Source organism: Pseudopodoces humilis, chromosome 1, assembly GCF_049639895.1.
Source record: "Pseudopodoces humilis isolate 2021_Gansu_Grassland_sample_001 chromosome 1, ASM4963989v1, whole genome shotgun sequence".
NCBI lineage: Eukaryota > Metazoa > Chordata > Aves > Passeriformes > Paridae > Pseudopodoces > Pseudopodoces humilis.
Genome location: NC_142200.1, coordinates 37573819 through 37645907, shown reverse-complemented (window position 1 = coordinate 37645907; position 72089 = coordinate 37573819). Strand labels below are relative to the sequence as shown.

The 72089-nt window shown below is 39.4% G+C and overlaps 1 protein-coding gene across 1 annotated transcript; it reads right to left on the bottom strand.

The window, feature by feature from the left end:
• Window positions 1–30726: 30726 nt before the first annotated feature.
• On the bottom strand, window positions 30727–53810 carry BPNT2 (3'(2'), 5'-bisphosphate nucleotidase 2). The gene is made up of 5 exons (XM_005517140.3): window positions 53296–53810; window positions 40761–40920; window positions 39733–39828; window positions 37735–37896; window positions 30727–36610 (listed from the first exon to the last, which is right to left on the bottom strand). Exons 1-5 carry the CDS (start codon window positions 53680–53682, stop codon window positions 36339–36341), a joined length of 1077 nt encoding a protein of 358 aa, XP_005517197.1. The 5' UTR covers window positions 53683–53810; the 3' UTR covers window positions 30727–36338.
• Window positions 53811–72089: the final 18279 nt, after the last annotated feature.

The window sequence follows — 72089 nt, the reverse complement described above, 5'->3', positions numbered from 1 at the left end:
AGAAGGAATTGCTTGGAATTGGTTTCATTTAGCCATGGTGATCAGTCAGCCAGTATCTGTAATGTCACAATGCAAACGCCTAAGTGGAACAGAAATGGCCATTCTGATCAAAGTATGAATACCCAGATTTAGTATTTTCACCATTAAAAGTAACACATGTTTAACAATTTCCCAGAAAAGCAAAACATTTTTGTAAGAGGCTTTTCCTGGAACTTAGTAGTAGCTTAGCAGTACTCTAATGAAGAAGTACTCTAATGCCTTAGCAGAGACACCAAATGCATGAGTGGTGTTCTCTCCCCTGAAATGAGAAAGTAAAGTAATGCAAAAAAGGCCTGAGGGATGAATTGTTCTCCTATAAGAATTTTAATCTTAACATGAACATTTTGTGATGCGTGTATTAAAAGGCACATAAGGAAACTTTACTTCTTCATAATAAGTGAATTTGTGGCATATTTACCAGTGAATAAACTTCTGATCACAGCAGGTAAAGAGCAAAGTGGCAAGCATCATAACTGGATGCTTTTAATTTGAATCCTGTTCTCATATGATTTCTGATCATACAACCACATCTGTTATAAAGTAGCACTCAAGAACATGGGAATTATTTGGGAGTCAAAATCTTGGCTCAGGTAAACATGGGACTTGCAAGTAAATGCTTTTCTGGATAATTCAAAATTTCTCACCATGTAAAGATCTTCTCCATCTAGTCAATATATTAGTAAATGCATTATGTATTTCTTTATTTATCCTGGTAAATACATGAATCCATTTATTCTATGTTTAAAATCTCCTGTATGTAGTGAATTTGTGTAGCTGTGACCCTAAAAGCAATTTCACAGAGCTCCACTCTGTCTTTGTACTTGGCACAGTGGTTTTATCCAGAATCTCCAAAAGTTCAGAGAAAGATGTATAGGAAGCACCATCAGGCTGGTGGTTATCTTTCAGCTGCAGTCAGAATTGAACTAATTTCTGCTGTGGCTATAAATATCCCTGAAAAGTTTATTTTCACTGGAGTATTAATTGTCTGTAAATGTACAAGGGTTATACACTTGGATTGTTTGCTCCAGTGGGAATACAACAGTTTAATGGGAATATAACTGGCAAATTTAATTTTTCTATTACATTCAAATATTTTTTTCCTCACACTTATTTCATCTAACTTCTTTGTCAGCTCAAACTCTTTGCTTTAACTAAATCTCCAATGAAAATGGACTCTGCAGTGGTTCTTTAAACTGGCTCCTTACCTGAGCTAAACATTTGGCAGCAAATGCAAAAAAAAAATAAAATATATTAATATATAAATTCTTCCCATCACCTCTTTACATCGAAATCCTGTCTGCTGATGAACAGAGGTTCCTTCAGGCAGACACAGCCGTGGCAGGGACAATGGTTTCTGCTCCCATCAGAAGCTGGGGAGCACAGTCCCAGCGTTCTCCCACACTTCTGACAATAGGACAGTGGCTTTCTAGTGTCAGTAAGTCAGGTTCATACACACCCTGGTGTACCACACATCACTTGCCAGCTTTTCATCCCTGCAGTCGAAAAGCTTCCTTGGAAAATTGTTTTTTGTAATTAAATTGTGGCTTACACTCCATTTTATTTTTGTGTGCCTACAGAAATATTGCTGCAATTGAATTTTCATGCCTTACTGTGCGTGCCTAAATAGACTTAACCCAGTGAAAGTACACCAAATTAAAAAACTGTAAAGTAATTGAAAAGTCAAATACAGCAATTACTTCAGATGTAGAAATTGCAGCATTGAGTAGATGACCTTGTAAGTTACAGCTGTGTACAGCTCTGTGTGGTTGGGACCATGAGCTCAAGAGAGCTTGTAGCACAGACAATGAATTTTTTTTCAAACTGCAGGAGAAAATCTCTGCAAGACACTTGTGACTTTTTATTTACTGGCAGCTTTTATTTAAATTTGTAAAGAGGAAAGGTGAATATTTACTTAACCCATATGAAACCAGATATAAATTACTATCCAGGGAAGCTTCTCCACTGCCTTTCTCAAATTTAGCAAATAGAAAATGATTCTCCATTTGGGCTTTTGTTCTAAAAATATCTTTCCCCAAATTACAACCAACTCATCTGTATGTTTGTTTTTGAAATACTTTATTTTCCACATTTTCAAACCCCTGTTATTATTTAAAGCATTGAAAATGTCTTTAATTAGTGAGCATATCACATATAACTCAGTTCAATTTTCAAATTTCAGAGTTGGTGTCTGCAATCTCAGCTCTTAGAGGGCTTTCTGAGGTCTCTTGATTTAATTTATTCAAATTAATGGAACCTCTGAAATACTGAGAAATTGACAGAGGTGTGGAATAGAAAAGCAAGGGCAACACAGTAAGGAAAATATTGAATATATATATATGTGTTTTAATCCTAGATACTGGCCAATTAGTTTGTGCTGCTCAAGTATCAAATTATGTAGCTGAAAAATCTTAGAAAACTCCCCATGTTTTAATCTTTCATTCTCCAAAAATAAATTTAAGCGAATTTTTGTAGCAACACTTTAATCTCAAGGGATAGCTTCCTTTGAAAAATGGAAACTATTTAGCAGACAAACACAGCTTGCCACTACTGGGACTTACTAAGTTCAGATTAATCAAATTTCTGTGCAGGAAAGACAGTGCTGGTATCATGTTCTTTTAAGCTGATAGATTTTGGAATGCACTTTTCAGAAATGCAAAGATTATCTTGCTTTTTCTTTAATTTTTCAGATTACTATATTAATAAAAATAAAAGTCTTGATCAACCCTTCCATATTCATGACTCATATCTTGATAGCATTTGAAAGTAAAATTTCAGTTTCTATTTTTATTTTAAAGTTCTTTCCCCATTAACTCATTAGAAAATATTTAATTTCTGCCTGATGAAAACACACTTGAAGGTCGAAGCACAAATAAGCCCAGTCAGGGTTGAAATCCCTCCATCACTCTCTCATCGGTCCTGACAGCATTAAGCAAGGGACAAAAGGCAAATGTTAATAATGGAGTGTCAGCCTGGATATTTGGCACTAATGTTGGATGTCCTTGCTCCTCTGTGTACTTTTATCAGTGCCCTTATGTTCCTTTAAAACATTCTCTAAGGAGAAAAACCTGTGAGAGGAAAACAGCACCGTGTCAGCAAACAGCGTAATTATTTTGAGTTCATTATGCGGATTCTGAGGATCTCTTCAGATGTTGAATCAAGCTCCAAAGTTGCCTTCATTTGCCCTTGATGAACTCTTTGCTAACTTTGGACTGCTCCTTAAGGGAGATGACACAAAAAAGGACATGACCAAAGGAAACAGTCTGGGAAATTTATGGCCTATATGTTTTCCTAGAAACTATCAGAGATACTGCATCACTGGATGCCTTCATAGGAAAGGCCTTACCAATTTTCCTGCAAGTTAGAAGAGCTGCTCCAACAGCATTCAGTGCACTGCCACTGATGGCTTACTTTCATTTGTTGTTTGAAATGTCACCATCAAGTTAGCAAAAAATAAAATATGACTAACAAGCAGCAGTGGGGATGAGTTAGTCACAGCATTAGCAGCCTGCTCATGTCACTAACCTGGTCATGTCTCTTAACAGCTCACCCCAACTGTGGTTGTCATCAGATCTCAGGTTCTGGCTACCAGAGATATCCCAGGAGTGCCAAGATCAGAGAGAAGGTTGTTTTCCTCTGAGCCACTCCTTCAGGTCATCTCCTTCCCTCATCTATGATGAACTAGTTGTTTCTGCCCAATCTCACTTCTACATCTTCCTCACTCCAGATGAAATCCATTGGCCAGAGAGGGTGGGAAGCTGAGCTGGTACGCTTTGCTGCTTGGTGGGATCCTCCAAGGAAATGGTCTGGCCTGGATTAGGCCTTCAGAGGCTTTGGCACCTGGGATAGGGACTGAGATGACACTGTCCATATTTCTCTATTCACTGCCAAACTAGGAGTCAAGTAAGTTAGTCTCTTTTGAGCCTGTTAGGAATGGTCCAAGAGAAGGGATGGTATTGAATGAGGGTATCCAGACGTTCTCAGAATTCCCTCCATCCTACAAAACATTCATGTTACAATATAAGCAGCCTCAGCCAAAAATGTTTTATGCAAAGAGAAATTGTACTCGTGGAATGGTAGAGCTAATGGAGACAAACTTAAGTTTTAAAGCCTGGCATAGACCTGTATCATTGTCCTACCTTGGAATATGGTAGAGATTTAGGGTTTTTTGCTGCTACTGCCACTGCAACTTTGATGAGCTGGGCACAGTTTTTATTTGTTGGTCTGTTTGTTTCTTTATGCCTACCATAGCAGATTACTTTTATTTATTATTCCTAATGTACTTCTTCAATCTGTCTTCATAAGGTTAATAGAAATAAATTGACCTGTGAATAACACACAACAGAAGGAAGGAAAAACATTTTCCTTAAAATTCAAAACACAGCAGTTTGTTTCTTAACCTGCAGCAGACTTTTGAAGTGTGAAATGATCAGTGCAGTCTATAGTACGTTACAGTCTAATATGACTCCTCACCTCTGACGATCTAATATGACAATTCACCTCTGTGAGGTGAAACCGACTCGTGGGAGAAGAAGGAGTGCACAGTTGTGGAACAAACCTACCCAGTCTGGATGCAAATGGGCCAAAGATAAACACAGGCATGGACTCTGCTTCAAACAAGGGTCAGAACAGCCCAGTCCATGCTGGGTCCCTCCCCTGACATGTTGGTTATCTCAGGAAATTGTCTCTGGGAGTCCCTGGGATGCAGCTGTGGGGCTCTCCCACCACAGTGGCAGTTGTGTTTGTTGGGGGACACAGAAGGAGCTGTGGGAGCTCACACACACACAGGAGGGCTCACCATGGGTCTTAGCAAGCTTTGTCCTGTGAGAGCAGTGTCAGCCTGGGCAGCTGAGGTCCTGACGTGACCGCTGACCTCTGTGGGAGCCTTTTTATTTCAGTGTAGGAAAACTAAAGGAGAACTGAAAAATTAAGAATGAAAGCAGAAAAAAAGTCTGTCCTCACCCCTTATTATTGGAGATAAATCCTGATCACTGCTACGATTTTGGAGTCAGAAAGAGATGGATGGGACCATTACAGTTTTCAAAAGAACTTAACAGTTACTGCAGTTAAATGGCTGAGTGAGATGAATTTACTCAAAGATTTTGGTAATTTTTTGCATAGGTGTTTATTCTTCTGAACCAGTAATTTAAGTACTTCTGTTCAGCAATTTCTGCAAATAAAAGTGGGAAGTGGAATAAAATTGAACTGTCAGAACTTTTTATTTGGTTAATAATTTTAAACTCCCAAGATTAAGCCTCAAAATCTGTTCTCACTCTACTTGTGTTTTGTGATCTCAAACCTTTGCTCAGGAGGATAAATTTTTCTTGTTTCATCTTAAATATTCACACTACAGCGAACCAATTTTGACATCAAAGTCATATGTATTAACCACCTCAGGCTTCATTCTCCTCCATGCTGCAATCACAACTGTTTTAAGTTGTCCTGGCCTGGAGACAAAATTATTCAACATTTGATTGTGAAGCGTAATTCTAACTTTTAATGCTGTATATTTGTTTTTGCTTCAGCAGCACATTTGTGACAAGACATCCTTCTGACTGTTTTCCTTCTTGACCAGCAAAGCAGTTACAGGCATCACCAGTGGGTGTCCATACCACACATTGAATAGGACAGCCTAGTTCCTTACTTATGATTTTACTGTGATTTCTGTGCTTTAGATGTCTTTCTCATTCTATATGATAGCACTTTGTATTTAAAAATTATGGCTGTTAAGAATGCCTTAAAAAATTCAAGCACTTAGTTAATTTCAAAGTCCTAAAGTGATTTTAAAAATTTTAAAAATCAGAGGCTTTTCATTATGTGACTTCCTGGAAGTCCACTGAAATCATGGTAGATGACTAATGACTCCAACAACCTCCTGATAATGTAACCTCCTCATAGCTCCAGAACAAAATTGATGGCAAGCAGCAGTATTCTGAGAGGACCTTGTAAAACTTGCACTGATTACTGTGTGTCTATCAGCCTGTCAAAACTCAGGAACCAAGAAAGTTTATAAAACCACATCTGATTTAAAACAGAGGGGAAAAAAGGTGAAAACTCTGACAGAACTAGTTAGAGATAACACTGAGATATTTCTGAGTAAGAATAATTTATTTTTGCAGGCATGGGGGCTTTAAAGAACATAGTTTAGAGATTCACCATCACTTTGCTGCCATGGAAACACCAAGTGATCAGTGTTCAAATAAAGTCATCATCGAAACAATACTGTTTAGAAGATTGCATCTCAGAAAAATGTTGATTATGTATTCACTGTAAATATAAACAACTTGGGAGAGAGGTATATATTACATTTTTATTAGATACCGAATAGGTTTCTGTCTCAAAATCACGACTCCTGAAACTCAGAAGAGCAAAAAAATAGATCTTCTCTTTAGCTGGTTTATTTTATTCAGCAAGTTTATTCACCAGAAAGTACACTTTTGTATGGTCAGAAGTATTCATGAATTAAAAAAAATTAATTAAAGGATTAAAAAATTAAGAAATTCCCAAACAATGTTAAAAAAATATGCTACAAAGAAGGAGCAAAGTAATGTCAGAGAAGTTAGAACATCTCTTTTCTGACATAAACATTTTGAGATTTCATTTTAAGGGTTTAATTGCATAGGTCAGTATTTAAAAATAGTGTTTAAAAATAGATCTATGTGAGCTAAAAAAATTACAAATAAATATTTGATTTGGTCTTTTAAAATTGAGATATTCTCAAATTTTTGCAGAGATATCTCTGTGATTTTGATTTTAGATTAGTTAACCACTAGCTCTGTTTTCTGTAATTCTAATAACTAAGTTAAAATCTGATAATGTCACAATCACATATGCTTGGAAATGCAAACACTGGAAAGATTTTAAGTTTTCTATTTTACCTTACTACTTTGTACAGAAGTGATTTATTCATAATCTCAACAAAATTAATAAATTTTTTTTCAATAACTGATAGGTTTATTCTTTCTGAGGGTTATACTCATAGGTATTTTACTGATACAGAAGGTACAGACAGTATTTTAAAAAGTTCTGAAGTGTTTTAAAAATGCTTTCTTTCTGACTGTTCAGCACAGAGTTACACCAGAATTACTTTCTTGATTTCAGCTGCCATTAATGAATCGGCCAAATGAGTATTGGGTGGTACAACTATAACATAGTATGAGATAATAACCCCATTTGGACCATCACACATGATATTCAGCAAAATATCAAAAAATTGTCTAGAATATATTTCTAAATGACATGCCCTTTCACTACCCTGTTTATAATTCATAATTTCTGCATAGTAAATACAGATTGCCTCAAATGGACTTTATTACTATTTCTCATGTCAAGTAATACTATGTGTGACATTACTATAAATTAAACATGGAGTATGTGATGTTCAACTTAAAACATCACAAAAATAATTTACAAGTATAACTTACGTTAATTTAAAATATTAGAAATAGCTCTTCAAACAGGGTAATAATGTTTCTAGAGGTTTGTGTAGAAGAGATCATACACAGTAAAGCCTAACATTACCCAACATTGCATTAAAATAATAATTATAATGCAACTAGATAAAATAATAATAAACCCCATTTTTTTATAAGAAGTAGTTAAAAACAATTTTTGACTATTTGAAAAATTTCCATTAAGCATTTTTGATTTCTTTTGCCTCCAAAACAGCTTAGCAAAATTACTCTACAATATTTCTAGATGCATTTCTAGCCCAGAGTTATTCAGCTATCCACATATCTGGATATTAAAAAGACAAAGCCTAGTAAGCCTTCTCCCACTTGTTTGCTACTAGCAGCTAATACTTCTGACTTTCCCATCTGGAGAGCAGATACAAATGCTATTGCACTGTAAATCATCTCTGTGGGATTATAAGAAAATGGAGAAAAATTTATTCAGAAGAAAAAAAATATTTTTCAGAAGAAAATATCTAAACAGAACTCTTCATGACTTCCTTCTATTCACAGAGAAAATAAACACTCTTCACCTTCCAAGAGCTGCCAGCACAATGAGTTACTGGACTGCTCCTGAGTGAATACTGAAGAACACATTGTGAAGATTTTCATAGTTTGCAACTATGCCAATGAGTTTTTTGTCTTCTTTTTATTGTTTAGTTGAAACCACATCAAGTCTCAACGTACTGTGGTGGGTTGACCCTGGCTGGATGCCAGGTGCCCATCAAAGCAAATTTATCACTCCCTTCCACAGCTGAACAAAGGAGAAAAAAATAGCAAAAAGTGCATGGGTTGGAATAAGGATAGGTAGAGATCACTCAGTAATTACCATCATGGACAAAACAGACTTGACTTGGGGAAATTTAATTTATTACCTATCAATTCAGAGTAGGAAGAATGAGAATTGAAAAATAAATCATAAACTACCTTCTCCCTTCTTCTCAGGCTCAACTTCATCCCCCTTTTTCTCTCCCTCCTCTCCCCAGTGGCACAGGGGGTTGGGGAATGGGACCTGCAGCCAGTTCATTGCACATGGTCTCTGCGTCTCCTTCCTACTCAGGGGGAAGACTCCTCACAATCTTCTCCTGCTCCAGGACTTCTCCAACATGAGTCCTACCCATGGAGTGCAGCTCTTCTGTGACCTCTCCAGCTTGGTTCCCTTGCAGTGCAGTCCTTCAGGAACACACAAGGTGCAGCCCTTCAGGAACAGACTCCTTCGGGACGTTTTCCTTGCAGGATTCCTGCCAGCAAACCTGCTCCAGCATGGTTCCATGGTGCCACAGGTCCTGCCAGACCTGCCCCAGCACAGACTCTCTACAGGGCCACAGTGTCCTTCAGGCACACCCAGTTGTTCTGGGGTGGGGTCTCCTACAGGCTGCAGGTGGTTCTCTGCATCCTCCATGGGCTGCAGGGTGACAGAAGCCTCACCATGGTCCTCACCATGGGCTGGATTCCAGATTTCGTGAAGTGGTCAGTGCAAGCTTTGCAAGGGAAAGAAAGAAGGAAATCTGAAAATAAAATGGATGCAATTAACTGTGAGATGCCATTCTTCCCTTCATTGTTGTCAGTTAATCTCATAAAAGACTAAATCAGATCGAACCATATCTCTCCTTATTTGTACCATTTTATTTAATCATGAAGCAGGCAAATCAATGTTATTCCATTAATACTTTGTTTCCACAGAAGCAGACAAGAAAACTAAATTACTTACCTAATGATTTAAATTTAAAGCATGCAGAACAACTTGCATTGGACCTCAGTGTGGTAGTGTTCAGAAACAGCTTTCATTTTTGAAAATTAAATTTGTTTCTGAACAATCTAGACCATTTCATTGCAAGTAAAATTTTCTGAGCAGGTCTAAAATGTGCCTTATATTCACATCCCTAGATAAAAGGGCTTCTTAAGATGTCCTGAGAAATTAGATCTTCCCATAAAAGTTTAGATTTTTGTGTCATAACAGTACTTCATGCCACATTTTTGTTTATAATACATGTTTTTAGTGATATATTTCAAAATACAGTTCAACAAGAGAAACATAACTAAAAATTATATGCTTGTCCGATATCATTGGCTTCATAATTCACAGAAACTAATTTCATTAATACTACATGATCAACATCTTTTACAAAGCACTTAGAGGATGAAACATAAAGCTTTATGAATGAGGATTTTCTTTGCAATTCTTTTATCAGGTAAAGCAGCATTAGACCTTCACTGGGAGATTTCTCTTGAATTTTTAGCATTTCGTGAGCCATGTACAAAGTAGAGTGCATAACTTTATAAGGGTTGGTAATAATGACAGATTTTTATGCATGTCTTACAGTGGAATGTTGATCAGGTTTCTGCAGCCACGCAAAAAAATCTAACTACTTGAGAGAAGAAGTGTGGAAATTGAAAGGAAGTAGGATGAAAAAAAAAATCTCCAGAAAAAAACCCAGATATATTTTAGATATATCTAAAGATAATACTTTCTTGCATTAGAAAGTATTAGGAACTTGAGAGCATTCAGAAGGCCTTGCATAATTTCTCTCTTCCCAGTAAAGATTATTTATTTTGGGAACTACAGAGAGATACTAAAACAAGAGCATGATATTTTCTTTTTGAAGAACTTTTTTTTTCTGAATAACTATTTGTTGAACTTACTAGAGGAAATGTCATTATGTTTAACTCTTCATGTTAAAACATTTTAAAATTTTGAAGACAGTCTTAATGAAAATAGAGTTTCTGCTCAACCTTAGCACCAAAACAATTTCTGAGGAATATAGTGTGAAAACTGCAAGCAAAATAACTATTCCCCAAAGTCGTGGGAATTTTGAAGACAGCAGGACATAATTCTCAAAAAAATCTCATGGTCTTTTTTTTTACTCTGAAAAGGGGAAGAGATGAAAATGCCCTCCCTTCTTTGAGCAGCAATTAAAGGTTGGGGCAGGGTGCCTGGATTCTCTTTCTGAACAAAGGGCTGTTCAGGTCTGTGAATATAATACCTGGCATATGAAACTATTTATCTTTCAAACAATAAAAGGTATTAAAAGAAATAACTGTGTGGGCTGAAGGTAAAGAAAGTTTTCTGACTGACTTGTAACTTACTGATGAGGAGGCTGTCTTTGCACCTCCTGGAATCCCTCCTTCTCTCCACATCCTGACACATTGTCCTTACCTATAGAGGAATAGCTTCAGAGTGTGGACATTAAGTTATTTGGTGGTACCATGAATATGTTCATACTGCAAAGTGTACAAACATCACTTGCTTCACTAGTGGTGTTTACTGGGTCACACAAGGTGATCCCAGATGAGTGTCAGGGCCACAAAAACAGCAGTGTGGTGGAATGGAAAATAGAGAAAATGGGTGAGGTTTCAGCTATGATTTATGTAGATATATGTCATTACATCCATTACTCAATATCTGTCTTAACAGGGAACACTTTACATATTCCAGTATGTTACAATGTTTTACCTCTGGTTTTCCAAGGTTCTTGTTACTACTACAAACTAAATAAAGACAAGTTTTAAAACAGAATTCTGAGTGGAATGGAGTCCCCTGTCCTATAGAAGAGAAAATAAGAAAAAAAACAAATTTGAGATAAAATTATCCTGTAGTGAGACATTATGTTTTCTCATGCACAAGCCTGAAGTTAATGTTGTGTACTTATCTCCTAATAACCTCTATGGACCTGGGCTCGTATGTGGAAGCTGGAAGACAGAAGTAGTTCACATCTATGATTTCTCCTTCCCCTCTGGGATGGCTGTTCCTGTAGGAGGTTGTCTAAAGTAAACTGGCAATGGTTTTGGTTTGCTTTGCATCACTGACTATGAGCTGGACAGCCCTGGAGCTGACAGACCTGCTGTTGAGCCATGACTGTGTTAGGGTGGCAGCTCCTCCCTGGGAGGAGCTGGATGAGCAGGTTGAAAAAGCTGCTGTGTCACCTGGCCCAGTTTAATCCCCACTGCATCCCAGAAGATACAATAGCGTCACTCAGTACTGCCTTCTTAGCATGTCATGTTGACTTTAGCAAAACTTTTGTAGGCAAGAGCTCTATCATGTTCATCTGGAACAGGTGCACCCTGAAGCTTAAGGATGTTTGAAATAATGAATATTATCACTGACAGAGAGCAAAGAACAATTGAGAGCTGAAATAGTGTGCTGTCGGACAGGCAGCAACTAGCTGAAAATGGAACTTCTTTGCTTCGCTTCTCTTCATTTATTCTCACAATACAGATCATACATTTTTCATGAGAAGCAAGTGCCTATGCAGATAAATGTCTGACAAGAGTGCAACTGGGATGCAGGAACCCATCTTGAACATATATATGAGTAACCTTTGGAAACTACTAACTGTAAAACAATATTGCAATAATTTGGAAGTTATATATGGATTTTCTATTGCACCCTGCTTCTCTAAAATACACCAACTTCTTCACTCAAATGGAAAAACAGATTAAGAACAGAGCAAGACATTCCTCATTTAATATGATCCCTTGACCTATATGTTCAAAATTACAGCAAACTTCACTTCTTAGCATATTTTACTTGTACTGTAGTTGCATTTCATATTTCTACAACAGAAAATGAAGAGTAAATCAAATGGCTTTGAATGTCAAGGTTGAGCTGTAGTTTTATTCACTTCTGTTTGTCACATCAACCTTCTGCCCATTTATTTGAAAATGTATTCCCACATTCACATAGAAATCATTGCAGTTTGTGGCATACTACAGGGATTCAAATCACTTGGATTTGTGGATCAGATGCAAACATAGGTGACAGAAACTGTCAACCTTCATGCACAGAAAACAACAAAACCTGTTCTCAACTAAAATGATTTAATAAACCTAGCTTAACTTTAAAACAATGTTCATGAAAATTCCATCATATGGAATATCATGACAGTTGTTTCTCAAAAGGAAAGGATAAAGCTTGCTTTCAAAATACCCCCACAATTTTAAGAAAAATTGCCAGCTTCTGCTATGCCCCTCACTGTGAACACAGGCCCTTGACTGTGACTTAAAGTGCATAATTTTCCAGGTTTGAACACATGAAGTCCATTCCCAAGAGGAGTCCATTTATTGTTGGCAAGTTCAACAATTAAAGGAATGAATGAGGATTAAAAATTTATTTCCTCGACTCTGGCATTGATCAAAGAGATTGTCAACTTAATTTAGGGAAGCCTATTTGAATCTTCCCTTATTGCTCAATCATCATTAGTCATGCAAATTTTCCTTCCAAATGTGCTTATATTGGTGATCAAGATGGGCCTAAAAATCTGCCCATGCAGAAGGTCATTGAATACAGTGGACAGGTTTCAATGCAGTAATAGGGTGGACATACAAAAGAATTCCCTTATCCTTTCCTAGCCTCTCAGATTTTTCCTCTTATTATGCTCTTTCTCATTATAAAGATGGTATAAATGCAGGACAGTGTGAGTACCACTTTCCCAGCCTGTTTTAGTCAGAGGTCTCACAACTACTGAGATTAAGCTTTCTCACAAAGATTCAGCAAAACCAGAGACAAAGAATAGGAACTAGTAATGTCATTAATAGAGACTAATAAGATTGTTGTTCTCAACTAATCATATTTTAAGATTGTTTGTGTAAGAATACACAGTCAGAGGGGAAAATAAAACAAGACAGGATTGTTAGTTATTACAGCAAGCTGCAATAAAGTCTTCCCTTCTCCAGCCTGAACAACCCCAGCTCTCAGCCTTTCCTCAAAGAAGAGGCTAGTCCTAGCAAACTTGCTATTTGAAGAGTATCACCATGATTATTGCTCTTGGACAAAGTTTTGTCTTCACTTTATTCTTTGATCATAAAAGGAGCCAAAGTGCATTGCATTGATATTTATTTGCTACTGATTGTGATTTGCTCTGTTGGAAACTTTTGGGGGAAATATAACAAATCAGCCCTCCAAGAAAACTTGTGGATGCTGTGTCCAAATGATATGTACTTACTCCATGCAACATAAGATCAAGAAAAGGAAAGTAATATCTAGACTTTAGTTTTGCTTCTTTCTGATTTGAGAGCTTAAAAATCTTCTTGAAATTATAGGAGAGAGCAATATATTTTCCAAAATATTTTCCAGTTCCCAAATGATGGGAATTATGCTACATCTTCCAAGAAATGTTGTGTCCATAGGAATATTCCCAGCCTCTAGGATCCCTGTGGAATATCATGATGCGTTTACTTTGGCAAGATCCAGAGAATGCTTTAGCTAAGTGCTGCAACAGCTCTGATATACATAAGGTGGTGGGATGCAAAATAACTCCAGCCATGTCCAGAATGTGGGTGTTGTGAAGCCACAGGAGGGAATCCTGACATGCCAGAAATATACCAGGTGACCAGGGGGTCAGTAGAGATTGTTCTGTGCCATGAAGTAACATGGTGAGAGATAAAAAGTGCCCTGATAGTAGAGACACTATATGGGTGAGTTTGCCTTGTGTACAGTCACCTTTTTGCTCATTTTGTGCATTTAAATTCCTAATTTTTATATCTTCATGTTTAGATGTTTAGGATTATATTTGTGCATGTGTGTGTGTACATACACACACACACACACACACACACACACACACACTCTCACACATATATGCATATATATGCACATATGTATAAATAGGTACAGGCCTTGTTGATGCTAGTTCTTAATCTCTGACAGAACCTTGGAAGTTTTTCCCAAAAGCCTTGTTCCCTGGTAGGTGCTCATGCCCCTGAGCACATTGATCCTCTAACAAGCTGAATAATGTCACCCAGGGAAGGAGACTGACGAAGCAGGGTTGCCATACAGCTGAAGATAAGGCAGGAGAAATACTATTAACCTAAACTCAACTCTCATGTGCAAGCAGTTCTTTGGACCATCTATGAGTCAAGATTTCGCTCAGATCTGATTTTTTCTTAAGTCTCAACTAGACCTGACTGAGCTGAGTCGTAAATTGTTCTGTGTTTCTTCAGCTAAAATTGACCTGCTTTGGTCTACATTATTTGTGTCATCTTCTGTAATTAAACCACTCTACCTAGGTCTCTGTGCTCTGTGAAGCCCTTTGTGTCTGGGCCTCAGTAATTCTTTCTCTAGCATCTCTTAATGCATTATTTCCTGCCAGGGCACTTTACTGCAAGATGTCTGGGAATAATTGGGTACAAAATAATATGAGTTCCATAGAAAAGTCTGTGCAAAAGATGTGTTGTAGTATTTAAATGACCAAAATTATTGACCTAATATACCTAATGACGTAGGAAGAACAAAAAACAAGACTGTAATCCACTTCAAAGTTCTCTTTTTTTCCACCCACTGTTTTGAGATATACATCTTTCCACACTTCTGAGCTGTTCTTTCATTCAGGACTGACTAAACATAGTATGATTAGCTCCTTTCAGCTCAGAGGACACGTATTTAGCATCCTTTCATAGGAAAGAAAATAATAAGCGACTTGGACTTTCCAATATTAGCCAGAGAGCACAGAACATGTTTTGCGAGTGCTACTGAGATTGAAAAAGAATGTAATTTCCAAATGGTCATTTTGGCTTTGCAATTGAAAGAAGATTTTTTTGTTGTGTTATTAATGACAGACTTGGGGTTTTCTTACAGAGTTTTTTTCCAAGAACTTCTTTTGTTTTAACATGCTGGTTTAAAAAGACACAAGACTTCCTTCATCCTGCTGAAGCTTCTTCTTTGTCAGAGTAATGTAAAATAAACTGCATGTGTGCTATAGTAAAGTTATTTCCAAATTAATGATGAAATTCTATGTTTACTCATTTTTACCTTGTTTTCTTTCAAGATTTCTATAGAAAATATAAGTGACTGAGGTTTAGTAACACATTTGAGCTCATTGTTATTGAAACCATAAATGCTATGTCTCTTTTATCAGACATGGAGCTGATACTGAAGCATTTTATCTTCAAAGTGAGTGTTTTCTGCTTTCTAGTTTCTCACTTGATTGCTAAATAGCAAAATTAGAGCATGAGCCTTGATTCCATTGTATATCATTTCTATAAGGTGTTAGAATACTGTGGACTTAAACAGAAGCTTTCTTTAAAAGACAAGATCTAAATAAAACAGAAGTAATGGGAGGATACAAGTGTTCTTTCTCAATGTTAACTGGGAGTAATTAATAAGCAGTTAATCAAGTTGAAGACTAATGGCAGTGGCTCAAGTTGGAAACACAAGCCAGTTGTATTCCAGGGGATTCATTCTTCTTTCTTTCTCTTTTACCTTTCCCCTTTCCCTTCCTCTTCCCTTCCTCTTCCCTTCCTCTTCCCTTCCTCTTCCCTTCCTCTTCCCTTCCTCTTCCCTTCCTCTTCCCTTCCCCTTCCCTTCCCTTCCCTTCCCTTCCCTTCCCTTCCCTTCCCTTCCCTTCCCTTCCCTTCCCTTCCCTTCCCTTCCTTCCCTTCCCTTCCCTTCCCTTCCCTTCCCCTTCCCTTCCCTTCCCTTCCCTTCCCTTCCCTTCCCTTCCCTTCCCTTCCCTTCCCTTCCCTTCCCTTCCCTTCCCTTCCCTTCCCTTCCCTTCCCTTCCCTTCCCTTCCCTTCCCTTCCCTTCCCTTCCCTTCCCTTCCCTTCCCTTCCCTTCCCTTCCCTTCCCTTCCCTTCCCTTCCCTTCCCTTCCCTTCCCTTCCCTTCCCTTCCCTTCCCTTCCCTTCCCTTCCCTTCCCCTTTTATATTTTCTTATATATATATATATATATTTAAGTTACTTCCTAATCTGGGTCCTAATGTGGATATCTGACCATTTTTGGTAGAGCAGGATGGTGCTTTTCAGGAAATACTCCAAGGTAGGCCTTACCTTACTAATGTATGTGAATCACCATTTGCCCCCACTGAATATGTTCTCCTCTGGACTAGAAACCACCAGTATAATTGCTAGAGCTGAAGACTCTGGTTCAAACTCCCACCCCTGGGATTAGAGAGGTTAAAGACATGACGGAATCACCTACTGTTCCCATGGCAACTTTTTTTACATAGGTGCTTCCAGGCAAATGACAATACTGGTGATTGTTTAAAGAGCAGGATTTCAAATGTCTGTTCGAAATACTTCCCAAATCTTGTTGTTGCCTCAGGGAGAAAAATAACAATAATAAAATACCAATATTATTAATAATAATAAAGTTCTGAGTAATGCACATTGTCTTTAGTTCAATTTATAAGTGACTTGACATTGGTTTAACTGAATGTCTGGATTAATTTTGGACCAGGCACTATAATTGCACATGATCTGGAAAAGGCTAATGGGTGCTTTTTAGAGAGTAGTTTTGGTTGGTTTTCTTGCACTTTTGGCATTTATTTGAAAGTCACTGAACTGATGCTTTATATCTGGGGACTGAAGCTTGCCATAGGTATTCTGCTAGGCTTCATCAGCCTGAGAAAAAGGAAAAGGGGTGTTATTTCCTCCTAAGGTGTATGTTCCAACATATGGCATTAGATATCCTCCTCTTGTGTCTGTCCTCACCAGTGTTCAGTCCTGCCTGTTATAATTTTTACAGCAGTGGTCTCCCTGGAAAAACTGGAATATACTTCTAGGCACTGAGGCTGGAGATGGAGGGAGCAGAACTTGCTCTGGCCCTGAAGCAGCATCTATTCACCTACAGGTCACCAGGTGAAAATCCCTGAAGAGGAGACTCAGGTCTATGCAGGAGGTGTAGGGAGAAGCATTTCCACCTTGTTTTCTTAGAAATCTTACACAATTGGACGAAGGTCCCACACCCTTAGAAGTCAGCAGAAAAGACTTGCTCCTTCCTCGTGCTTTGGTGCAGTCCTGCTGCACAGCCTGGGATGAGCACCCCGGGCACAGCTCTTCCTGCAGCTCCTCATGCTGCTGACAGCTACAACAGACATTACAGCAGCATTTTTTCTTGGCCTGTTCTTTACTGAATTAATCAAGTGGATCTTTTGCACTGCTCACTGGTTAGCCTTATTAGAGAGACTTCACTGATGTGTTACCTTGAATGTCTGATGTCTTCCTCAAACACCACCAATTACTTTTCAGTTCACAGGTTACTTTCCTCCAAGAGTATAAAAGATCACTTTTCCCCAATAATGTTGAATGTTGCACAAAAAGAACCCAAAACTCATGTAAAGTTCTTCTATTGAAAATACCCCAAAATACAGAAAGATAAGCAAATAAAAATTAGTAATACTTAAAAAATATAAATATTCATTAAAGCAAGGACAGAATGGAAAAAGAAATGGTGGAGCTAAATTTTAGGGAACAGGGAGTTACACAATTCTGGGGCTACTTCAGTAAAATCTTGTCACCTGTGAACTTGGAACTGATATCAAAATCCTCAAAACCAACAAAAACATGACAGTGAAGGTCTCAAAAATAAAGTGCTAGTTCTCCCTGAAAATTTGTAACAGCAATTAAAATTGCAGAGACTTTTTTTTACTGTTTTTCCAATAAATGAAAACATGTAATTGAATATGTCCATTTTGTTCTCCCAGTGCTCTTCTGCATTGGTCACTCAAAGTGGCAGAGAATTGAGCATTATCAGCTGAAATGTTATCTGTGAAACAGAATCTTGACCAAGCATACATACAAATGTGTCTGTTTGAAATCTCTGCATTAATGCAGCCCCCGGGCAAAGGTGACAGGCAATGGCAAAACAAATAAACTAATTAGTAATATTTCTATGCAGTAAACATGTACAGATAAAACATAATCATTTTTTCCAGGCCCCAGAGCCATTCTCTTGCCTTCTAACAATGGTGAAGTCACTTTTCTAGTGTGTCTAACTCGAAGAGAGGTAATTTATGGAAGGTAGATTAGATGTCAAGGACGCTGTTTTCCAGCTGAGATCCCATAGTCTGGCATGCCTCACTGTATAGCATTTCTGTTTCAAGGCACCCTTGTCACCCCTGACTATGAACAAATCCATTTGACATCACCTGGATGTTCTGTCACCCACTCTGCTAAAAATGGGTGTTGAGCAAGAGAAACAAAAACTCAGTAACTGACACACAGGAATGAAAGTTTTCTCTGCTTTGAAGTAGAATCGTAATGAAGCTGAGGAGATTCCAAGCAACTATTGTCATCTGTATTTTAATACTTACATAAAATACTTAATGAACAAGGATATAAGCTATCTTTTGGAACCATAGTTATTTAAAACTCTTGCCTTTGTAGTAATTTTACTTTAGGAATTGCACAGCATTTCCAATACTGTAAAAAGAGTTGATTTTACATTCTATTTTTACACCAATGTTATTCTAACAGCTTGCCTGCATTAAGAAAAATAAAGAAAATTGACTAAAGTAGTGGAGTTAAAGAATTTAGTACCATTGAATAAAAGCTCTCCCTTTTATACAAATACCACCACCACTGAAAATAAACTCCAAAAAATAAAAATTTTTGATGTTATGACTAAATTATTCCATTAAAGAATTTATTCCATTAAAATAATCTTCACTGTTTTCTGAGAAAAGTGAAACCCAAGTTTCTGTTTCTGAAGTTTTTTGAGATTTTTTTAATCCCTTTTCAAATTCTTGCTAAGTTCTGCATTAGAGTTTGGGCAGGAAGCAATCAATGAAAATAGTGGGAACAGAGAGAGCTAAAGAGGACTAAAAAAGTTAACTTGATATCCTTGAGGCCTACAGGTCAGCAACTAAGATGTTTCTCACTGAATGCTACAGTGGCAATTCACTCTTCAGATTCCCTGGGCATTACAGGAACAGACCCTAATTCTTGCATCTGAAATGAAGAACCTCAGTCCTGACTGGGTGCTCAGATCTGCCACCAGACCCTGTGCTGTGTCCTGCCTGGGAAAAGAATGCAGCCCAAATCAAGCAGCTGGGCAGAACAGCCCTGGGAGGCTCCAGGCTTGGAGTACAGTGCATCTGCTGTCTCACTATTGCAGAGGCTGTGTTCCAACTCCTGTCTTTCTGTGAGGATCAATTTCTTTCTCCTTGGACTCTCAAAGCATCCCCACAATTTGGTATCAGACAGGAAGAAGAAACAAAGTAACTAGTATCTTACCCAGATCAACATTTGGGCTTTTCTTATTAGCCTTCACCAGACAGCATATTATAAAACAGAGGTTTCAGAGCACACTTTTGATGCCTGTTAACAACCCCCTCAGCAGCATGCCTGAATCAGAGGACAGTGTCCTGCCATGTTAACATCTGTGCAAAACCAATCCTTTCCACTCACTTCAGTGGGGTCAGTTTTACGCATGAGATTTTCTTTGGGCTGCAGCACTGATTTTGTTGTGTTTATTTGAGAGCTCATGACAATTCCTAAAGAGGCAGCAGGACTATTATTAGTTTTCCTTGTCAATACATATGCAGTTCTGAAAAGAATAATAACATTAATCTGATGACGTCAGTAAATCTGGTGGCATTAGTAGGACTTAATTTCCAAATTCAGCTTCCTCCTAGCAGATATCACTTGAAATAACTTACACAATTTTTATCTTTTCTATTCATCCCTCTTGCCATGTATGTATTTTTAGTCTCCTCTTCTTTTGAAAAGGCAAATTAGCTCCATGCACTCGCTTTGTAACCTTCCAGGCTGCTGACATTTCTGATGATTTTCAATCCCTCTGAAGCATACACACAAAAATATTAGGAAAAGCAACAAGCTCTCACATACCTAGGACCTGGTACTGTTACAACCCTTTTGCTCATCACCCAAACTAAAGGAACTTTCAGGTTCATCTACTACCTCAAAGATTTATTTAAAAGAAGCTCTGCATGGGAATATCTTGGTCTAGGTCATGTTCACATCTGTAGATGGCTATTCTAGCAAGTACTTGCCCAAAGGTCTGACTATAAAAAATATCATGCAGTACTGCAGCCATAGTTTCCAGCCTGTTTGTGTGACATTAATCATGCTTCTATTCCACTGGCATTAAACTTCTGTGTTCCTTATCAGCCATTTCAGAAAAGAAACCTGTTTAACAGTTAATCAGTACCTTCTAAAATAATTGTTTCCATTTTAAGCTACAATCCTGACATTCCAACACATGGCTAAGGAAGTTTTTCTCCAGCCAAACAATACATTACAGTCCAAAAGGGGAACCAACCTGTGAGCATCCTGTTTCCAGGCAGTTTGTCATCATTCATAACAAATACTAAGGAGAGGGAAACACTGCAAAAATGTTGGTGCAGGAAAAGGTTCAAAGTTTCATCTTTTACTAACACAGCTTCAACTCCATCAGAAAGCTGGAGCTGCTGCTTACACCATCATGGATTTACAACGATGCTCTACTTCCCCTCTGTGGCAGAGTTTGGTAGCTCACCATTACAGCAACATAAAAGGATGTAAGAGGTTTGTGCTTCTTACTAAAGACTTGAATTAGAAAGAATAAAAAAAGGAAATTAGGAATGATTATCAGAAACAGTTTCAATGGCATTCATCCTTTCATTACAGTCATTCATTTTTATTTCCACCTTCCATCTGTTTCAAGACTATTTTTGTTGCCCTGCACTGGTGCAGCTGCTGTTGTGGAACCGCTCCTCAGCCCGGCCCTCTGCCCAAGCCGGGGGCAGAAATAAAAAGAGGCAGCCCCGAAGATGCTTGTCAGTGTCCACGCTGAAGTGTTTAATAGAAGGTCCATCCAGGTGTGCAGTGGCCTTTTTGCACGAGGAAACCAGGTCCCAGGAATGCGAGTTAATGTCTTCCCAAACAACCAACTCTTCTTTCCAAGGAAATCTCCAACAGCCCACAGACAGAAGGCAGAGTAAAACCTGGTGACTAAAAATACTGCAATTGAGTAGGAGTTCAAAAAAACATCATTGGCAACAACTTGTTTTATGTTGTTTCTGGAAGACAGTGTTATTAGTTTAGGTAACTAAATGATGCATTTGTGTAATCTCTACTTATTTCTTTTAAATGTGAAAAATGGTATTTTAATTTCTTCGTCTTCTAGCTCTGACTCAAACTTTTTTGGCGGGGAGGGGGGGGGCAGGTTCTCTATAATTTATAAAATCAAATTTCTCTTATTAATCTGAAAGCTTCCATGTCTCCAGACAATGCATATGACCATATCTTTAAAGCTAATTGTTACACTATCTCAAGAAATATAATATATTGGTGTTTTTAATAATGCAACTACATAATTAAAACTTAAGCTGTCAAACTATTGACCAGTGAATCTCTGACACTTTATTGTCTTTATTACAGTGATTTATAGAATGACTTTTGTTGCTCTATAGACCATTTCTTAATTTCTTAATCTTCTCTATTGACCATTTTCACCTCTTTTTTTTTTTTTTTTTTTTTTTTTTTTTTTTTTTTTTGTCTTATCAGTCTAGACTCAATATTTCCTAAATAAGGTGTATTGTTTCATCTGTTATTTCTCACAGCTTTCATTTCTTGCTGAAATCCCAATGGGGACACATATCTGAACAGGTGGAATAATAATCTGAGAACCCAGAATAGACCAGTCAGGCCATGGAGCAGTGAACCACATTTGCATTGCCATTGCAACAGGAGAGGCAGCTGCCATCCTTGGCTAAAGAAATCACTAACTGATGTGAAAAGAGAGGAGAGGAGGCTTGATTTTTATCACTGTGTGGTGGGAAATGAGACTGAAAAAGTACAGTGGACATGTTTGTATAGCCTAGGCACAAATCAGCAAATCTGGGACATCAGAAATACTCTGGTTTAATATCTCTTGACTAAAGACAGTTGGGAGATTCCTGGCTACTCTCCTATGGTGAAGTTCCTGTTTGGACTGACCTGTGTATAAGAAGCTGGTCAGGATGGTACTCTGCACACTCAGTATATGGATGGATTTAAAGTTAGCATTCAAAATTGGTCGTCATAGGGCAGAGGAATAAAGATCTGAACTCATCAGCAACAGCAAAATGTAGAAAATATTCTGACAAAACTGGGCACCCTCAATGTTGCAGAGTTGGGAGAGGTGAACAGGAGACAATTACTGGTTGTATTGGGTAGCAAACTTGCACAATATCACAAAGTAGGGACATGAATTTGAATCTCTATAATTTCAACTCACCACATTCATGTTTAGATTTCTCTAGGAAAATCAGTTTTGCCATTACCCAGTATCATACCAGTGTTACAGTTGAAGCTGAGAGAAGAGGGGCAGTCCAAGCTTCTTTCTCTGATCTTTCTGACACTAATGCTGCCACATCACAAAATTTGGAACAACAGAAAAACACGTTCAAGGAGCAGATAGCCAGCCTGGGATTTTTCCAAAGCACCACCGTGTGCAGGCTGCAGGTGCACACAAGCATCTTCCATAAGTCTTTTTATGAGACTAGTTATGAAGCTATAAAAATGATGTATGGTCCTCTCCTAATTTTAGTATATTGAGTTCTGCTGTCAAGCAATATGAAGGTGAATAATTTTCCAAGACTGACACAACATAGGTGCCAGAATTGCTTCTTCACTTCACTGGAAATAGGAAAATAATACAATTGTACAATTGCATTTCAGGAGCTACGAGCACAAAGTGACAGTGGGTCAGAGTCGTGCAGGCATTTTTGTGTCAAGCAAGTGCAATTCAGTGGCTGCCTCCTGCATCCTCCTTCTGAGTGACTGCCTAGCTCAGATATGAAATGTTTCCCTATTTTTTCTCCAGGTGAGTTGTTTGGGTTGCCTTAGAGAGATTAAACAGCTCTGCACAGGGTCAGGAGAGTGCTCAAGGCAGCAAGAAGCCAGAGAAGGGCAGTAGCAGCAGATGGTTTTGTTCTGCTGTGACAATAACAGTGGAATCCATGGCAGAGCAGTGCTTGATACCAAGGTTGGAGTGAGGAATAGAGGGGAGGAGAGGTAACAAGTGAAAAGGAAAGGAGGGATCTGAAACCAGCTCTTCCTCTATGTGACTAGGAGTTGACCTGAAGCATTTAGAGATATCTCTGAGGACACTTATCTGAAGGTTTTTGCTGTTATATCTGCCTAATAGAAATGGAGGAAGAATGAACTGAGCAAATATTCCTACAAATGTCAGCCTGGCAGCCTCTCAGCTGCAGGGACATTTTCCTTCTTAAGCCTGTGCCTGAACAGCTGGAGATATTCTGCCCAGGACATGTTTTCTACACAACACAAAAAGATCTACTAGATTTCATTATTTTCCACTAAGAAACAGATGAATTTGGAAATAGTCCCAGTTTTGCCTGTTCTCCTTTCTTGCTGATTGGTTTGCCCTGCTTGACTTGGTTTAGCTAGCATTTATGGAAGTAACTCAGTGCTGCAGAGACTCTCACTAGAGGGTTTATCTCTGAAAGAGGCTGAAGTTTGTGTACACTGATCCTAGTTTTTATGAACAGTTTAAATAACTGATGAGAAATTTGCAACAAAAAAAATGTCAGCAAACAAGGCAATTAACAATCCAGTAAAAAATCACTAAAAATCCTGGAATACAGTTTTGTTTCAGAACTCTTTTTGCTTTAAATGAGAGCTACCTACTTCCACAGCCATCCTCTGATAATCTGATCAGGATTTGCAGAAATGCTGAGTGCTCACAGCTTGAGGAGCTTAAAGGGGGCAGTGAAACCTGTGTGCTAACCATGTGAAACCTTCTGTAATACTAGGGGACCCAAAAGGCCTGCCAGAGAGCTTTCCCTGCAATTATTCAGAATATTTTAATCTTAATCTCACATGCTCAAGAAATGTTGAAAGGAAGGGATTTCTAAACCATCCGAGAGGTTGCTCAAACACAATTGTGGCCAGATCTAGATCTGGTTGTTTATAGTTTTATCCAGCCTGATGTTGAAAACTTCACAACCACATCCTACTCTCACAGAGAAGAAGTTTTTGCAAAAACCTTTTGTTACACCATCTGCAACTGCCAAGAAGGGTGTAATCTTGATATCTCTGTAGCTATGCTTCAAGCTGCTATTAAATTGCCTCTCAGCTTTCCCTTCTCCTTGCTACAAGACCAAGTAACAGTAATAATAACAAGGACAGTCATAATTTTTTAATAGTCATAATTTACCTACTGGCCATGTTACAGCTTGCATGTGTTTTTTTGCAGTGAGACAGTGATCCTGGCTCAGGTGCCCACCACAAGCTTACTTTTCTATTAAAAGGTTCATTCTTTCACCTCACAAGAGAAAAAAAGAAAAGCATTGGAACATCAATTTTTTGACACTTCTCCTTAGCACATATTGAGTGACTGTGTGATACCTTAGCACTCTCAAAAAGAGTAAATTGCAACAGGAAAATGTAGGTAAACCTTAACTTCATTTCTAAGCCAAGAAAATGAACGTAGTAAGTTGGACATAGATATAAATTCATGCTTATTTTTAAAATTGCCATTATTCTGCATTCTAAAAGAAATTTTCTAAATCAAAATGGAGAGAGAGAACTAATTGCTCTATGATCTCACAAGCCAAGTCTGTCCCAGACTCCAGACATATAGCCCAAAGAGGAAAAGTTGCTAATTCCCTACAATTTAGCCCTTTCAGTGCAAAGTGGAGGACACTCTGTACCTCTAGATAAATGTACTACTGCCTCTGCTTCTACTGTCTATAGCACAGAGTAGCTGAAAGTTCCGTGAACTGCTCAAATTCACCTAATGTTAGTCAAATCCTTTCCCAGTTAAGCTCCCAGCACAAGTTTCTGCTTACTAGGATGCAGCCATGCGCCAGGAACTGAGAAGGAAAGAAAGGAAGTGGCAATTTGGAAAAGTTTTGATTTTTAGATCAGATATAAATCATTTAATGCCTTTTAACAAAAGAGAAACTGAAAACAGATTTTTGTCTTCAAATCTGCTTCCACTGTCATAGAAATCGTTCTGCAGACTTGTTCTTTTTCCTTTTTGTGCACAAAGTATTAGAGCCAACAAGTGCTCTAAAAGAAAATAGAGAAGCAGAATTGTCTCTGAAGTTTCAGATGTCTAACAGCTGTATTGGTAAAGACTGCTCAGAAATATACCTATTCTAACATCCACACAAAGAAGGGAAATTCAAAAGTTACTCTTGCCAAATACAGTCATACATCTGAGACAAAAATAGAACTTTGTGATTTAGTTTTACTTTAAATTCCCATCCTGAGTTTTCTTATGAGGGAGTTCTGTGGGAATTCATCCTGGAAGGATTTTCAAAGCACTCAAGTATTTGCAGTTCTGATTAAGGACTCAGAAACCCTTCCACTGTAGCAATCAGCTGAATAATGCAGTTTAGATTTAAGTCAAACCCCATCAAAAAATGCTTCGGAGAGTCCTCAAGACATGAAACACTCCAGAGGCAAAACTACTGCCACCTGCATAAATATCAAGGGTTTCTGCTTAGGGTTACAAGGAGGAAACAGAGCCTGAGTCCATCTCATGTCCTTATGATCTGAATTTCTACCTAAAGTAATACAGTTATGCCCTTTGGCTAATGCTCAACATTTTTAGGGAGAAATGGCTGTAATGAAGCAGCAGGAAATTGATGTAATTAATCACCTGAAGAGCCTCAGATGTTCTGTCCACTCTGTAACTAAGGGCACCATAGTGGTGACATAAGAGAAGGATTACTACAAAGAACCATTTAAAACAAGAAGCATATGATCATATTGATCTGAGGAAATCCCTTGCCATTTTTATTCCACACTTGTGAAGGTGGAAGTGTTAACAAAAGGCTCAGAATATGATATTTGTGATACTGCTCAGATCTATACTTTTGAAAATGTAAAGTAACCCTGAAATCCCTTGATGGCTTAAAAAGGGAGGACACAGGAACAGCCTGTTACCATCAAGAATTTTAATATTCAGAATAGTGAAATAAAAGGTTCTTCCATTAAGACAAAAATATTTCTAGAGATGTTGAAAAGACTGCACTGTTGATCCTGAAAATATTTTTATTACATTATTTGTCCCATATTTTAACAGTGTCATCCACAAACTAGGGCATGGCAGACAAATACAGATGAGTGGGTTCCCTAACATGGAAAACATATTTGAAGCATTCATTACCATTTCAAACAAACTCCCTGTGCTTTGTCTGTTAGGCATTTACAGTATAATACTGAAATACTGAAGCACAAAAAAGATAATCTTGTCTTTTTAAAAAATTTCAGTCTTAATAGATGTTACTTCAAGTAAAAAACACCTACAAACAGAAGAACAAAAAATTACAAATCAAATCAAAACCTAAGTAATTAATCTATTTTCCTGCTTAAATTAACCCATTTTCCTGCTTTGGCTTAAGTTTTATTAAACACCTGTGATGGATATTTTCTTCTTGGCTGTCGATACATGATCATCATCATCATGATTTTCATCTCATTTTGATATGAAATTTTCAGACTAAATATTTTATTTGAGTGACCTTTGACATGATCCCCACATCATCCTTCTCTCTAAGTTGAAGAACCATGGAGTTGATGGTTGGAGCGTTCAGTGGGTGAGGAATTGGCTGGATGGGCCCATCCAGAGGGCAGAAGTCAGCCGGAGTTCAGTGATGAGCGATGTCCCTTGGGGGCCCACACTGGCACCAGTGCTGTTTAATACCTTCATCAGTGGCACAGTAGGGTTGAGTGCACCCTCAGCAAGCTTGCAGATGGCCTTGCCTCTGATGATCCCAGTCAATGTGTAGGACAATGAGCCACCACCCTGAGCCCACCCCCACAGACACACAGCAAAGCTCAGCCAAGCCCTGATGCAGAGAGACTGCACTGCAGAAAGGGCCTGTGATGAATGCAGACCAAGAAAGACTCAGTGATTCAAAGCATTTCACTTTATAGTGTGGACAGCTGCTCAAAAAAACAAACAATGGTTTCTCCTATTTTCTTTTTTTTGTTAACACTAGCTCTCTTTTCTTTATTCTCTTTCATCACCCAAAGTAGTTAAGGAAGTTAATTTTCACATTTTAAGTACTGCACTTAAATATGCAGTTATATATAGTTAACAGGAGGAATTACTTGCACACATAAATGACAACTCCAAAATTAGCTCTCTGATTAAAATTAAGATGCCTAGCTTACCCCAGCTCTTCTTTTTGCTGTTGTTATTAGACTTCCTGGTATCTGTACCATCCCTCTGGCAGACAAGGACACATTTACATTTGCTTTCACTTAGGGGAGCAACCATCCCTGCAGGAGAATGAAGTCTGGGACGTAGCAAATGGATGTTCTTCAGAACTACTCCTCTCTCTCATCTTGCCTCAAGTTTGACTAAGTGAGAGTCTGTGGAGAACAATGCACCCCTGCTTTAGCTGGGCAGCTGGAGCATGTGGCACATGGTCCTTTCTTTTGTTCCACAGGCCTGGAGGTGACAGTCACTAGAAGTCCATGTGGTACAAACTAAAGGCAATGCAATGAAATAAGTAATATCACATTTTTAATACACTGGAATGCAATTGTGGATGAAAGCACAGCTAGCTCCCTGCAAAATGCTGAAAGAGAAAATGACTTTTTTTCCTTTGCATGTGAGAAGTGAACACAAAGGACAACAAATGCCAGTGACAAGAGACAAGAAAAATAAACTCCAAACAACTTCAGTAGCAAGAAGCTGATAAAATATTAGTGTGGTCACTGTTCTTGCAAGCACAGTGGCCTGAAAGAATCTGGAAATGTGTGATGGAGATGCTCCAAATGATCCAGCATTTCCAGATAAGGATGTGTACAATTGCTCTCATGTTTATGAGAAGCCAAAAAGAAGCCTGTTCTTTGCTATCCTGAAGGAAGATCTAATTGTATCAATTGCGCCCGCTTAACTGAAGACATGTCACAAGTGAGGGGAAAAAAAATGGTGACTTTTCTTTGAAAAAAATGAAACAGGCATGTAAGTTCCTAGTCACAAAGACCTTTTTGGCTCTTCAGGGGATTCATGGAAAGACAGAGCCCTCTACTGGCCTCTGTTCCCCTCTGTTCTAAGGCCTTTAGAGATCCCAGTGTCAACACTAAAAGCTTTTCTGCCATATGTACTGTTCTTGGTGTAAATCTATTATGATGGAGTGCAGTTTAGGTTCCAAAAGCCACTGTTACACATGCATGAAACTATTTTTGTGAGAGAAGATTGGTATCTTATCAGAACAGCAAAGAGAGATCTGGGTTAGTTCAGTTCAGTTCCAGTAGAAAACATTGCATACAAGAAATATTTTACTGTTGCTAAAATAAACTAAAATCTTTACTGCTGATACAAATATTTCCAACAGGTTCAGGTATTAAGATTCCAGAATATTATAGGAAGCAAGTTAAAGCATTTGTCTTTCCCCTAGTACAGATCTGATATTTATTTTATCCCCTTTATTTATTTTAGTTGAACACAATCCCCTTTATTTATTTTAGTTGAACACAATCCCCTTGCAGAAATAGAATGTGCACCACGTTATTGGCCCTCTGCAAACACAAACAGAGCATACCCACCCAGCCTGGGTGGAGTTCAGATGAGAGGGCTGCAAACTTGACACATCCTTAGTTGAAGAATGAACACATCCCTTTGGAAGAAAAATGAGCAGTTTTCAAATGTAAAAGCCAAATCTGTCTAGTTCCACCTCTGTGCATACCCTAACAGAATTACTACCTATTAGCACAATGTTTGTTGTGCTTTTCATTTAGATCACAGCACTTAATTTGGAAGAACTCCTGTAATTTGGAGTAATTTTACATTAGATGCATGACAAGTAAATGGCCACCATGATTAGGCCTACAGCAGAGATGATGGACAGCCTCTCCATTTTGTCTGCCCTGATGGCAAAGCATTCCCACAGCCCCTTCCCAGCTGCCTGACTTGCACAACCTCTGCTTTGGTACCCACTGCTGGTGCCAGGTCAAACTTCCATCCTCTGCAGTGGAACTTCAGCCCTTTGCCTGGAGATCAGAAATTGTCTTTGACTGACAGACTCCTAGAATACCTTTAAGCAATTGAGTTAGGGCCCAGCCCAAGACAAAACTGTGTTGTGCAGCACTACCCTGGAAAATAGTTTAATTATTGTAGCAGTGCAAATGAGCCGACATTTGTAGAAGGGCTTTCAGTGACTGGAAAGCCTTTAGCTCAGTTGGTTAGAGCAGAGTCTTGAAAACGATGCCAAGCTTGTGGGTTTGATCACTGTATGGGCCATTCACTTAAAAGCTGGACTCTTTGTGGGTTGCTTCCAGCTCAAAATATTCTGTGTGCAGGACGTACTTAGTGTGCAGGATGCATGATGAGAAGTCTACTCAGGACAGTCTTACTACAGTACAAAGAAACATACAAGTGGCTCTCAAGCATGCACAGCACAAACTAAACTCATTGCACTTCTAACAAGTTTAGCTTACATTTCTGAATTGAATATGGACAGCATGACTGTCTGAAGAGAATAAAAAACAAGAAGCTGTGGAACACAATATATGCAAGAAGCTGGCCCAAAGACAAATAGGAGGCATAAATTTGGTGTATGCTGTTGAGAAGCAGGATGCCACCATGGGCTGTATAGTTTTGAACAGCGTTACACACCTTTCACACTGCTCTAAATAATGAAACCAGCAAAACGCTGTCCCTGGGCCAGGACACAATAGATCAGGTGTGAGAAAGGCAAGGTTGAGAGCCTCATGTAAATGGCTGACAGCACAGAGCGTACATCAGCCTCTCTCTGGGCCCTTCAGGCTTCCCAAAGGATACAGCTGTTTACAACAAGCCATGCACCACATGCACCAGACATGCACTTACTTGTTTAGCAAGATGAGAAGCCCTCCCCCTGTGGGTTGCATCTTCTCCAAAGATGTGTTTTGGAGCATCACAACAGATTCAAAATTCCTTTTCTTGTTAGATCACACATGATCTAGGGTTTTCAAAGCTTCTGTGTGCTTATGTTGCCTAAGTGCAGGACGACAGTATATCCAGTCTTGTACATATTGGTAAGGGTGAGAAGAAACATATTTGAAGTTGCGTCCAAGAACTGCCCAAAATGCCATATTGGTGTGGGACATTAAAGGATCTTTCAACTTGCTCCAAAGTTTCACTTATGAAGAGTGGGACATTAATAGAATAAGGGCTAACAATTGTGCAGTTACTACCCTGCTACTACTATTCTCATGGAAACGAGACTCAGGCAGAATGGCATAACATAATTAGGAAGAGATGTGGAAATGATGTTTGAAAAAAAACTTCTCCAGATCCAAAGAGCAATACTATCTGGAGGATTTCTAAGCACTCACTTTTACAAACTGACCAGCTTTCACAGCAACATAAGTATGAAAACAAAACCAGTCAAGATCTTGAACTGTATTTATCATAAACTTGGCTGGATTTATCAGTAACTCCTCAGGCAGGAAGTCTCACACACATGATTGATACAGCACATGACATGCATTACTGGAAAAAAAAAATTATCTGGAGCACCAAGAAACGATAAATACCCCCTAGAACATGGAAAAACACCCTCACAGAATGGTATTTTCAGAGAATTTATTTATAGAATTGTTATTTCAATTTGGCACACAATTGGAAAATGCTAATACAATTTGGTGGGACAACAGTAAAAATGCTGGAGTGTTGCTGATCCTTCAGAGAGAAAACATGAAATGTTAATTGCAAATAAGGAACAACTGGGCTAGAAAATAATGTTACCTAAAAGTGGGCTCTATCAGTTGTAGACCATTAAAAAACCCTGAAAGACTTAGACTCAGACACTGGGATGATGTTTCCAAATGTAGGCTGAAGCTGCTAAGAAGCAACTTGAACAAACCCCAGATTGCTTGCTCTATTGACAGAGGTTGAGCTTTTCAGAATTTAGCTTAATTTACTGTTCCTGTTTTATCTGGCTTGGTGCTGCTCACAACTTGAGTTCAGTGGGAATACTGCTATTGAATTCAACAAAATCAGGTCTTTCACAGAGGGCCAATGCAGCCTCTTTCATAAGCAATGAAGCCCTGCACCCAGGGGGCCACAAATGCCAAAATGCTTGCAACATTATACTGAAAAACCATTTTCTTCATCTTTTTGGGTTTTTAACTTCTCCTTAGTCCACCTGCATCTTTTTGGTATGGTTCAGTACCCCTAATTGCATGAACCTCTCCACATTCCCATTATTTTGTTGGCAAGTATTGCAGTTCTGGTAGTCACTACCTTAGACCTTAGTCCCAAACATTACCACTTCCAGGATAAATTGGATAGTTGACTGCTGGGGTCCTCTCACACTGGACTGTCTTCACCTTTGATCTCTCATTTTTTTGAGCACATCAGTTAGGAAAGGATCAGAAGGGAAGAGAAGAAGAGCAAAGAGGGAAAAGTAGCCACTATTTACTGGCTCCAGAGAGAGCCTCAAATGGAAACTGGATGAGCACTTACCACAGAAGAGCTGAAAGAGCTGCTGTGGCACCTCAAAACCATAACATAGAAGGCTCCAACAGCTTCTCAGTATGAATCGTGGGTGCATGACCTGCTTTTGGGGTGGGAAGACACTCACAGAAAGTACTAGGACATCATTGCAAAAGCTGCCATAAAGAAGCTGTGGTTCACAAGTCAAGCAATTGAGTCCTGAGAGTTACCACTCTTGTCTCAGTGAGTTACATTACAGTGAAGCAGATATAGTGCAGTTCTATCACTAAGGACAACAGATTAGAAGACAAGACTATTGGTGATATTTTGGCCAAGTCAAATCTGTAATTGTTTCTGTGAAAGGGCCTAAACCACTAAAGCACTGAAGAAGAGCTCAGCATGAGTGGCCTGACTGAAAACCATCCTTGTGTAGAGGCAGTCCTTCCTGCCCTCCTCCTGCCTGGGCTTAAAATCCCACAGGCATTTATCTGTGGTTCATTGAATCTTATCTGTATCATTATCTAACCCCTGAAAGACAAGAGACATGAAACAATCAATGCAGTTTAAAAATAAGGAAACAAAAGTAATTGTCCTCTGTTGCAACTTCTTCAGCACAGTCATCTGCTTCTTTCCACTGCCCTAGTTTACTTCAGAAAACAGATCTATGAAGAGGTTGGGCATACTGGTGGGAGACAGTAGCCTAGAAAAAATGGTTTTCTGTGAGAGAAACTGCTACTGGAATGACATCCAGGAGACAACGAAGCAGCCTTTCTCTGCTGGCATAACACAGCAGAGGCCCAGAATGACACTTGGCAACTTCTCACTGCATAATTCTTGAGAGATGTGGACTCCTTGTTTTAGACATTAAATCAGGAGTATACAATACTGCACTACTGTTATACCACCCGAACAGATAACAGGATGCTACAAAGACACTGGAATACACTTATTTATAATCAAAAAACCAGAGATGAACCCCAGTACTGACTCCCCTCCCCACTTCTGGGCTCAAGCCATTGGCCAGTAAAAAAAAAAACAAAACTTTTCTCACACCTGAAACCAATTAGAAAATCTGTCCCCTGTAACAACCATGAAATAAATGTACGGAACAATATCACTAGTTGATTTAGAGTTTCACCTATATGGTTAACTCCCTATCCAAATATGCCATATCTGCTAAGTATTTTCATTATCATAAGATGCTCTGTAGATCAGAACAAACAGCTCTTAAATCCATCTGTAAAAGTCTGGCAAACATGTTAATCTCAAAACCAGTTAAATACAATATTCAACCCATTTATTTCTGTGTCCATTTATTTAGAAAACATTCATTCAAAGAATGAAAGCTAGGACTCTTGGTACAGTACCAGATATTATCTATGCTATCATACACTCTTTTTAGAAGAATGAAAAAGAGAAAATACATACAGCTTTAGAATAATTTCACTTACAACCACCTTAATCATAATAGCCACTCAAAATAGCCACCATTGGAAAACCAATGCTAAAATAATACATCCTCTTACTTCCCTTATTTGGAGCTAGAATGCTACTATGATTTTTCTTTTTAAATTAAGATTTTAAAAAAATATATACTTTTGTAGGACCCACCTACAACATGCAGTTGTTTTAAGTAGCATCCCTAAAAACAGCTTTGTGTGGAAAAGGCTAAAATGTAAAGAAGACTGCTGTAGCCCAGCAGTGAGATGTGGGTATGGTATGATTTCCCACCCTCTGGGCATAAGGTTAAATCACATCCACACTGATGAGACCAAACAAATATTTAAGCCAGAATCTGAGCAGACCATTTCAGAATGGAGTGTAAACACAGCCAAAGAAATGACACACTGAGTGTTAACACTATACAAAGCGCACTGGGATGCGTGCACTAAGCAAGCACGTGTGAATACTTGCTGGACTGTGTAACAGTTACATTTATTGCAAAATGACATCTGAAACTGATATTCACCAGCTGCTCACCTATTCTCACACCAATGTAGCTACTCTTTAAATTACACTGGGAGACCACAAGCACTACCTTAGCCCTCAAGTGTGGGAAAGTTCCACGAGCTCAGGCTCTACTACAAGTAATTTACTGGGCACCACTCTCTCATCTCTTCCTCAGTTTCACCAGGAGTGAGATTAGGCCAATAATGGTCCCCTGTGAAAGGTACTGAACACTGTAATCCATTGCAACAAAGCAATTCAGGATATTAATGTGTCTAAACAAGCACATGTCTTCCTAATGGAAGGCTAGGCATTTTAGCCAGCATGTGGGAGGAAGGAAAGGAGGGTCTCTCCTAAGTTACTTTGTTTTCCTAGGAAAAAATAACTTAGGCAAATACTTTTGCTCATTGGTCTATGCCTTCAACTAAGATACAAGTAAGCCCTTGTACATTACATAACATTTTTCATTTCCCATACAGGAAGCCTGATCACAGCTTATGCAAGGAAGTGATAGAAGCATTCCCCAAAATAAAAGCAGTCTCATTTTTAGCAATAATGTTGACATAGGATTTCAGGCTGATTCTAAAACCCCAGCTTGCCACAGATTTTATCTTAATTGCCTAATTAAATATTGTGCATTTGATCTCTGTGATGCAATCAGGTTTTTATACTAGGCTAACTATGGCTATTTCTCATACTTAAATTTTAATCCATGCTCTTTAACAAATAAACATACAAACAACGTTTTAAAAATTAAATTAGGCTCTAAGACATTTAAGTCAGCCTTAAAAAGTTGCAATCTTCTTGTAAAATGTTAAAATCTTGATAATTTTTTTTTATTCTTCACTGAAGTTTGGAAGCTCAATAACTTTTTGAGATAGATCAGATCCTTTTTAAAAAGGGCATGATCACTTATTTGTCATAGCATATAGCAGTTTCTTAAATTTAAAAACTAAAAGTAAAACTGCTTTGTGTATTATCTGCTGTGTAAAAGTTATTTTCAAAGAGCAGCAATAGCGTCTGTGTTGGAAAAGAAGATCTCCAAAAACTACCAGTACCAAAAGGCTCATAGGACTAAGCTTCAGTCTCCTTCCCCAGTAAGTTTAAGAAACAGAAGTCTGTATCTGTAGTTATGCAACAACTGGGAGGTCTTTTGGAAATGTGAACTTCAGCTAGAAGTGGAAAGCAGTATCTAAACATTCTCCACTACTGACCTAAGGAGAAAAACCTCTTTCTAATCAGAACAGTAGTTCTCATTAACAATATGAAAGAAGTTAAAATTAAAAAATTGAGGGTTTGGATCAAGCAGCCTAAGCCTATAGTGAACAAACTTTGAACAGAAACCATCTATAGTAACTAAGAATTTAAGGATATTTGGGGATAAATGGGCAGCTTATTTTCTGATAATTCAAATAATTTGTACATTTTAACCTTCTGAAACCTTTCAGGGGTATGTAGAGAACAACAATGCAGATGGTTACATGTTTGAAGATAGAAGTCCACATATTTTAGAAAATTTGATATCAAATTGGCATTTGATATCAAAGGACCTGCATTCTGTTCTGTATGTACTGGACTGAAAAGAACATTTTTAAGTAAAGTTTTGTAGACTCTGCTGTACTTCAAGTGCAACATGTTCTTCAATCTTGTTTAAGCAGATTCAAGTTCAAATGGTCTCTCCTCTGTCTGTAAATTACCACAAATCACAAGCTGATTGGAATGGCTGAAGAGCTTTCTGCAGGAAGAGTGTGCTGCAAGCTAAAAAGACAAAGATATTTATTCCTGGAGTTGTATAAAAAGTGCTGGTTTATATCTTGTGCTGGAAATGGAAATAACCAGTCAACCTACTATTTCTGTAAAATTCATTCCCTATGACTCTGTCCAATGGAAAGAAAACCCAAACAAACAAAATAACAGGTACTGAAGGAAGAGGCTGCTTCTATAGGCACAAACACCACATGATGAACAAGCCCTATATTAGAGAAAAATCTAGCATGCATCTTCAACATTGCTTGCAGAAATCAAGGACAAGAAGTAACTTCTAAAAAACTATACAAGGAAATGTTGCCTTCTTTTAAAAATGTATAAGGAAATAATTACACTGATTAATAAAACACTGATATTCACAACCCACCTGAACTAAAACTGGTTTACATCTTCAGGAAAGAAGTCAAAACAGTACAGAACATTTCTTTTTTTTTCTCTTAAAAAGCAGAGAGTGCCACACCATCGAAGATAAACTGTTGCTGCATATAGATTTGAATCAACCTTCTTGTGCTTTCCATTCAGGGGATACAAAATATGAGGTCATGATTCCTGATAAACTGTTTACAGTTATCAGATGCCTACACAAATCAAGCTTTTTTCCCTACCTAATTTATTATGGAATTGCTAAAACTACAGTAAGATGTAAAGGGTTTCAAGAAGTTTCTGTGAGAAATACTTAGGATATTTTACAAAAAAAATTGATTTTTCTTTAGTTCACCTATGTTTACCAATATATATGGTAAATGCACCTTGAGTATAAGAACTGCATGAAAACAGTCTGAAAAAAATAAAACATGGAAATTGATGTGTGAGACCATCAATCCCCTTCCTACTTCCAATTATTATTATTATTATTTTATTCTTTTTAAATACCACCACTGACAAAACCCAATGCAAGATACAGTCCCCAAGCCCACACCAAACTGCTTTGCTTTGCCGTGCATCTTTTCCAGCAGGTTTTCACACCTGCTTCTTCAGACAGAGCATCTGAAGGCTACAAAAGCACAACTTGTACTTCATCCGTCATGCTTATTTGTGTGATGTTTTTTCCAGATCTGGAAGTTTTTCAATTAGTGCCTTATGGTTCATGTTGATACTGGCTATAAGTCCTCCTTCATTGCCATCTGAGCCAGTGTAACTAATTTCTTCTCCAGTCAGGGTAGTCATATGGCCACCCAAAGCTCTCAACACTGCATTTCCAGCACATATGTCCCACTTCTTAATGTAGGTGACATGGATATACACGTCAGCTTCTTCTTGATTCTTTTCAGGCACATCAAGGAGGGCCAACACTTTATAACCTAGAAGAAATGGGTAGAGGTAAAAAGAAAAAAAATAAACCAAGCTTTCCTGCAGAAACACATTAAAAGAACAATACCATTTTTCAATCCCTATATCATGCTATCTTTTTCTCCCTGCCTTTACAATAGAAAGAAAATGTATACACCACTCTTTAATAAGCAAATCAGCCCAGGGCATTCCCCTTTATTATTCATTATGCAGTACAAAGCAATTGCTCAAAACAGTATCCATTCTTTTATGGATTTTCTTTTCAATTTTTCAACTCTTTGACCAATATACTTGTTTCATTAATCTGTCCATTTCTTCATTTTCTTAAACAGAGTCAAGTCCTGGACAAGACCAGATAGAATCAGTTACACTTTCACCTTCTTGGTAATTGCATTACCAAGAAGCAATGCAAGACCTTCTTGACTAAACAATCTGTAAGGCAGCTCTGGCTTTTCACATTAAAGACACAGAAATATACATTTCTGTAAAAATAAAATTTTGCATGGCTTTTCTGAGACTTTAAAACTACTCTTGTTCACACTAGTGCCCCCCATTCATGTTTTACTAGTAACATGCACGAAGACATCGCATAAATAAAAAGTATTCTAAAACTTCTTTAAATTGAGTAGGAGGCAGATAAAAATGGACTTTAGTGATACTAATTTTCTCTTTTGACATTAATGCAATAAACAGTACCAAACTTTGGTAATGGCCTTTTTCTTAATTTTTTTAAAATCAGCCATTCTAACAGCTAACTAACAAGCAACAGATTCTCTTCCATGATTGTGCCTGTGGTCACACAACCCTTTTTCTCCCACTGAGGCACCAGTGCCTTCCATGAGCATACATCAGTGTGTTTCAATGAAAGGACCACAACAACATTGCTGGCCCAGCCTTAGATTCAGTAACATAGTGACTTGTGAACAGCCTGAAATCTGAACCAAGTCTGCATGTAGGTTCCTAAATACAGGAAAAAATGTGTCCCTATTGTCAAGGGTTTGCTTTCAGTGATGTGAAGATCAAAAGGCAAGAGGAAAAAGAGAAGACACCACGGTACATCCTTTTGTCTAGTAACAGCTACACCATTAAAATGTTCTGAAGCAGTAAAATGGATAGGATGCTTAAAGAACCAAACCTGCTCCACCAGCGGGGATTATCACAGTTTTATTTCCAAATGTCTGCCGTGCAACCTGCTCAACTTTTCCTGCATGGGAGCGGGACACAATAATCCTTGGAGTCTTCTCGTTGTAGGAGGAACGAGCTTTTACATTTGACCCACCATCCACCATCGCCCAAGCTACAAGAGAAACAAAAATTCTGCTAAGATTTACAAAAGACAATCTCTGTTAAGTGTGAGGATAAAAGGGTACTTATTTAATAATATGTAATTGATACCTCAGACTTTGTATCTCTCAATACTGTAAAAGAGAAAGAGCTGACAGAGGATGGGGTGCATAGCCACATATGCACACAAGGGAAGAGAAAGAGGCCACACACACATTGGTGCATATGGCATTATCCCAAGCCTGACTGTTCTTGAGTAATACTTCCAAAAAACAGAATAAAGGGGAAAAATCCCAAGTAGTTAATATTTAGAATTTGCAATTGGAAAGCTACCAAAGTTAGAAGGATGGCTCCTAGTCAGAAATACATCCAATATTTCCTCAGACAATGTTTTTATGTAAGACCAAAAAGCCCCACTACCCTTTAAAGCAGATACCAAAAATGCTATGGAGTAATTTTGTTCAGAAGGAGAGTAATGCTAAAGAAGGAAATAGCTCAGAAGGATAGTGCTACAAAGAAAAATATTTGATGTTGTGTTTCAGAGAACTGAATTTAGAATCCACAACTTCCCACTTGTTTTATCATGAACTTCAAAGCCAAGCTTGGTAGGTGGCATCCCCCAACCATTAATTTGACATTTACTTAGTTCATCTCAGTACAGGGCCAGATTGTTTGGCAACAGACTGAGCTCTGTGTAATAACAATACTGGCTGCCCTTTATTGCTTTGTATTTGTGTGGTAGTATTAGGAACAATTTGTCTCAAAACATATCAATATTTCCAGCTTGGAAAATGAATACTTGTCACACAGAATGACAGAATTCATTGCATCTCATGATTCACGTCTGAACATTGCACACTTCACTATTATCAAAGGAAATAAATTTTCAACATTACAATGCTAAAAACCTATTTCTTCAGATAGGTATTGACACCTAAAAAAATATGTTCCAAAATCTCCAAGATTCTTGACGCATATTGGAATTTAGCACATACTTAAGTGACTGCTAATTAAATTCATATTTATAGACAGCAATATACTTAGCACAAAATGTTGAGTGTTCAGTGAGCCAAAAAAAGGACAACAAATACAAGATGCATTTATTCAGACTTAGTTTTTGTGCCAGAGCTACTGCAAAACTTCAGAACTCTAGAGGTCAGTATTGCCTAAGGGAAAATGTAAACAGAAATTCCTGTTTTAAATACACAGTAAGACACGAATACTTAAACTAGTCTGAGGCCTTCAGAAGTGCATGCAAATTGTCAAACTTGCAGCAATGCTTGCTGATACATCATTAATACTAAAAAATTAATGACTTCACAGCTATGGCATTAAAAACATGTTAGATAATCAATAAGACTATACTAGACAGTCTTGCCTGTTACATGCAGTTGCCATTAAGATCTTTATTCAATTTTTTTTTTATTCACACCAAATAAACAGGAGCTCCTAGGTACATTATCACAGACCCAAGTTACTCTGCTAAATGAGCAAAGTACTCTTTTTTGCTAAAGATAAAAGAACACATAAAACTGCTCAGTATTTGTAGCTTTAACTTGTTTTCTTTATTTGATATAAGCACTCTAATTGAAGGGATCTTAGCTCTTAAAAGTATTTTCAGCTAGTTTGTTCTAAATGCATCATTTTTATTTTAAACAAGGGTGGCATTTTCCTTTGTGGTTTTATAGCACAGAACACATCTAAAGCTCTAATTGAGTGGTCTGCTGAAGCAACCTATTGCTGCTGGTACTATTTTCTCATTTATACCTACAAGATGTTTTCCCAAACACCAAATTTTAATTAATACTATGACTGAAAATGATGGAAATATGTGAAGGCATGAAGGTACCTGTGTATGATGAGAAGGGCTTGTGTATCACACCTATTACTGGTTTACCATTTACAGCCACACAAACCATTGTCGTGACATACTGTCGAAGATCCTCTGCGGGCAAAACAAGAAAGGGAGCAAGTTTACAATCAGATGCCAAGAACACAAAAGGAAAACAGACAGGAGATTATTCAGATTATTCTCTGAAGACTAGTTTACATTCTGCCTCTTGCAGTTATGTAACTTTGATGTATCTTCAAATAACCTTTCAGTTTTCAAAAGACTTTGAAAACTTTTCAGCTTTCCAGCAATTTTTCCTGTTCAGTAGATGTAACCTATACTCCTACCAAATCTAATGCTATCAGCTGTGGATTATGCAACACACGTTTTCATGGAAATCTGTGCCCCTGCATTCTCCCTTCTCTGCTTCATCTCCTATCCTCTAGTGGTTCAAAAATGGTAATTAAAAAGCAAAAATCATCCCCTGGAAAGCATAACTGTAACAGTGAAATAGTCACAAAAAAATTCCCGGTTTTGTTACTTTCTAGAATTTTAGCTGGTTTGCCTTGAACTGTTTATGTGACATCCTAAAATATTTGCAAAGGGGCCAGGCTCAATTCTACATGTTTTTTTGAAAAATGACAACAAAAATTTCCTTGTATCAAGTTAAATAGTATATTTACTTAGTATTCCCTTTCAATAAACAAAACCAAACATCTAAGATACTTAAGAGTTGCCACAGTAATGACTGAAATAAAGAAACATGTAATTCCAGTACAATCCATAATTGACAGTTAGCATTTATTACAGCAATTACTTAGTTGCAAGGATACCAAAATAATTTCAGAGTTGGAATATATAAAAGTAAATGCTGTAATTTGAGAACTACAGAGATTTCATTATGTAATTTGTTCAATTAAATCACATTAGCTTTGACATAAGACACTTTAACAAGATATGTCCTGTTAAATACTTACTATTTTGTCTCCAGTTTAAAAGACAAACATCAGAATTACACAAATGATTTGTCAACAAGAATCAGCTACCTGTGTATTCTTGTGTAGCATCTAAGGGATCGATCCAGACAGTGACACTTTCTGCTGGCACCTCTTTAGGCTGTATTTTTTGCTTTATTTCTTCAGGAATACTGCGATCCCAGGAGACTGTCTCCTGATCAGCTGTATCAACACGCTCCTCAGAATTTATCTGTGGTGAGACAACAAAAGCAGTTACATTAACATATCAGATACAGTAACTGCGGCACTTGGGAAAATTACAGGTTTGCTCACATTTTCTCTTTCTTCCTTCACCTCAAATGCAGGAATTAAGTAGTTTTTTCAGCAACTCACAGGCTATTATGATCATGTGACAAGCAATGGAAAACCACAGTCCTGAATTTGTGGTGTGAACCACACCAGCTGGACACTGTTGTTTTGGCTGCAAGCTCTCCCTACTGAATGTTCCCACAGTATGAATCAGATTTTTTTAAATCAATATTTAAATGCAGTTGATTCAAGTACTACAGGCAGAACATTTGACTCTGGAGAATCATACAGTACTCAGACAGCAGGAGGTCTAAAATTCAATTTATACAGACCAGTAGAAGCACATGGAAATGTAGAGATATACTATCACCAGATATTATGCAGACTGTGCATGACTTGGATGAAATTGGAAGAAATCTTAGTATATATATTTCTGCTGTAGGCATTGAGTTACAACTAGAAATTTAAGCGACTCAATTAAATTTAACCACAACACAACTGTCAGACAAATTTATTTCACAAACAAGTTAAGTAACATCCCATACCCATTTTTAGGGCAGGTTGGGGTAAGGTCCTAAGATGGCCTGTGAAGAGCATTTTTTAACGGCAGTCAAAAGTCACATTTAAGCCTGTTGTCACCTGCTGCCCAGCTTAATGAACGTTACTCCACAGCAGAGGGCATTTCAGGACATCAAGCAGAGCCCGGTACAGAAGCACACAGCACCGATCTGCTGAATGGAATAACATTCTGCAAAACCCAACACAACGTCCTTGTTACTGCAGTAGCACAATATTTTTGGATGATCAGAGATGCAGTTGTCCCAGAAGCTGTAGGTAAGTGACATGGAAAGACAATGAAAATGAAGGAGCTATCATTTGAGCGTGACAGACCTTATATGAGCAGGATTTTTACATAACTCACATCATAACAAGAAAAGGCATCACACACATCTCAACTGTAACAAGGTATTAGCCAAGAGTTAAGGGCCATTTTCTCCAAGACAGCTCAAAAAGAAAAAGGAAGCAGAACTGCAGCAACTCCAGCCATACATCATAGCTGTCTTCTCACATAAAAACAGTATTTGAAGCATTATATGTCAAACATGGAGCTCTTGAAGTGGCCGTGACATTTACAAATTAAACACCTGTCACTATACAATAAACCTGATGATTGCATTTTCCCCTAGGGAAAACAAACAGTTCTGCAAAGTCAAGATGAGTAGTTCCACAGACTTGGCAGTCTCAACATAGCCCCTGGGCAGTTCCTAAGTTCCACTACAGCACATGACATACCATCATAAAAAAACCATTTCCTCAATAGAAGAAAGGGGCCTCCAAGAAGTTAAGGGGTTGGAACCAATGCTCAGAAGGAGGAATATCTTGTTAAACCTGTTGTTACAGTACACTAGAATGCAAAGACTGAAACTATCTGAAAGATACTGTTTTCAGAGAAACACTGCCTACTAGTTCAGATTCTGTACCAGTGACTGTGACACTGCAGTATTTATAATGCCATAACGTGAGGAGCCTCGCTCGACAGACATGATTATTGCATGAGGAAAAAAAACCAAACCAAACAAACAAAAAAACCAAAAACCAAAAACAACAAAAAACCCCTGGGGAAATAGTGATAAGGTTGCATAGACATCTGGAGAAAGAAAAAAAAAAAAAAACCAAAACCAAAACCTCAAGTGGTTCATTCATTCTTCCATTCATATGACCATTTACTCTTTAGCTTTGGCTGAATACTTGCCTGAGAGGGGCTCATCAACCCTTAAAACTTCTTTCATTCCTCCTGTTTTTTGTTTTGTTTTTTTTTGTTAATGAAGGAGACTATACCTGGAAAACATGCCTCTGTGTTAATTCCATGTTCTTATTTGTCATTCTCATTTGCTGGCAGCTTCCAGAGGCCACAACCTTACACTTTAAACATCACTCTTCTCAAGCGATATGGATATGCAGTTCACTGCAATCCCAAATCCTCACTCATAAATTAGGAGTAGCTATGGTATAAAGACAATCACAAGGCCAAATATTTCAGGAACTAGACCTTATTTCAGCAAGATGCTCTGGGGTTAATTGCCTAACAGCTGTAAGGTGTAGAAGTCCATCTGGGGAAGTTCTGGAAGCTGAGCACTGACATGAAGGTTAACTACATTTTGGCAATCTTCCCCAGTTATGCTTGAAGCAAAAGCCATTCTCACAAGGAACTGGATCAAACACAGAGGTTTAATAAAATATAGGTAAATCAGTGCATGGAATATTGCTGAAAAGTAAAAAAAAACCCAAAAAGCTCAAAACCATTATTTCATAAATAAGGCAGTCTGGCTGCATCTCACCAGTACAGTGCTTCCCCAAAACCAGCCTGTAAGGTGCAGGAACTCCATAACAAATGAGGAATGCTGCTCATGGGAGCCAGCAGCAGAGGTCCAATACCAACACTAGGATCAGTCCACAGTGTGCCTTCCAAAGCACCCAGGTGTTTCCAGCCTTTGTAAACCTCTGCACAGAGCACACTCCTGTCTGGCACACTGGTGACTGGAACACAGATCTGCCCAGGAACACAGGAAGCAACTCCAGCATACCACAAACTTGTCTGGATAAATGCAGTGCTCTGGACAGCCAACAGTCCTGACCACTTCAGGGAACCTCACAGAGACTCTTTGTCCTGCGCTGGTTTAGTCCCTACCAGCACTTCCTGCTGTCTTTATGGCAGCTCATCACCCAAAAAACCTGCCTGAATACTAGCTAGCTGTCCCTGGTACGGCACACAACTTCAGGCTTTCTCCTGGTCTGAAAGAGTGGAACACAACTGGAGTTTTGCCTTTGAATTCACCCATTAAAGGTGAAAAAGTGAAAAAATATAAGCAAACACCCCCTCCCTCCTCCAAAATAGAAGCTTCTGTTCAAATACTTCAAACCAGACATCAGTACATGAAAATGCAATGCTTTTCTTAGAAAGTGTTTGGTGGCATGTTATTTTTTTTTTTTAATTTAGTACTTCCTCTCCTTCCCTTTATAATTCTCATTTTATGAGCTCAATAATCATTTTACATTTTAATATGCAAATAATATGAAGTAGCACAGCATTTTATTCCTGAGAGCATCAATAACCCCATTGGAAAATTACATCCTCTGAAATCCAAATCTTAGTGCTGTTTCATTAGAAAATAAAACAAGAACACAAATACTATGACACCTGTATTATAAAAATACCAATTAAGCTACTCAAACTGAAAGAAAAAATCATTAAAAAAAATACAACAACAACAACAAAAAAACCCCAAAACAACCCCCCCTACAGATTACCAGTCAGAATATGAACATAAGAGTATTCCAGGTATTACCTTTCAAAAGCAGAGATTGGAACAGGTTGCCCAGAGAGGTAGTAGATGTCCTTTCCCTCAAGTATTCCAGGTCAGGTTGGATGAGGCTCTGAGCAACCTGATTGAGTTGAAGATGTCTCAGCTCATTGCAAAGAGGTTGGGCTAGATAGCCTTTAAAGGTCTCTTCCAAACCAAATTATTCTATGATTCTATGACTCAATGGACAAGTCTATTGATTTGAATGGGACCAAGGAAATGAAAAGCATTAGTAAATGAAATGAAAACATTAGTAAAACATTAATAGGTGTCTGTTTTTCTGTTTTGTTGGTACACTGATGCTGCATGACCTGCATAGCCACTTCACCAGTGATGATAAGCATTATGCATGCCCAAGACTCAACTTTTCCACCTGTATCCACCTGACATGAGATGGAGGAAAAAAGTGGAGAGAAAAAAGTAAATGCGAACATTTGCAAACAATAAACCAATAGTTTCAACATCTTCTTTCTGAGTGACTGAGAAATGTCCTCTGTGGATGGTGGAAGATACTTTATAATTACATATACCTTCTGTACTAATGTCTAGAGCAACCACTAAGAGCTCATGTTCATGTCTGTCCAACCTGATGGCCTTCTAGATGGAGCGACTGCAACAGCTGACAAGGGTGCCAAGACCAACCAGTGTCACCTATCTAGACTTCTGCTAGGCCCACATGACATCATTATCTCCAAATCAGAAAGACATAGATTTAAAGATTATTCAGTAGATAAGGAATTGGATGGATGGACACAGACAGGAAGTTGAGGTCAACAACTTGTACGCCAGTGATGGTCTCCCTCAAGGCTCCGCTTTGAGACTAGTGCTGTTTTATATCTTTATCAATGACAACAGTAAGATCAAATGGACCCTCGGCAAGTTTGCAGATGAGTTGAAACCAAGCTGTGCACTTAACACAGCAGAAGGAAGGGAGACTGTCCTGAGGGACCCGGACAAGCTTGAGGAGTTGGTTCATGAGAACCTCATTAAGTTTAACAAGTGCAAGATGCTTCAGCTGGTTTGGGGTAATCCCAGGAAAGAGTACAGACTGGGGGAACTCACTGAGAGCAGGATGACAGAGACAACCTTGGGGTTTATCACGGATGTGTGCTCACAGCCCAGCCAGCCAACTACCTCCAGGGATGCATCAAAAAGGCAGCATGGCCAGCAGGTGGAAGGAAGCGATTCTCCCCCTCTCCCCTGCCATGGTGAGACGCCACCTGGAGTGCTGCAACCAGGTATGGAGTCCTCAGCACAATAACGATGTGGACTTGTTAGAGTGGGCCCAGAGAAGGGCCACAGAGATGATGAGAGGTGTGAACACCTATCCTACAAAGACAGGCTGAGAGCTGGCCTGGAAGAGAGAGAAGGCTCCTGGGAAACCTTAAGGTCTCTTAAGCACTTAAATGGTGTTTATAAAGAAAGAGGGAGAATAACTTCTTGCATCGGCAGATAGGGATAGGACAAGGGGGAGTAGTTTTAAAGTAAGAGGAGAGATCTGGCTTTTAGAGAGAGATTTTAGGAAGAACTTTACTGTGAGGGTGGTGAGGCACCTGATCATGTTGCCTAGCGAAGTTGTGGATGTCTCATCCCTCAAAGTGCTCAAAACAAGACTGGATGGGGCTTCGAGCAACTTAGTCTGGTGGAAGGCATTGCTGCCCATGACAGGGTAGTTGGAACAAGATGACCTCTAAGGTCCCTTCCAACACAAGTCATTTTATGACTCCACAATACCCACAACTTCACACCTTTGAAGGTACGACCTATTGGGTAGCTGCATGGGACTTTAATTGAATCGCTCTTACCTGGCTGTGCTACAGAGATGTCCCAGCTCAAAGGAGAGTGGTTGAAACAGCAGACTTTGGGATTTCCCCCACTTGGAGATCCCTTCAACCACTGCTGCACTGCACCAAAGAGCAGCCCTACACTCACTGCATTACAAGACAGACTGCTTTACCTGCATTGGCACTGCTTCTGTTTTTCTCCTCAAATGTATCAGAGGTGAAAGCTGTCTCAGCTTCTCACAGCATCTGTACATACATAAACCATGTGAAGGAATCAGATGCCAAAACCTCTGAATGTAAATACCCACTCCACAAGTCAAGACATATAAATATGCTCAACAGGAGAGCAAAAAGCACTCAAAGCACCATTATTTCCAGTATCTGAGGAAAATATCTAACCTACCCTGGTTACAAAACAACGCTGCAGAATCTGTTACAAAGGGAGGGATGTGCATTCACACCAAGATCACACCAAGACTTAGCTCACCTGCATCCAGGACCATTCATGATCCCTCCCTTCCAACTTTCAAATTTGGGGATGGTGAATAGCAGTTTTCACTATGAATGAAAGCTGCTTTTTGAAAACTTATGTTACTTAACTCCACAAAGAATATAAACTGGGAAATCAAAGTACCACTTCTTTTTGTAAATTTAAAATGTCTTTAAGCTTTAAAAAATTTGAATAGTAGCCTTACCAGCATAGTTAAAAAAAAAAAAACCACCCTGATTTTGTTCAATACATGGACATTTTCAAAGCCAGATGCATGCTTTTGAAAAGGTTCTTTTCCTCCTTAGATTATCACAACATATTAGAAAGAAAAAATAAGCTTTTACAGGTGATCTTCATGCCTTTCAAAAATGTTCCTCTTGCAAAGGCTCAATTTACATGGAATATTAGCAAGGCAGATTTTGTTATGAAAAGAAAGAAGACCTTGCTGAATCACAAAGTTTTCTAAAAAAAGCTTATTAAAAGGTAATTAAGTTTAGAAGCAGCAAGTTTGAAGTCCTAACTTTAAAGCTAATTAGTTAGTTTACTTAAAAATTAAGTTTAAAACCATAAAGCACATTTGTATAAAAATGTGTAAGGTATAAAATAATACAAATGTATAAAATAATAAGAAGTATAAAACCCTCCAGTCTCACGATGACATTCATTTAATCAGAAAACAACAAGTACTTCTATAATTACACCATGACACTGAAAAAGGACACGTGCCTTTTTCAAGGCACCTAAGGCAAGGCAGACAGAGGTTTTCCTCTAACATCAACTACATCTTTCATTTCAGTAACAAGAAGTCACTTAATCCAGGAACAAGATGACAGAACATGCAAAGAAGAATCTGGACAAGCCTAAATGTCAAGTAGTTCAATTAGTGCTTATCAAAACTCATTAGGTAACTTTGGCCATTAAGCCAGCAGGAAGCAGACTGAAACAAACAGGATCTAATAAATGATAAAGACATATCCAATGACAACTCTGCTTCTATGGACTTGCAATGAATGGAGGTTGGTGAAAACAACAAAAGTGGAGTTGAGGGAATCAGCACAGATCACAGGATTCACTGTTTCCACCAGTAATCTGCAAAAACAACTAGAATTTTAGACCAGGAAAAGAAACCACTTGCTCATTAGCTCACCAAAACCAAGTGATTTCAGTAGATGGCTAAATTCTCCATTATAGTTCTATACAAACCCAAGTCTAGCAAAGAGAAAGAGGTAACTTGCTTGTCACAAGAGTTGCAACACTTCATTTTAAGAAAACATCCAAATAAGGACAAATTAGAAATCTACCAATAAAATAGATAATACCCAAAAAACGTCCACTGTTAGTGAGTGGCTGCACTAAGAAATTCAACTCTCCAGATGCTCAGCTGATAGATTAAACACCCACAGTGTACAAACAAGCCAAATGAACTACTTGTAATTGCCTCTGAAAAGATAATCACAGAATTCATTAGCATACAGTTACACTCTTTAACTTCATTTTTATGCAGAGAGAGTGGGCATAAGTCATCTGGCATCATTTGGAACCCATGTGAGGAGATTAATCTCCAGACAACATCTATTACTGAGATTTCAGATTAACATTAACACTTCTTGTTTTACTTAGAAACCCAGTGGCAGTAGCAAGGATCATCCAGGTCAGAAGAACATAAATTTCATTAAAAGCCCTAAGATACAAGGAGCCTATTCTCACAAGATGAAAAGACAAATTAATGAACCTACTCACTAAAGTGCAATACCTCTGAAGTTTAAGTAGTATTTTCTTTTTTAAAACCACCTCTTGAACATATCTATCTTTCACACAGAATCCATATCAATTGCAGAGGTTGCCATCTCATATGAAATTCCAGTTTTTTAGGTACGGTAGTTGGCACTGTGGTCAGAAGCCTATAAACAGTGAGTTGAAACCTAGATAGTACTTCAGATAGCCTGATAAAAAAAAAATGCTTGGAGCCATTAATCTTCAAAAGTCACATTAATTTAGAAGAAAAAGTAAAACTGACATGTTCTTAAAGTTTCATTTCAAGCACTGATGCTGGCATTATCATACATGCATAAGCTTGAAATGTGATATTTATCCTCAGTCTTAACTGGGAAAGAGACATAAGAACATTTGGATTCAGAACAGTGGCAAGACTCATAAAAAGATGCTCAAAGAGGAAGACTGCGATTTCCACCACAGTTGCAATATTAAAAAAAGGGAGCAAACAAGATGAAACTCTATTCAGTATTTACACTAGAAAAGAAGATATAGATGGTGCAACTCTAGAACAAAAGTAAGCCAAAACAGCTCAAAATGAGAATGTAGGGCAGAATACAATCGGATCAAAGACTGAAATCTGCATCCTGTGAAAGCAACTCCAGTATAGCACAGCAGTGAAATAGCAGAATTGTGTGGGTCACTTTAAAATTGGCTTTTTCAGTCAGAGGACAAGAGGTAATCTGGTCAAACTGCAAATTTAAGGAACAGTCTGTCAATCATTCCTGCCTTTGTGATCAAGTAGGGCTGCTCCTTCAGATGTGCTGGATATTGGCTGAAGTGGGAAGTGAACCAGGTTACTCCTAAATAACCTTTCTTTTAAATAACTTTTATTTTTAATTTTTACTCAGGACACAATCAGTTATCAAGATCCTGACATTGATCCCGGGACAGGCCACATTAAAAGAGTAAGACCCTAAGGCATGATAATGAGAGGGATCTTTCAGCAGGTAATGCTGCTGAAACCCTGGTATTATTAGATTGTTTCTTCACAGAACATATCAGCATTTCTGGCTAGTCTATCACTGAATTTCAAAAGAATGCCTCCCCAGTCTATTCCCACCCCAGCAGCAGGGCTGGATCAAGCATCTGTTTAATCTCCTCACCTAATTCCCATCCCAGTCCTTATCACCCCACCACTGTGCCAGAAGAAGAATAAATAAGGCTGCACGGAGAACCAACCAGGAAAGAAGAAACCCAGAAAAGATAAACAAAATAAATAAAAAATGAAAGCAGCAGAGGGAATTATTACAGCTGGATCAGAGCTTTAACTTGTTAGCATGACAAATAAATGAGGCCAATGTATTGTAGTGGTAACACCTCAAACCTGTAATTGCAGTTGAGAACTTCACCAGGAGAAAGCAGTGCATATGTTTTGGCATTAAGTATATTTTAAAATTAACTGTACAAAGATGCTTCATGGAATACACATGAAAATATTTACTGCCAGATGTTGAGTGCAATCAGACAACACTGGGTAATACCCAAGGAAGCAGTAAGTGGCTTGCCCCTTGTCTCTTATCCTTCTCAAGCCTATTTCTGAGTGATATAAAAACTCCACCACTAAATCTAAACCAAATTTACTCAGCGATAAAACACAATTGAGCTGCACCTCTTTGGTCTTACCTAACACAGACTTGAAAGGTCTGAACTGATGCAAATGCATCTATTTATATTAAACAGAGCAGTTGATGTCAGCGGTGGAGTTCCTCTTCCTCTGTAGAGACAATACCTTTACTCAAGAGAACAAAGGCAAATACTTTCTGTGGGATTTTTTTCCCCTCAGATTTTGAAAGGGCTTTTTTTACAAATCCCAACTCATTGTATTATAAGACTTTTCCCAGATTTATTTCAGCTTCTGCAAGTGAGAAGCCTAACTCTTCAATCTTCTCTTAATAACCATACTTTAAGAAACTCAGATCTTCTTCAGAAAGACCATTTGCATGCTTTCTCTTTTTATGTCCAGCAGCACAAACCAGGGAATCCAACGCTGCTCACTGACTTTAAGTTTATTTCAGTCGAACGACTTTTCCCCTTGGTTACTTTGTACCACCGGAAAGTCACGGTTATTCTTAGAGAATCACAGAGTAATTATAATTGTTTGGGCTGGAAGGAACTTTCCAGATCTCATTCCAACCCCCCTGCCATGGGCTGGGATTTCTTCCACTAAACCAGGTTGCTCAAGGCTTATCCTGACCGTGAACATTTCCAGGTCATCCACAACTTCTCTGGACAACCCGGTCCAGTGCTTCAGCACTCCCACAGTAAAGAATTGTGTCCTAATGTCCAATTTAAACCTGTCCTCTTTCAATTGAAAGCCATTCCCCCTTGCCCAGTCAACACATGCCCTTGTACAAAGCTCCTCTCCAGTTCTCCCCTTCAGGTTCTGAAAGGCTGCTGTAACATCTTGCAGGAGCTTTCTCTTGTCCAGGCTGAACAACTCAACTTCCTTTGCTTTAAAGGCATATTTTAGCACCTAGTTTTTGTGCTAGTTCATCTTTTTCCTGGCTGCAGCATTTGGAGACATTTTAAATACTGAGGTACTCCTGTTAAGCTCAAGAACTTCAGGATGTGAAAAAATCAACATTTTGCATGAGCTTACTCTTGGAATTATTGCAGTTTTTGTTTGACAGCTTTTATTAGCATCATCTTCTCTAGAAAGGAGAGAAGAGGAGGTTTATTTGACTACAGCAGCATCTTTTATTCTAGAGTCACTCTGTACAGGGGGCTAAGACTACAGATATAAAGTAAGGTATTTCTTACATGGTGCAATTTTTTACTGCCTCAGAAAATCCTCTATAACCCCTATATTCACACCAAAACTCAGCAGGTCTATTCTATGAAAGAGCTGCAGTTTAAGATGGGTTGCTCTGAAGTTACACTTGAAGGATTAGTAGATTGAGATAATACCTTGCCTTCACACCTGAGAAGCACACACAGTATGTATATAGTAGGAGAAGAAAGCTTTTATTTTAGTTTGGGCAGATGTTTATGAATACATCTTCATCACAGACTTTAAGAGACAAAATGCCTTATCAGTGTATATACAGCTTAGTGGGTATTTTTTAAACACTACATGAGGTAAACTGTTATTATCCCCATCATGTTCTTAAAATACTTAATATCCCACAGCTCATCTGTCAGACTGAGTAACTCCAGATCACCTGAAAAATTTGTCAAGTACACTCATCCTAGACAGCCTCAGTTCTCCAGCTCAGTCAATCTAAGGAGTGGGGAAAAGGAAAAGACATATGCCTGGTATTTTCCAGTTCCACAGACCTATGCACACATTTTCAGTTTTATATTGCCTTTGAGAACATATCTACACTTTCAAAAGTACCATCTATTCTTAAAGAACAGCAGCAGACATCACCTGTGAGAAAAAAAAAAGGGAGTACCAAAGCTTTTTAAAAGTAGATGTTCAAAGTTAACACCCTCTACCAGAAAGGCACAAGTCAGACCGTCACTGCTAAGAATCCCAGGCTCCAGAGCAGAGTTTACATGAGACCACAGAGCAGGCAATACACAATTCACTGTGTTCTTCAAGCCCAGACAGAATCCCAGCCATCTCTAGAAGCACATGTAAGACAACTCTTACATGTAGATTAATGAAGTCCCTCCATCTGTGAAAGGGGAGAAAGCAGAAGTTTCAAGTCAGCTAAGCTGTAAAGCCAAGATCTCTGAGGGCACTGAATAATTCAAGAGAACAGGGGTCAACACTTTTTCTTCCTTTAACACCGGGCCTGTGAAGGTGCCTTCTCAATCCAGGATATCTTCAAAATAGAACCTGCATAATCTTTCTGTAGAGGAAGATTAGCTACAGCTCAAGTTTATTTCAAACATTGAAGAATTTGTTGTTTCCTCAATTTGTTGTTTCCTCTAGATTTCATATTCAGTTAGTTCTTTACAACACTTTAAAACCCCACCAAAACAAACACCTCTCCCCCCCAAAAGCCAACAAACAAAAAAACATTTTTCTGTGGAACTTTCAAAACAGCAACCAAAAATCTAATAGTAACTCAATAACCAAAAACCAGACTTAGCTACTTTTTCTCTCAACCCATCCAGCAGAAGCATGCAACTACCGCCTCTGAGATCCAAATTTAGGGCTTTCTATCCATTTCAAATGGCGGTGAAAAGCTAAGGAATTTAACATCGAAAGACAGAAGTTCCCATTGATTGAAGTGAAAGCAGAAACAATGCAAACAAACCCCCAGAATCCTCAAAGTATAGTTGAAAGGCTAGGGTGCGACCTTAAGAGGTAGACCCAGATTTCAGAAGTGACGGAGAGCAGGAAGGGGTGTACACCTTTGAAAGCAAAGTAAACTCATTTTGTTCAGGTAGGCAGTGATCCACAGTATTGACACAGCTGTGCTTATCTGCTGTCCTGCAGCCACAAGCGCTGAACACTCGCTTACTGCAGCGCTATGTTCCTAAGCCTCGAATTCTCAGGCGCTGCTCCCGCTCCTGGCTCTCCCCAAAACTGCCGGCACGAAGGACAACCGGCAGGAAGGGTAACTACCAAAACAGTGGCATTCCTCATCTCTGCATCTCAACCGTAGCCGGAATTTGCACTGTGCAAGTACCTCTATCCTTAACCACAGAGCTCATGGACCGCAACGGCGAGATCCGGCGTTCCCCCCACCCCTCCACGCCCGTAGGGTTTGATACTGTTTCACCTCGCCTGGCTTCCCCTGCAACCCAACACCCACGGCCACGAGCGTGAGGTGGCACGGCCGCAAATTCAGCGGGAGGGGAAGGAAAAGCGCAATCGAGGGCAGCGCTTCCCGCCGCGGTACAACGGGAGCGGCGGCGGTGCGGAGCTGCCCGGCGCCGGGGCTCCGCACCGTGGTCCCAGCGCCGGGCCCGCGGCAGCCCCCGCCCCACGGAGGGCGCCTGGCACCCACCTGCACGGCGGGGAAGGCGCCCTTCAGCAGGTAGAACATCCTGCGGTTAGAGAGGAGGTCGCCGGTGGTCAGCTGCTCCTCGGCCCCCTCCCGCGTCTTCCCCTTGGCCTTGGCGTTGAGGACGTTCCCCTCACGGACCCGCTTCACCTCCTCCCCGCCCCTGACGGCGGCCAGCACGGACACGGCCAGCAGCTCCCGCAGGTCCACGGCGCCGCCGGGCGCAGAGCCAGGGGGCGTCTCGGGCCCGCCGGCCGCCGGCTCGCTCAGCATGAAGAAGGCGAAGCGGCCGGCCAGGAAGCCGGAGTAGAGGTGGTAGAGGACGCCCAGCCCCAGCAGGCAGAACACGGCCATGCCGAGCGGCGAGAGGCGGATGCCCATGGGGGCCATGGCCGCGGGGCGGGCGGGTGGCGGGGCCGGGCAGTCACCACAATCCCATGGCACGGCCGGGGCGCTCCGCTCCCGCTGCTGCTGCTGCTGCTGCTGCGGCGGCGCCGGGCCGGCTCCACGCTCGCGGCCGGGAGGCAGCGCCGTCTGTATCCGGGTCAGGCGGAGGCGGAGCCCGCACTGAGCATGTCCTGCTGTCCCGCAGGCGTCGCGGAGTGCCGCCGCTACCTCCGGGCTCGGCCACGGGAGCACACGCCGTCCATCGCCCGCTGGTTCTCCTGAGCGCTGTGGTTTGGGGTGGTTTATTCCCCTGGGCAGCAGATGCAGCAGGAGCCCGCGGCGGCGGGGCCGAAGGAGCTGCTCCGCCCGCGGGCCAGGAGCCCGAGCCCGAGGCTGCCCGGCACGCTGGGAAGGAGTTTTCACATGGAAATCGCTGTTGGTATAAATTGCTGCTAAATTTCTGAAGATACACTGTTCGCAGTGCTGAGCATCACTGTTAAGCAGCTCTTCTTTTAGTCATACTGGTTTGGGAAGTTTGGGACTCTTTGCCCCCCTGTTCCTCGAAGAATTCCTCTCATTCCGTAAAATGAAACAAATCCAAATGTTTCCTCAGCCAAGTGATGTGATAAAGGCCTACCTGTCTTAATATATACTTTTTCTTTGCACCTCAGTTGTTTTGGGGGAGTGTGAAACTTAATAGCCAGGATGGACATCTGGGGTGGGAACTAGGAAGAGTCTGATTTCTTTCTGTTCTAATTTATGATTCCGTTTAGTAGGTTTCAGGAAATTACAAACACAAAAAAAATATGTTAATTTGGCATTGTTTGAATTAATTAGATATTTTTTACTCGAGCAATGCTCTTGTCTGTTGATACACAGGTTGTAGAAACAGATCTTGGTAGTGACTGTGGGAAGAAGTAATTACTAGGGATCATACATTATAAGTGTTTTCTTGGGCATTTTTTTTTAAGTGTTAAACTTACATAATTAAGAATGTGAAAGCTATAAGGACCAAAATTAAGAGCAGCCTTGCAAACTGAAGTTGCCATATAGTCTACTCTGCATTTCCATATTAATGGCATCTGCATTTACATGGTTACATATCCAGTGTCCTGAAGGATAGCACCCTCTCTGAAGTGCAAGTGTATGTTCAGGGAGTGAAAGTTAAAGGTCACAGAATGAAAAAGCATTTCATTTGAATTCAGGAGTTGGGATTCAGGAGTTGGGTTTAACTATGCTGAGGTTAAATTTTATGTGCTATTAAGCAAAATCTAAAAAGTCCACATTTTCCAGCTTCACACTCCTTTTAAGGTTTAAATTGTTGGTTTTAAGTGTTTTTTGGTTTTTTTCTGTGCAGTTGCTTTGGCAGAATGGGAGCTTGAAAGGATACACTGATCATTTTCCTTAATATTGATTTCACAGTTCAACATTTCATATAATAATGGTAAGAAGCTATGCAGCAATACAGGGTTAATTTTAGAGTAGACTTTTGTCAGTAATGAGCAAAGTAGCCAACAGCAGTGCTGCCTGATGCTATCAGCAACAGTTTCTGTGTGTTCAGTAAACAGGAACTTTAAACTCCACTGTGGTGGAGGAAACCCAGAAGAGGGAAGAAAACCTGCAACTTTATGAACTGGTTTCTTAATGGAAAGGAAGTGAAATACTAGGCTTTTTGTCCCACTGAAGTTTGCAAAGACCTTACAGAGGTGTAGAAAATTAATGGAATTATTACGTGCTACTTATATTTTTTTGCCTGCAGTAAACATGAAAATATTAACAGTAATGTAAGCTGTGAAGAGGACTGTGCACAGAGGGCTCCTTATTTGTGTGTATGTACCATCTGTGCCAGATTTTAGAAGAGACTATTCATTACTGAATGCAATCACACAACCAACAGACAATATGCTCTCAGCCTGTTTCTCTGTAGCAATATTATTCTGTAATTACCAATACCATTTTTAAAGGTTCCAGTCTGGTATCTTCCATATTGTCTTCCCAATATCCCTAAGTTAGGTTCCTCATTTTTATCTAGGGTGCTATTGAGGAACCTGGGCTCCAGAAGACTGCAGATGTCTTTGCAGAGTGCTTTTGGCAGATGGTATAAAGATAGTTTAGGCAAGGTTTCTTTATTGCTTCAACCTGTAAGATGAGTTTCCAGAGACCATGGTGTAGGCATAAAATGAAATCAGCTTGTGAAAAAAAGAAAGAAATATCTGTGTTCATTATTAGTAAAAGCAGATTTATCCCTTTACATTAGGGCTGAGGACAAATTCTAATGGAAATGTTCCTTTTGAAAACAGGGAGCATGCCAGAACACAGGAAGTTTGTTCTCCCTGACTTTCAGAGCCTGTGGCAAGAATGTATAAACTAGTGAGCTTCCATCCTCATCCCGGCTAGCAGTGTTTTGTCAACAGTGCTTTACAGTGCAGTATATTGTCATGGCTGCTTTGCCAGCATCTTTGCTGAGTCGTGGAAAGGCAGGGAATGCCCGCATCTTCCACAGCACCAGCCATGCAAGCAGGTTAACAGGGTCTGTCAGCAGCCACAGAAGTGCTGTGCTGCAGCAGGTTGTTTCTCTGTGACTCTGGCAGTTCATGAAATCATTCATGGGCAGCCTTCCTAAGTGCTCGGTTTTTGTGTCTGCAGTTGCAATGTGTCTGTGGAAAAGATGGGGAGTCCCTGAGGCTCAGAGCTGAGTTTGGTGTGCAGCACATGAAAAAGATCTGCTGTGTCTGCGCTTCTGAAAGGCCGAGAGAGAACAGATGGTTGTTGGATAGTACCAGAGTACCTGCAGGGAACCTGCTGTGGAAGTACCAGTACCATCTGCAGCCCCTGCATTTCCCTGTCAGTGCTGGGAAGGCAGTCCATGACAGAGCCCCATCCAAGGTCTTTCATAGTGAGGAATAGCTTTCTTTTGCATAGAGCATTTGGTTGGAGCAGTGTGTGTGTATGGGGAGCTGTGAATAGTTATTTGGTTTAAGCAATCGAGTTCTTCCTTATTTCTCTCTCTTTTCTCATATGTTTATTTCTGGTTTATTTTATCTGTGAAACCACCTCATCCAATCCTGTTTGCAGCAGCAGCAGCAGTTATGGATAGTTCTTTCTTATATCCTGTCTGACCAAGCAGGGCTGAGAGCCTTGGGAGGGTTGTGCAAAGACGTACCAAACCTAAGGGCATTATTAAAGGATTTATTTAAATTAGAATGTAAAATAAAAGCAGAACGTACAAAATGTGTGCAGCATGAAGGTGGACCAAACAAGGCAAAGAAAGATGGGTTAATGTCTCTATTTTAGACTGTATCCCAGTGAAGAGTTCCTAGGTACCTATAGTCCAGCTTTTCTGAAAGTTTTCCTCCCCATAGTGTGCTCCTTTGTCATGGTTGCTTCCTTTTCCTTTGTGGAGAAAGGATGGTTCCAAGCACATGTGAAGCCTGGGCTGCCATTCAGCAGAATCTTGACTAGCTGGAAAGTTGGACAGAGAGAAACCAGTGAAATTCAGCAAGGGCAAGTGTCAGGTCCTGCACCTGAGGAGGAATAACCCCAGGACAGGCTGGGGCTGACCTACTGGAGAGCAGCTCTGCAGAGAACTGGGACTCTTGGTAGATGGCATGTTGACCATGAGCCAGCAGTGCCCTTGAGGCCAGGAGGACAAAGAATATCCTGTGGTGCATTGGGATAGGTGTGGCCAGCAGGTCAACAGGTGATCCTCCCCCTCTACTGGGCCCTAGAGAGGCCACACCTGGAGTGTTGTGTTCAGTTCTGGTCTCCAAAGTTTAGGAAAGACAAGGAGCTAGTAGAGAGGGTACATAGGAGGTCCACAATGATGATTATGGGTTTGGAGCATCTCTCAGATGAGGAGACACTTCAGGAGCTGGGCCCTGAGAAGGAATCTCATTAACGCATATAAATATCCCAAAGGTGGGTCACAAGAGGATGGTGCCAGACTCTTTCCAGTGTGACCAGTGACAGGACAAAGAGAAGTGACCATAAATTTAAACACAGAAAGTTACACCTTGGCTTTTTTTACACTGGGAGTGGCAGAACACTGGGAAAGGCTGCCCAGGGAGGTTGTGGAATCTCCCTTTCTGGAGACATTCACTCACTTGGACTTCTGCCTGTGTTACCTGCTCTACATGACTCTGCCTTGGCAGAGGGGATTGGAATAGATGTTCTCCAGAGGTCTTTTCCAACCCTAACAAGTGTGTGATTCTGTAAAATATAAATATAGGAAGGGGCTATAATCTGCAATCCAGGTGGGAATTACATCTCACTAGGACAGGATCCAGGTCCTGGATCTGGCAGCAGGTCACATTGCCAGAACTAGAGCTGTCACAGGCATGCATGATCCCCTGGTGTGAGCTGTGCAGAGCCTGTTCCCTACATTGCTCCAGGTCAGCTTAGCGTTGATACTGAGATGTTCTTCCAGCAGTGATGCAGCAAACTCCTTGCTGTCTAATTACCAGGAGAGATTGCTTTGCCCTCCTGCCTACTAGATCTCGCAAGTTTCTCCGTGCACTAAGCTGTTTCCAGGGAATGCTGCTTACTGCAAGTCTGGCTCTGTGCCAGGCTTGGTTCTGGCTTCGTGGCAATGCCAAGATTATAGAATGCAATACCTATGATTCAGGAGAAGGCCTAAGGGAAAACAGAACAGCCTGATCTAGGAGAGGGCATCCAAGGTGAAAGCAGATGCAAAGTGTGATGGGAAGAGAGCTGCCTATGGTGAGACTCTGGAAACAAGTGTAGTCCAAACCTGGATTTGCAGAAGAGCAGCTGCAGCCAGGTGCTGTGAGCTCAGGAGTCAAGGAGTGGGAAGAGACTTGAAAGAACCTGTGGGGTGGTTTGGGGAATTCCGATACAGGCACCTTCTGCTTGAGTTGATAGAAAAGTGGTTAGCCAAAATGTTTGGAACAAATTTTAATGGACACAGGGTTTATGAATCAGATCAGCACTTAGCTAACTGCAGACTTTTTAGTATGCTCCTTCAAGACCTTATGCTATCTTGTAAGTACAGTCAAACCTGGTTTAGGAAAACAGGAAAGAGTGGAATTAAGCTGTTTTTTGAGTCATACATTTGTTAATAGGCCAGTTATGTACAAAGCTTAACAGCTATTCTGGAAAAAAAAATATCTCCAAGTCTTTAAGGAGTCAAGTGTAGAAATATCTTCTGAATAAGTAAGAAATTAATAAGTTTAGAAGGGAAAAGACTGAATTGGTATGGAACCCTTAGAGGATTAGAAGAGCGAGCTTATCGGTAAAAGCTTATGTGATACATAAAAAGAGGCTCTGTAGATACAAGCTAAGCTATATTGTATGCAGAAGACTGCAACCAAAGGAAATATGAAGAGGGAGATTTTTTTATATTTGATCTTTGTGAAAAAAGCTGAAGTGCTTGTAACTTTGTCAGGTTTGGATGCTGTACAGAGAAATCCTTTTGTTTGAATTGTAAACAGCTTGGGAGTTAAATGTAATTTCACTTGTAACTGAATGCCAAGACTGTGGAGACTAAACCACAGTGCATTTCAGCTTAGGAAATGCCCAGCACTTGTGAATTGCACTGAAGCTGTACAGAGCAGTCTAAAGAGAATGTCATAAAAATCAAGGGAAGCAGAAAAATCTGCTGGTGACAGCAAGGAAACTGCTGTGCTGACAACAAAGCAGTGGAGAAGGCATCAAACTCCAGGAATATTAAGGATTTTGTGACAGCTGTCAAGTACAGCCTACACTTTGATCAAGTAAATTAATTAGCTTAGCATGAAGTAAACTTTAGGGGTCCAAGATAAAGAGATTATAGTAAATGATGTAATAGTAAAATTGGCATGATAGTAATTTCTGGTCTTGTACGCAAAAGTTAAAGTATGTAAAATAAAAATGGTATCAAATTAGAACAGCATTTACATGTGAGTTAGTAATATTTATTAGTATGAAATACCCATTCCATTTATAAAGGAATTTATGACATGTAAGTTCAAGGCAGTGGAAAAACTGTATTTCAAAGCTTTATGGAGAGTCTTCTTTAAAAGTTTCTTTTATATTGCTTGAGGGGTTTAGTTGGTGATGGACTCTTACAGACCATTTCAGAAAAGGTTGTAGTGGTAAGACCATCTCAGCTAGGCAGTTCATTTTAACACCATGCTGGTTAACAGAGACACCTCCCAGAGTGGTCACAGATTTTCTGTCCACCCAAAACAAGCCAGTATATTCTCTTGCTTCCAGCACTGTAGAAAGCTACAGAATTGACACTGAATGCTACCAGTTCCTCAGCCATTGGGTGACAAATCACAGCTGAAGGGAGTTTTTGCTCCTCTGTTGCCACACATGACTGTTGCTTATTTCTAGTCCTGCACACTTCTACCCCTTGTGGTTCCAGGACAGGTAATCATGGAGCTCTTCTGCAAACCGAGCCAGTTAAAGCAGGTTTATATTCCTGTGTGGTGCTGCCCATCTTTAGCTTGGTACAAGCCCAAGCCTGCCTGATCTCTCCACAACATGTCCCCAGCTGTGTTTCCACCTCCTCCATGCAGACTGGGGAGCTCATCCATCTGAAAACTAACCCAGCAAAGCAAACAGAAAGTACTGGTCATAGCATGCAAGTTCAGTGTTAAACTGCTCTTTTGGATGGCAAATTTGGTTGTTTTCATGTTTGAAGTTGCTGTATCCTAAGGAACTAGATGTCATGTTGTGTCATGGGCTGGGACTGAGGGTCAAGAACACTTGAAACCTCCTAAGTATTGTCCATAAAATCCTGTGTTGTGAAGCTGCCCCTGTACTTTCTATTGCAGCTCCAGTATAGCTTCACAAAAGAGTGTGAATACCCTCAAGAAAAGTGCTTGTGTTCTTTGAATATCTGAGGATGGTTACCTTGAAAGGAAGTAATAAACTTCGTGTCTGCCCATAGACAATGCATTTCAAGAAGGCAATCTAAAAATCTAGGGTGGTTCAGTGCTCCTGGCAAAAGCCCTCAAAATTTACATTGTTGCAATGCCATGCTCCCCTTGGCATGCCTTTTGCAGCTCCAATGTCCCGGGAACTGTAGGCTTTATGGTTTTCCAAACCTTAGCCATTCGTGAAACCCATGGTAATCAGTTGCTTTTGTCTTTTCCCTTTCTGTCACACCCATATCTTGGTTTTTATCTTCTATACTCCCATAATTAAATTGTCACTGGTTCACCTTGCTGTTAATATTAATAATGCTAGTTTTTGTCTTGTGTGAAATAATTATAGAATTACAGAATCATAAAATCACAGAATGGTTCAGGTTGGAAAAGACCTCTAAGATCATTGAGTCTGACAATTAACCCAGCACTGCCATGTTCAGTAAACCATGTCCCCAAGTACCACATCCACATTTTCTTTAAAGGCTTCAGGGGTGATGATTCCATCTGTTCCCTGGGTAGCTTCTTTCAATGTTTCAATGGCAACTTTTTGGGAAAGAACTTTGTCCTAATATCCAATCTAAACCTCCCTTGGTGCAAATGGAGACCGTTCTCTCTTGTCTGATTGTTTATTACCTAGTAGAAGAGGCTGACCCTCAAGTGGCTACAACCTCCTTTCAGGGAGTTGTAGAGAGCAAGTAAGTCTCCCCTGAGCCTCCTTTTCTCCAGGCTGAGCAATCCCAGTTCTGTCAGCTGCTTCTCACAGGATTTCTGCTCTAGATTCTTCCCCCGTTCTGTTGCCCTTCTCTGGACACGCTCCAGCACCTCAGTGTCTTTCTTGTAGAGAAGGGCCCAAAACTGAACACTGGATTCAAGGTGGCCTCATCAGTGCCGAGTCCAGGGTGAAAATCACTGCCCTGCTCCTGCTGGCCACACTATTGCTGATACAGACCAGGATGCTTTTGGCCATCTGGGCACACACTGGCTCATCTTCAGCCAGCTGTTCACCAGCACTCCCAGGTCTTTTTCTGCTGGGTTGCTTTCCAGCCACCGTGCCCCAGCCTGTAGTGCTGTGTAGTGCCCCTCATCCAAATCATCAATAAAGATATTAAACAGGACTGGCCATGGTGCTGAGTCCTGGGGAACGCCGGTAGTGACCAGCCACCAGCTGGATTTAACTCCCTTCACCACCACTCTCTGGGCCTGTCCACAGAGTTTTTTATCAATTTTATCCAGCCAGATTTTATTCAGTGAAGAGTGCACCCATCCAAGCCATGAGCAGCCATTTTCTCCAGGGGAATGCTATGGGAGACAGTGCCAAAGGCTCAAGGAAGTCCAGGTATACATAATCCAAAGCCTTTCCCTATTCCACTAAGCAGTATTTCTTGTCATAGAAGATCAGGCTGGTCAAGCAGGACCTGCCTTTCATAAACCTATGGTGGCTGAGCATGATCCCCTGGTTGTCCTGCACCTGCTGCATGGTGGCTCTCAAGATGGTCTGCTCTGTGACTTTCCCTGGTGGCCAGCTCAGGCTGACAGGCCTATAGTTTCCTGGATACTCCTTCTACACTTCTTGTAGATGGATGTCATGTTTGCTAACCTACAGTCACATGGAACATCCCCCATTAGCCAACACTGCTGATAAATTATTTTAAAAGAGGCAATATACTAAATATTATATAATATGTTATAAATAATATTTATAAAGAGGTAATAATAAGGTTCGTTGAGCACTTCCACCAGCTTCCTCAGTGGTGTGGATCCCATTCAGTCTCATAGACTTTTGTGTGTCTAAGTGGTGTAGCAGTTCACTGGCCATTTCCCCTTGGATAGTGGGGGGTTCATTCTGCTCCCCATCTCTGTCTTCCAGTGTAAATGACTGGATACCCTGGGGAGAACTAGTCTTTACTACTGAAGACTGAGGCAAAGAAAGCATTAAGTATCTCAGTCTGTTCCTTATCCTTTGCCACTATGTTTCCCCTTGCACAAAATAAAGATGGAGATAGTCCTTAGCACTCCTTTTGTTGATGATGATGTTTTTTTAAAAACTTTTTTTCTTTTTGTTGTCTTTTACTGACTTAATAGATTTCATTCTAGTTAGGCTTTGACCTTTCTAATTTTCTTCCTGCTTAACTTCATGATATCCTTGTAGTCTTCCTGAGTGGTCTGCCCTTTCTTCCAATAATGATAAAAAGTGTTTGTCTCACTGTTTTCTAACACAGTCCTGATTAGAGTACTTAATTTTCAAAGATGGACTTTTAATAATAATTTTGTATTACTTTATTTAGAAAAAATAGGCTATTACAAGTGAGATTTAAGGACTACCCAGGAAGACATAACTGAAACAATAATTGGTATTTTGTCCTTTTACTACTTTTTCTGTTAGACTAGGCAGATTAAAAGGAGCACTTGGAAGAAAGGAGAATGTTAGCTGAAGAATTATGAGTGTAAAGTAGCAGTATGTTCTGTTCTCAAGTATTTATGGGAAACTTTTTGTCTGTAGTTATGATTAGAATTGTCAGCAAATGCTTTATTGAGACATTCCAAAGTAACATCCATTCTGTTAAAGATGCCATCCTTCTGCTTGTATAAAATTATTATGTTTGTGTACTAGAATGTTGTTCTTTTGGTTTTTACTACTATTGTGAAGGCAATACCTTGATCCCTATTTCTAAAAGAAAACCATGCACTACCTGCATATATCTTCATGCCAATTTAATATTTGTGAACAATGGGGTTCTTGTTTGTCTTTTCTTTGCTTCAGAAGGCGTCAAACTGTGGGCTGCCTTCCTTTGTCATTATTTGCGTGTGAACACGTTGTTCCATGATAATTTTGAAAATAGTAGACTAAGGATAGGAGCAGCACAAAATCAGGATCTCATTCCCCACAGAAGTAAATAATGTGCTCTCAGACAGGAGGCAATGTTCTCATGCTCATAAAAAATAATGTTTTTTTTATTCAAATGAAATGTTCTATTAAGCAGAGTAGAACTGCATGCAGCAATTGCTTCAGTCAAGTGGATGTTTTTCCCAAGTAGATATTAATCATAAAATTGCTCCAAAATAACTATATTTTGTTTGAACATTGCAGACTGGCATTTTATCTTTACATGTAATTATGACCCTCACATAATATTCTAGACCAGTAATATGGATTCCTATTATTAATATTCTCCTGAGCCCCAAGAGTAACAGTAATTTTTTTAAGATACTAAAATTTGATTCCTTAAATAATTTTTCCTGGTTAGTCAAAGAAAATAGGATTGATTGATACATGTATTTTAACATTAAAGAGCTTGAAAGTCTATTTAAAATTATTTTTGTCCTCATAGAAATGTATTCCTTATTTTGCTATTGTCCTAGTAATTTTATGCAATTGGCCCATGTTAATCTTTTACTCCTAAGAATAATTTGGAACAAAATTTTGCCGGCTTTCTCTTAATAACAGTGTTTCTCAGGAAGAAAATTAATGTCTTCCAAGACACTTAGACTCAAGCACATTGAATCCAATACAATAAGGATTTTCCTTCCAAATCCCGCCTCCTTCTTTCTGTTTTTCTGCAAGTGAATGAGCAAGACACTTCTTTGAGAGTAAAAAATCTTTACGTGAACACCTCTGTTAAAACTCTTTGCATCTTATGCTAAACCTTTCTTCAGTGTGTAGCTTCAGGATGATCATGAACACCTTTAATTCGGAATTCCAATTTTAAAGTGTTGCCAGTTCCCTATGAAGGCCTCTTGTTATTGCTCTTCAATCACAGTGTGCAAATGTCGAGTTTTGAAGCAACTCAACAGCCAGGGAAGCATGAAACGTGTGTGGTGGTTTCAGAAGGAGTGGATTTCATGAAGCTGGTGTGGCTCACATTCCCATACAAGTTTACTGTGGTCGGTTAGCACATACTGGGCAGGTCTCCAACCAGCCAGATTTTTGCATTGACATCAGAGACAGCAAGACTTGTTGAAAGTCACACAAAAGTGTTAGGGCATGCTAGAGCTGAGTACTCCAAATATGTGGGTCCAGGCTCTAGATGTAGCTGGAAAATCTGAATAAGAAGAGAGGGAGACAGGTGGACACTGCTGTTCAGATATTGAAGGTGCATTGTGCACCAGATTCATGTTTGAAAAAGAACCTATCAGCCTGGAATCAATACATGTTTTGGGGTGGTTTTTTTGCCTATCGTGTACATTAGACCAATGCCATTCACAGACCCTCTTCAGCTTTCATCCTTATGACTTGCAAATAGGGGCTGCAGAACTGGGCTCTCAATACATACCTTGCAACATAACCTTGAACATTTGGATACTAATGACAAAGAGGTAGGGAAAAAGCTATTTTTAAAGTGGGACCCTAAAGGAATAAGGGATGATAATAATAATAATAATAATAATAATAATAATAATAATAGTAATAATAAAAATAATAATAATAATTAGTTAAAATAGGTAATGTTATTCTTTCATTTAACTTTATCAGTGCCTTTCCACACCATAAGAGATAACCTTAAAGGATGAGCCAGCAGTATCAGAAGGTAATGGAGTATATGCTTGGTTTGTAATCTTTGCCTAAGCACAAAATATTTGGAGATATATGAATATGAATTATGTCTTCCAAACAATTCACATAGTACCTTGCTGAACATGACTGCAGTCCTACATCTGTAGGACTTTTTGTACTTTTGTTCTTGATACTTTACTGTATCTGCTCTACAGATACAATCTCCCACAGAGTTTATGTCTCTTCCTCTGTAGTCTAAGTAATATAATATTTCCATAAACTTTTAATTTATGTCAATGCATTTTATGAAGTTGCAGATTACCTTCTTATTGTTGGTCCCTAATTACAGGACATTAAAACTCTTAGGTCACAAACATAACAGTCTGCCAAAGTACTTGTGTATCTGGTGCTGTATTTCTGGTATGGTTACTGTCCTGATCACAGCAGTAGTATTCATACCCTTTGTGGGCTGATTGCTCCCGGAGCTGTTGCTTTGTAGTTCACAGCACTAAATAAACTGAGCATTCCATACCCCAAAAGGCAAATAGAAGGTTAAACTGGGATGTCATCATGGTATTAATTTCCCAGGGAGGAAACACTGAACTCAGTAGAATCAGACTGTCTGCTGTTGCTAAGATACTGGCATATGAACAAAACTTCATGGTCAAAAAAATAAGGCTAACACATGTGAAAGAATCAGCCCTAGGCGCTCAATCTCTTCCTGCAGTAGAGAGCTATCATCCATCAACACAATCACCAGAGGGCTACATGCAGTCTTAACAAGCACTTTAACATACTGGTGATGGAACTCAACAGAGGTGAATTTGTCCAGAATGTGTTTGAAGCAAATGTCCACGTGTAGATTTGTCACACTACATTGCCTGAGCCAAAACTGGTTTAGCTGGTGCTCCGGGGATCACTCTCTATGTATGTACGTATGTATATATTAAATGGACAATCGTTGATGCTTCCATGTGTTGTGTATTTTAGATTTGTTCCACAGGGCAGGCAAGAGATGCTGGAGCAAGTCAGAGTCCAAAGTGCTGACTGAAAAGCCTTTATCTTGTACCATTCAGAATTCTCCAAGATGCTTAATAACTAAAACCTTGTAGTTATAAGGCTAGAAACAGCACAGTTCATCAAAGAAAGATTCAATAATCTGTGAAGAAAGAAACCCTACTAAGCTGTCTCTGCAGTACAAGCAAAGACAATAATGGGTCTTGTTCAAGCAAACGCATGATTAAACCTGACAGTGCGCATTAAACATTTGATATGGCCAACAGTATCAATACTAATGGACGGCGTTAGTGGAAATATCCTGTGAAGCATCTCATAGGTCAGGTGGATTGGAAACAGTGAAAAGATGGGTATATAAAGCCATATATGGGTGCTGTGGTGAATTCTAAAACCCTCCACAAGCAGGAGAAGGTTTAGCAAAAATAAAATAATCACAGTGTGTGAATTAGTATGACTTCAGCTAAAGACAGTCAATAAAATGACTGAAGATGTAAACTGTTTTTTTTCGTGGGTTTTTTTGGGTTTTTTGGGGTTTTTTTTGTTAGCATAGTTCAATATTTTTTTTTTCTTTCTTCATGCAATATATCTGTTGCATGTTGTTGCTAATGGTATGTGTAAGAGCTCTATTTAATGGGCAATTGAATTGCCAGAGAAATCCAGTTGTAGAAATAAGTCTGTGTTGAATAACTGGAGGTCACACCAGAAAATAAATTTAAGGAAAAAAAGATACATTCTAACATTCTTTGAAATATAGTCTGATCGTTCTAACATTCTGTGAAAGAAGAAGATCTGACCATTCTAAAATTCCATAATGAACATTGTGTGGTATATTTGGCACAGCTCAAAGACTACTGATAGGAAAAGAGGCAATGGACACAAACTAGAACACACAATATTCCAACTGCACACAAGAAAACAATTTTTTTTACTATAAGGGTGGTCAAATTCTGGCAGAGGTCACCCAAAAGACTGGTTGAGTCTATATCCTTGCATATGGAGTATACACTTAATGAAGTCTGGATGGCAGTATATTATCAGTGAGAGATATCACAAGTTACATCCATGAGGGGATATTATTTTTTCTGGTTTGTTATTGCTGAGAATTCTAACTACTGGTGAAGTATCATTGAAACACAGATGTCTCTCTGCATATCTCTTGCCATGGGCACCTTGCAAATTTAGCATCACTCTAGAATGTTAGGTAATGTTGCCATCTGGACATTTTGGAGAGTCTTACTTCTGAGAAAAGAGTTATTCACTCCTGAGAAAACAATTCTTATTTGTGAAGGCTCAGCTCAGCAACTCTGCTGAGATGAAGGAGGCTCTTAGCTCAGTAGCTGATGTCTCAAAGCTGTAAATGCAGGCTGCAGAATCAGGCATACCTCAAAGCACTCACTATGCTCAGTCCTTGAGCCCTTATCTAAAAATGTTTATTATTTAAACTTTTTTTTTTTTTTTTTTAAGATGGTAAAGAAATTATGTGTTCCCAGGGTTGATGATCATTCAGATACATTACAATAATCTATTTAGACCTGCATTTTAGTAGTGTTTAAATCATGCTTTGCATGCTGTTCAGCTCCCTGGAGTCACTAGGTTTTTCCTGTTTCCAGAATAAATAAAAGGAGGTGGGAATAACATTTGTATTATGCACTTTTTAATGGTTATTTAAAATTAAATAATGTCTTTCTTCCAAATTATCCTGGAAAATATCTGGAATAATTTCTTTGGAGCTAATGAAATTACAGTAATGGAGAACAAAATGTAAGTGATATTAGAATCTAACACAGGAAGTATTTAGAAAATGTTTAGAATATTGGAATAATAAATCAAAAATAAAAAGGAATCAAGTGTTAGTTTTCTTTCAATGTTACTAAAATGGTATTTAAATCAACATTAGCTAAAGTTATAAAAATAACCCCATTCTTGATGAGTGGTTGCATTGCTTGCAAGCTGCTTCAGAGGAAGCCATTATAAATAAATTCATTTGAAAGTGACCTGTTTCCATGTTCTACTTCCATCTTCCTCTTTCAACTGCATTAGTTAAAATTCTCCATTAAATTAAAACGTGATGTTAGTGAGGACTAGCAGTGCTTGCTAGAATCTATTTTATTCCTTATTCCACTGCCTTAAACCTGGAATAATTATAGCAATTAAATTACTTGAGATTTATGCCACCTTTAGTCAGAGCACACTCTGAGTTTAGAAAGTGTAATTTTAATGTCATGTAAAACTTTCTCATTCATATTAAGAGATGCTGATGTGTCTCATGCAGACAAAACCCAGCTCTGGCAGGACTGTACTGTTACAGAAAGTCATTTCTATTTAATGTGGTTTTGAGACTTAGTGCAGTCTTGTTGAAATATTTTCTGCTTAGAGACTCTCAAACTTCTGCAATTCTTGGTGTATGTGGTTCAGAGAAGTCTCTAATTATTGTCTTTCCAGAGAAACTGGGAAACAGATCATTAGGAGGGGTGCCCCCTGTGCCAAGGGGAAGTTGTTTGGGACAGGGCTCTGCCAGCTCTGCCCCTAATAGCAGATGAAAATTGTGGTGGGAGAGCTGAAGGATGAGAAGAGCACACACAAGAACATAGTGGCATCTGGGTAGATATTATAAAGGGAATGAAAAAACTGGAATGAAAGCTGCTATTTGGTTATGTTGCTTGAAAGCATCATGACTGATTGAAGCTGTAAGGGGCTCTTTTCTTTGGTACTTTTCGCACGTCTCTCCAATTGCCTGGCATTAATCCGTGGGTCATCACTGCTTTGTGGGAATGGAAGACTGTTTCAGGGGCAAATGGCACTTATTTTCTTTATCCTAATGCCAAGCATTTTGGGCATAGTAAGAGGCAGGACTGAGTGCTTCATATATTACCAGGGAAATTAGCACATACATTTTAGAACAGGCAAGAATCTTGCAGTCAGTTTTCTAGAAAGTGTGGCTGTGGATTTTTAAAAAAATGTGGGAGCATGACTATATTCACTGTACTGCCTGATTTCAAGCACCTCCTGATGCATCTTAGATTTTGAGGAGCTGTGCAAAACCCTTATACATTTTTCAAGGTGAGACCGCTTGTGTGGGATTCATCTCACCTACCTTTTTTAATCCCTGTAATTAGGCTCTATCACAGTGAATGGAAGCAGGGTAAAACCACTGGTTTGCATTTATCTGCTCATAAAGTGAATTGTTCTCTCAAGCAAATTGTTTTTCTCTGTTGAGCAGACAGGCAACAGAGGACAATCTAGCGCTTATATAGCTAATGTCAGTTGAAAAGTGCTCTGATCACATTATACCATATCCCTAAGGAAAAATGTACCCACCCACTGCCTCAGTATCTTTCCTTCACAACATTAAGCACAAAGTATTTAAACTGTGAGGAATTCTGCATCAGCCAGAACTTTGAGGTAAAGCTGTACCATCTCTTTCACATAGGAGCTGCCCAAAGGGTCCTTAGTCCCCACAGGCTGAATTTTAGGACACAAAGTCTAAACTAGAACAAAAGCACTCCCGTTTGCTTGATGAAGCATTCCAAGTGTAAAGACATAAAAGTAAATTTTCCCTTCCTCAGTAGATTTTTGAAAATGGGGTCCATTTCCTTCAGTTTTACTTTCTCTTTTGTACACTTCTAACCCCTAAAGAAAGAGCAAAACTAAACTAAACTCAGGTTAATTTGGGCTAACGTGCCTGGACACTCCAGAGGCCCTTTCTCCCATGAAGCCCATAGAGGTCACTGCTGAAGTGCCAGCCCCTGACCATGCCCCTGACCCTGGCCTCCCCTCTTGCTGCCTTTCTTGCAGCTGACCTGCTCCCCCTGCCCACCAGCTGTGCCTGCTGGCTGCCCCACAGCCCAAGGCAGACAGCACAGCAGAAAACAAGCAGCATTTGCATCCCAGATGAGAATAAGAGAGTAAGATTTCTTGAGACAGCTAGCACACATACATGAGAATATCTTCCTAGTAATATGTTCACTTCCATGCTATGTAGAAGACATTTCTGACTCATGTCTAGTGGTCTGGCATGTTTGGTAGCTGTGGAAAATAACAACACATAATATCTTAGTTCCTGAGTTCAGCAGAGAAACCAAGATCACAAGGATTTTCTTCACAAAGAAGTCCTGTCAAGATTAAAACCAGAATACTGAGTCAAAATGGTGTAGCGAACTAATTTATTTGTTTTTTAGGTGCTCGGTGTCTGATTAAAAAGCATATGTGAATCCTTTTTATCTGTGGTTATTAAAATGTGAATAATTCTTTTATTCATTCTGAGATCAATATTTTCCTTGCTTGAAGACAGGGAGAACCGGCATAGATACAGTTCATGCAAAATTAAAGAAACTGAGTTTGAGGTTGCTGTAAACTCATGTTATTCTCATTATTCACTGTTTACATTTTCTATCCTGTTGTATGTGAAACCTCTATCTCCCTGCAGAGGGAGTTCATAGTGTGAAAACAGCAAGCTCATGTTTAACGACTGAAAAAAGAATTGTCAGTAAAAAGAACTCAGAGAATCATAAACAGATATTTGAGCATTTAACTGTTAGTAGAATTCCTTTCTGTGGAGAAGTATATGTATAAACATATACTTCTGTCTGTATGACCTTGTGCCTGAGAGCACAAATAACCTCTCACAGCAGGCAGTTATTAAATAACTCTTAAATTATGGAATAAATCACAGAATAAATCATAGAATGAATCATAGAATCATAGAATCATAGAATCATAGAATCATAGAATCATAGAATCATAGAATCATAGAATCATAGAATCATAGAATCATAGAATGGCTTGGCTTGGAATGGAGTTTCAAGATCATCCAGTTCCACCTGCCCTTACAGAGGCAGGGACACCTTCCATTAGACCATTTTGCCCAGAGCCCCATCCAACCTGGCTTTGAACACTCACAGGTTTGGGGCATCCACAGCTTCTCTGGGCAACCTCTCCAATGTCTCAGCACTCTCACAGTAAAGAATTTTGTCCCAGTATCTAATCTAAACCTCTGCTCTTTCAGTTTAAAATGTTAGTTTTTTTTTTTTAAATTTAGTAAAATAAAAAAATTATCTGCAGTTTAAGTGCACATTGTTTTATTCCAACAATGAAACTGCTAGAGAGAATAATTGGTGGATCAAGGCATGTCACGTGCTCAAATATCTCTACAGAAAGTAACTTGACACTTAGGAACAAATGCAGTAGAAAACACAAGGACAATCTTCTTCCAGGACTTCCACTTGCCACCACAGCAGACATTTTGATATTGTGAAACCTGAAGGAGTTTCCTGAATGATTCCTAGAGTGCTTCCTAAAGAAGATCACAGACTTTGAGCTGCTTTGTCTTGCATGATGATGTCTTTAATATATTTCTGAACTGGTTTATTCTTGGGGGATATGGTCGCCATCAGCTTGAAGAGGCTGCACTGCCACACTGCATACAGCTGGTTGCAGATGAAGTTTCTGATCTCACTCTGTGCCTTATCCATACAGCTGGAATTCATGCTGACAGTCAATGATGGAGTCCTGGTGGTTTTGACAGAGGAAAAACAGGAGGCCCAGCTGCTGGGTCGAGCATAAATTGGAGTAAATATCAGCAATCTCAGTGCAGTTAACAGTAGATCAACTTGCAAAAAAAGTGGGAGTAAAAAACGGGAAAGCCCCATAACTTTAACTCATGAAGTGTCTTGCTGAATGCAAAAGTGATTATTAGCTTTGTCCTGAAAATAAAAACCCAAACTGGCATGTTTAGACATATGTGTGTATATTTGGCTAGAAGGTTCTGAAAAATTTCCCTCAAAGCTTGGCTGAAACTTGCCAATTTTTTTTTCTGACCACAAGAAAAACATAAATGAGCAAAACAAGTAAGTCTTCTGGTGAGAATAAGCTTAAGCAACTCACCAGGGTAGTACCTTCTCCTTGAACTGTGTTGGCCCCAGCTGTGCAGAAGCATGTGCCAGGGAAGATGCATAAGGCCTCAGGGCTCCTTACAGGATAAGAATGGAAGCAATAAAATGTGGAGCCAAACGTACATTGTGTTTGCA

What these genes read in the sequence shown, in the direction of transcription:
- BPNT2 (XM_005517140.3), bottom strand. Translation starts at nt 53,682, where the DNA reads ATGGCCCCCATGGGCATCCGCCTCTCGCCGCTCGGCATGGCCGTGTTC. An exon ending in GCCCTTCTCATCATACACAG is followed by an intron (nt 37,897 to 39,732) that starts GTACCTTCATGC and finishes TTTCTCTTGTAG; the next exon opens with CTTGGGCGATGGTGGATGGT. An exon ending in AATCCCCGCTGGTGGAGCAG is followed by an intron (nt 36,611 to 37,734) that starts GTTTGGTTCTTT and finishes CATTTCTTCTAG; the next exon opens with GTTATAAAGTGTTGGCCCTC.